Here is a 60,948-nt window from a genome sequence, read left to right as displayed (position 1 = left end):
GTGGTGGTCAACAATCAAATGCTTTAAATATATTGTCATACCTAGAGTGAGAAAAAGTGACACAACCATGTTCATTATTTTAAGTAACAACAGTAACACATTCCAGTTTTTGTTTCCTGCAGGAATGATGTCACCAAACAGTGTGATGTTTTTCACAAGACACAATGTCTGAATAGAATTCAAACCAATGCCATTGCCAGCACTGTCCAAAATTATCTTTGTGGGACATTTCTTTCGTTCTAAAAATCCGTAGTCAACATCATAAATCCTGGAAAGCAAGTTCTGTTGTGATATTAAGTCTTTTGTGAGATATTCAAAAAGCAATTTGATCTCACACTGAGTCACACCCTCACTACCGCTTATCCGGGGTCGGGTCGTGGGGGCAGCAGCTCCAGTAAGGAACCCCAATCTTCCCTTTCCGGGCCACATCCTCCAGCTCCGACTGGGGGATCCCGAGGCGTTCCCAGGCCAGTGAGGAGATATAATCTCTCCATCAAGTCCTGGGTCTTCCCCGGGGTCTCCTCCCAGCTGGACGTGCCTGGAACACCTCCCTAGGGAGGCGCCCAGGTGGCATCCTTACTAGATGCCCGAACCACCTCAACTGGCTCCTTTCAACGTAAACTTTTGAACTAGCCCTTCATATCTACATAGTGAGTGGGTCCTCTTCATTGAGCCCAAGACAGACAACCCAAACTCTGACTTTAAAGAGGATCTTTCACGTGTTTATGTTACCTGAAGGCCATCGTAGATCCTATGACTCGTGAGAGAGGGGTGAGCTGAGGGGTATTCAGTTGGTTGCAATCTGCAACCTCACCGCTAGATGCCACTTAATCCTACAAACTGGACATAAGCAGAATTTTAAAATTGTAGTCAGTCCATGTGGAGCCAATCTTAAATATTTTATATACATTTTAAGCTCTTTATATGTTTTGCATGCAAACTCTTAATCTGAAAAGCTAACAAAAAATGTCATTAAATGCAGTGGACTAAAAAGCACAATATTTGCCTCTGAAGTAGTACTCAAGTTGAATTAAAGCAAAGTACTTGAGTAAATGTACTTAGTTACATTTCAAAAGAGTATTCTTTAAACAGAATGAGCACGAAACCTGGCTGTAAATTGAGCTTTTGATTTCTGCTTTATCATGTTTTCAGATTTCCCCCTCCTTATTCACACATATGCTTTGTCATGTTTAAGCCTCAGCAGTCTGCTGACCCGCATAACATCACAGTCACACTTCCTATTTCACTCAGCCGATACGGCACATCCTGGCTGTATATAAAGAGGCAAGACGGAGCTGAGAAGACACAGTGGACCGTTAACTCAGAGACGTGACAACTCCCAGAGGACCAACCAGCCTTCAGTTTATTACAGGTGTGATATATATATATAAATATATAACTTGTTACATACATACATTGTTATTTGCATGAAATGTATTTAATTGACCAAATCAACCATTCATTTCAGTTCGCATAGATGGAGACCATGAAAAGTGCGAGGACAAATGATGCAGGGGACGTCGGCAGGTATGAAGATTCATTTTTTAAACACTTTAATTAATATCTTTATTTTTTATGTTTTTTGCTTTCTTTTGTGTTTTTAAATGACAGTTTTCTTGTCCTCATTTCTCAGTGTCATTTAAAGAAAACGCTTTTTTACAATATTATTTTGTTTCCTTTTTTTAATGCAACATTTTTGTCACTGTTTAACCTCCATAGTTTAAAATGAATAATGCTTTTTAAGATATGATTTGATGCTTTCAAAATCCCTCCTTAATAATAGTTTCCTTTTTGTGTTACCAATCTTCCATCAGGGATTTATCGGAGCAGATTAAAGCCGCCACTAAGGACATTCATGTCAGAGCTGAAAACACACAGCTGATGCTGAGTTACCAGAAGGGGCAGATCAGCCTGCCACAGTACAAGGTAAACTCTACACACAAACTAAACACCTTTTATGGGCTAAAAGAAAGACTTTCTGTTCTACTATGTTGACATTGTACTGAAATCTTTATCTGTTTGCTTCTGTCAGCTCCTGCTGTGCTCCCTCTACGAGATCTACAAAGTGCTGGAAGAGGAGCTGGACAGAAACTCTTCCCATCCAGCTGTGGCACCGATATACTTCCCTCAGGAACTCGCCCGTCTGGAAACACTGGAAAGAGATCTGGAGCATTTCTTTGGCTCAGACTGGAGGAAGTGTGTGATTGTTCCCGCAGCCACGCACAGATATGAACAGAGACTACGGAAGGTGAGCGGAGAGGAAGATGATCAGTTAACCTTTGTGCCTCTCTTTAAAGGACAGCAGTATTTATTCACTTTCACTGAGTTAAATCTTTTAACCAAATATTCAATCATTTTCAGAATGTTAACACTTTAACTGCCAGTTTGTTTACATTTAATTATTTTCTGTATACTACATGCTAGGGGGAATTTCCTTTCACAGTCGATGATTAGCAGCAACGTAATAATTGTGACGAGTGTTTCTCACTATTTGATGACATTTTAAAAACCAAACAATCGATCGCTTAATGGAGAAAATAATCAGCAGATTAATCCATAATGAAAATAATCAGTAGTTGCAAAAGTACAAAAGTAAAATCCTGCTTTTACATTAATGCATGAGTAATATAATCTAATATATAGAAGAGTAGTATATAAATGTATAACAGTCACAGGGGACATTTTTCTGTATTGTGTACTTTTACTTTAAATACTTAACTTATCCTGATTAAAATTTTATTATTTTAATTCAGTAACAGTTTTCAATGCAGGACTTATACTTGTAGCAGAGTATTTTCACATTGTGGTGTTATTACTTGTACTTAAAGGATCTGAGTAGTTCCTGCAGTTCCACTGGAACTAACAGCTGAACATGTGCTTATTTTTCAGATTGGCGCAGAGAGCCCAGAGCTGCTGGTGGCCCACGCCTACACTCGTTATCTCGGTGACCTATCGGGAGGTCAAGTGCTGGGAAAAATCACCCAGAAGTCTCTCGGGCTGAGCAGCAAAGAGGGGCTTTCGTTCTTCTCCTTCCCCGGCGTGAACAGCCCCCACCGCTTCAAGCAGCTGTACAGGAGCCGGATGAACAGCATCGAGCTGACGGAGGAGGAGAGGGCGGCGCTGCTGGAGGAGGCCGTCGCCGCATTCGAGTTCAACATTGAGGTGAGAAAAGAGGGATCGAAGAGCAGATTTACTCAGTGCTGGAAGAAGTACTCAGATCCTTTATTCAAGTAACAGTAGAAATACCAGAGTCTAAAAATACTCCATTACAAGTAAAAGTCCTGAACCGAGGTAAAAGTACAGAAATGTAATCAGCACAATGAACTTAAAATATCAAAAGCAAAGTACTCATCATGCAAAATGGCTCCTTTCAGTTTTATATTAGTATTGAATATTATATTATTCTGTTTCTATCACTAATGTACAGAAGCCCTGAACAGCCATTGTTCAAATGTTTTATTTCTTCCGTTTTATCATAATAACAAGTTCATTATATTTGTTTTTTCGAGATCACAAGTTATTTTTGCCATTTTCTCGAAATACAAAAGTTCTCGAGATACCGGGATATAGGCCTATTATGTTTCATTTATAAAACGTTGTTTTCTCTTGATCTCAAATTAAATATGTCGTTATAAAAGATGAAACTTTCTTGAGATCTTGAGATAATTTATTTTGGGAAAACTACATTTGTTATTTCGGGATGCTGACATGAATAACTTGTGATTCTGAGAAAACAATGTGGGCTCAATAACAGAATCCAGAGTTGCTGCAAAAGTGACAGTGAAACTCTCAGAAACAGGAAGTGAATCTGTCAACATGCTGATGAGTTTGATGCTTTTTCTGCAGGTTTTCGATGACTTGCAGAAAATGTTGAGTGTCGCAACAGAAACAGCGGACCAATCCGAGGGCAATGTTGTCAAAACTTCCATGTTCCCATCTTTACCCAGCATGCAGTTCACCGTGGGATTATGCATTGCACTAACCACTATTGGAATGGGAATCTATGCCTTGTAGACTCTACCGGCACAATTTATACGCACATTCAGCACTTTACAGAACATGGCCAGTACTCCCTCAGAAGTTGTGCTGTACATATATGGATCACCAAAGTACATCAAGAGCTTGTTATCACATTTAATTCATGTCTAATCAGTCAACGTATTTTCTTTTTCCTTGTACTATTGTTTGTTTTTCTGCTAATCTTTCTGTGCATTTTGTTTTTTATTTGCCTTTTTCTAAATTAGGTTAGCGGTTTTCTTTTGGGACATTATGCTAATTTTCAGGTTCAAACTTGCATTTTGAGTTTCTACTACAACATATTTTAATGCTTTAATGTTCAAAGTGCCATCTCTTTGTTCTCAAGCTGTTGGAGACTCAGATGGGGGGGGGGGTCCTGCATGCGAGAAATCGGAAATTTGTTGAATCACGTTTTCTGATCAAAGCAGCCCACAAAAAACAGATTATTTTTGGGCTGGTTGGCACCCCAGGACCCACATGTATGTGCAGAAACACTGAAAGTGAGTTTTTCATAATATGTCCCCTTTAAGTTGAGTCTGTTGCATAAAACCTCTCCTGTAACATTTAGTTTTTTAATATTGATTTTATGCAGTCAAATCTTTTTATCTAAACTTTAAATCACAACTGAAACAATGATTCTGAACGGTCCTACACTGTAAACACTGTTTTAAGGATTTTTTTGTTGAATAAAAAGATCAGAATATGAAAAGTTCTCATATGATTTCAAATACTTTAATTCTTTACACATCATGCAGAAACTTGATAACATCTTTTGTGTGACGGTGACATTCTTCAGTGCTTTAGTATACACTCTGATACATGTAACCAGACAGCTGCTGCCATACAATCCAGATCCAACTGAATAAACGTGACGGCTCTCACCATGACAGACTCCTTATTCTAAAGATGTCCATTTGCAAATGCAAAGTTGCACATTTAAACTATTTACATCAACAATAACACGGATATGGATTAGAGCAGTTTGCTCTACTTGACTCTGTAGAGCACTTTCCTCTGCATGCGGTGCTGCAGCTCGCCCCTCCTCAGCATCAGGTGGAGGACTTTGTAGATGGCGTGCTCCGGATATTTCTGTAAAGTGGAACAGAGAAGGACGGGAGAATACAGAGATTATTCACAGAAACTAATTAACAGGAACAAATATTATTTGTGGTAAACCTATCATCCAAAAATAAATAAATACAGGACATCATCATTATATAAAAAGGAACATTTCATTGACTTTATGCACGATTCTTCCCACATTATGTCAGACTGACCTGTTTGCTGAAGTCTTGGACGATGCTGTGCTCGGACACCTGCGAGCCGATAGCAAAGCGTCTCTTCAGCTGCTTCTCAACACGCGAGATCATTTCCTGGTCCTCCAGAGAAGTGAAGCCCTCCACTCCTAGGGACAACATGTGGTGGAAGTGTTGAGAACATAAAATTATTGCATTGTGTGCAGTTAGAAGACATGCGTTACTGAGTCTCAACATTAAAGGGTAGAGAAGTGGCTCCCGGTCATTGTTGTCTGGTGTCCCCACAGAGGAGCAGCTCACCACCACCAGACATGTTCCAAATGTGCTCAATTCAATTGATTTAACTGGATGTTATTCACCACAATCATAAGAATGTGGATATGTTTACAGTACAGCCATGTTAGCATGAAGCGGGAAGTTTCAACTGTTTATCCAAAAGCTCATGGACGGCTCCATTCACAAGTAGGATCAGCGTCATGACATTGTTAAAAAGACGCGTAAACAAAAATGATACCGCAAGTAAAGCAAGGCGAAAATTTGTTTTGCCTTTGGTGTGAACACAGCGCAACTACACACACACACACACACACACACACACACACACACACACGCACACACACACCTGAAAGGCTGCCAGACATCGCAGCGTCCAGTGTGGAGACTTGGAAGAGTCGGAGGGCCTCGTCGACCTCATCCTCTCCGGCCACAGCCTGCAGCTTCATCTTAGCCAGGGACTCTGCGATACGCACCACAGCTTCCAGCTGCCTGAAGAAGCACAGACAGAAAGTATTACTTCAGAGCACTCGGGTATCAAAAGGTGGCGTAAGGGTACACGTTCATCAGCCATGTGTACATGTGAAACATATGAAACTCACCTGACAGTGATGGGGATGGAGGGCCTTTTGTCAGTCTCTCTCTCGTGCTCTCTGGCGCCGCTCCTCATCACCACGTATCTGTTCTTCAGCTTCTCCGCAGCCGCAGCAGAGAGCCGGGGGCCGCATTTACTGCAAGCAAACATTCAGACCAGATATTAACATCAGAGCAATATAAGTGCACAGAACTTATATCGTGAAAGAAAACGTAGCTTCGTCAGGAATAAAGATTTAGCGGAGACTCACGTTCTGGAATAGGCGATGTATTTCTTGAAGGTGGACAGTGGAATCTCGCCCTCGACGCCCTCGGTCTGTGTTCTCGCACTGAGGTGAACATTCATCACGTGACGAGCCAGAGTCTACAAACAGACAAGGATTAAAGAACATTAATGTTTCCTCATCCTGTGAGCATTTAAAGCAGCAAACTTCCCGTCACACATGCGCCTCCTTACCATGTCCCTCTGGTGGTCGTGATGGTCTTTGATGATGAAGATCATGTCAAAACGGGACAGGATGGTGGGCATGAAGTCGATGTTGTCCTCCCCCTTTGTGTCGTCCCAGCGGCCGAACACAGAGTTAGCGGCGGCCAGCACTGAGCAGCGAGAGTTCAGGGTGGTGGTGATGCCGGCCTGAAGGGAAGCACGGTGTTAGTTTGACCTGGTAACCGTTCAATGTATGAAGGGGCAGCGTGTTTTAAACCCTGTGCTTCACTTTATATATCTATATCTATTTTTTTTATTAAGTTGCTCTGATGTCATTAGAGGACAAAAATGTCTAAAACAAACTGCTATAAAATTATATTTATATTATTTTCCACATTCACTTCAGTCCTGATCATAACAACCAAATATTCATTCATTTTAACCCTTTAAATGCTTACGTGGTTTTTTTACATAATGCCATGGTGATAAAAACTCCCCCACAAAAATGTTAAGATTTTTCTGTAAACTAAATGTAAGGGGGAATTTAATTAGAATTTACAGTCTGGGATACGTCAATTATTACTGATCGTTATTGAGGGTTTCTTTGCGTTTCTTTTTTCACGCCCACTTATTACATTAGAGGGGGGAAATGCCCCCTTCCTAAAACTGCAATAGATTATATATTAATATTATTTTCCACTTCACTTGATTGCATTTTCTTTTCAGTCCTGGTCGTGAATACCAAATATTAACAACATTTAAGAATACATAATAATAATAATAACAATAATAATAATAATAACAATAATAATAATAATAATAACAGCCCTAGTAAAAACCAGGAAAACAGCTTGTATTTGCCCCCCATAGGGCACGCATGAGAAAATGGCTCAATCTGGTGGAGAACAGTAAAAAGTACAATTTTGAAGACAGGAACTTGAACTATATTGAACTTCCAAAATTTGATAGGAAAAACTCAGCAAACTGTAGGCCATATGCATTAACACAGCAAAGACCATTAAAAAGAGCTTAAATGTCCCTAAAGACGGGTTCAAAATACACAAATGGGTAAATAAGTAAGTTAGTGATAAACACCTTGGCGATGGAGATGGTCTGTTGCTCCATGGCTTCATGAATGGCCACTCTGTCATCCTCTCTCATCTGAACAACAAAAAGTAGTTTTGACTTGAATCCTGGGACACAAATGAAGTTAAACATCCACTTCCTGTTACACAAGATCCTTTTTTACCTTATCAAACTCATCGATGCATACGACTCCGCCGTCGGCCAGCACCATGGCCCCCCCCTCCATGATGAACCCACGAGTGTGGGGGTCCCTCAACACAGAGGCAGTCAGACCGGCTGCACTGCTGCCCTTACCCGAGGTATAAACCTGCAGCACATAAAGCACAAGGCTCAGCATCAGAGGGGGAAGTCAGATGCTAGATGTAGGACAAAGGGCAGAGGAGAATGGATAACTACCCCAATAGGTGAGCATCTCTCCACAAACTTGAGCAGCTGAGACTTGGCTGTACCCGGATCTCCCAGCATCAGCAGGTTGATGTCCCCCCTACGAGTGAGACCATCAGGCAGCCTGAAAAAAAGATTAGGAAACAAAAGCATTACTCAACACGTAGGGAGAAGGTTTACACTAAACGGTGTTGATTTGGAGTGCATGTGGTCGCCTCACCTCTTCCTTGAGCCCCCGAACAGCAGACAGGTGATGGCCTTTTTCAGATCTTCGCTGCCGTAGATGGAGGGAGCGACGGAGCGCGCCAGAGAGTCGTAGACATTCGGAGTGGCAGACAGCGCTCTCAGCTCCTCCTCTTCTTGTGGAGTCACTGATCCAGTAGCACCGCGTCCTGGAACAACAACAAAACCACATCAACATCTAACCTGCCAGAATCACATGAACCACAATGTTTTGAGTGTTTTAAATGCAGCATGGCATCTTTACCTGCTCCTTCTGTGTCCACCTGGATGCCAACCACCCGCAGGTAGGACGCACGAATGCCCACACCGGCACTCTTCTCGTTGCCTCTGGCCTTCACAGCAGCCATCTTCTTGATGGAGTAGATACCCACGATGGTCACTCTGTTGCCTGGGACCACAAGGTCACACAGATACCTGGAGGAGGAGGAGGAGGAGGAGGAGGAGGAGGAGGAGGAGGAGAGGGAAACAGTTTGAACTATCCTTCACATTTTTAATGATGCGAGAGCACAGCAGTAGAATATAGATGGCTTTAATGCAGAGGTTTTCAAAGTGGGAGGCGGGCCTCCCCAGGGTGCTCCAAACTCCAAACTGTTTCAGCAGAGGCTTAATGATGGAAGTGAAAAAATATTACATCGGCTATCAAAAGAAGATCACACAGAACAGCCTAAACGTGTGCAATTTGGTTAAAGAGATAGTAGTTTGGGGTAATTTCTCCATTTTCCCACTTTGTCAGAGTCAGAGATCCTGTGTAATGTGGTGGCGTCTGAAGTCATGTCAAACAGGGATTTTAGGCCATCTTGACTGAATTGTTGAGCATCTATGGGACCAAATAACACAATCATGATCCCATAGACCTCCAGGAATTGAGCGAAACTGAGCAATTAAACTAAGTTTTGTCTGAGGGACAGCAGACTGAGGGACAAATCCTTGTTTTCTTTAGCGTGTGCTTCTTACCGATCGCAGTAGAGCTGCATGTGACGGGGCATCTCTCCGTGAGGAACAGCATCTGGAGATTCTTGCAGGCGGAGAGTCTGGAAGTCGACGCAAACACAGCGGTCTGGGATGATGAAGTAGGGGTCCACAGGACACTTCACCCTGCCAGCAGTCTCACTGAGGAAAGGGAAAAGGTTTTTGGATATATTGGGGAAAACGTAACATGTGACACAAATATCTGAATCCTAAAAGGCCTTTTAAATGTGAAAAAGCAATGTGCGCTTTCAGACTGCGACTATAAAAAAAAAAGGTATCAAACAATCACGTCGAGCGAAATGGACATATTCAAAACGTACACTACATCAATGAGTGTAGATGAGGATTATAAAACTCGTCGTCTGAACAAACGGCAACATTTTCAATTAAAGGCAGCGCATACCAGATCCACTCCTTTCATTCTTACCTTTCACAATAAAATCCCTGGACATATACACTGCCTAACCGTTTACTAGAGGGAAACAATACTATAGCTCACAGAAGCTACACAACTACTTTGCTCAGACATGAGGATCCTGGTAGTTTCTGCTTGTGTGGATCCATTCTAACCTTTTATTGAACATGCGTTGCAACTGTCGCACATTTGCATTGTTGCTGAATAGAAGAGAGTATTTCGCATTTTCCTGTTTTTTCGTGCGTAGAGAATTATAGAGTTGAAATGATCACATGTCATGCATTACTATAGAGTCCTTGATCCAGATTGTCACTCACGTATTGCACTTGCGTGGCAGAGCGTAACCCTGCAGGCCCGGAGGCAGCGGAATGTTGCTGATGACGGAGCGACAGCCGCGACACTGCAGACACACCTTGGTGGCCTTCGCCCTCACTGCTGTGGCCGAGATGATGATGCCATTTACCTTCACCAGGCGGGACACCTGCTCGGACTACAAGGAAAAAAGAAAAAAGTGAACAGACGGTTGATGAGGTCTTTGAGAATATGAGACACAAAAGATATGTAGGTACCTTGAGGGCACGAATGGAAGCGTGATTTGCGTCGCTCTTCAGCATGACCTGGATGTCCTGGACAGTCTCCTCCCCCGCCGGCCGGGGACGGGTCACCTCATCGGCCACCTCCTTCGCAGCTTCCTCCAGCTGAAAATGATACCAAATCGTTAAGAGAGCAACTAAGGCCGTGTGAAATTGACTCACAAATGCAAGAGATTCATAATAATTGACATGCATGACATTGCACATTTTTATACTTCATACTGTGATTATTACTTTGACATTTATGCACAAACCACCACTTCTGAAAACAGAGCCCTTTCATTTAAATTTGAATATATTACACATGTTTTTATAGTTATTCATATTTTTATTGTGATTTTCTTGTATTTGTTTCTTGATTTTTGTACTTTCTTTTATTTTTCTTATCTTTCTACGTTAAGGTTATGCACCGACACACCAAAGCAAAACTCATTAACAAAATTAATCAAATTAAAACCGGAATCTGATTCTGACTTCTAGTAAAGGAGTCTTCGAGTAAAATCATATTATCTTAGTTTTAAACTCACCAGTGGCAGGTTCTCAGAGGGCACCTTGTAGAGACAGTCCGACAGATCCTCGTCAAAGCTGGAGAGGTCTTCCATCTCCACCTCCATCCAGTACTCCCCCAGGGTGTAGTGTCTCTTAAGATCATCTCTGATTTAAAAGAGAGAAAATGAATACTGTGGTGTTGAAGAACTAAAGCTCACATGTATGTAGAATAAAAGAACAACAGGCGTGAGTCATATCAAATATAAATAGTGTAGCTTTAACAACGAATGCTGACATGGATATAATTAGTTATTTACTACTTGGATCTCTTCAAAGCTGGTTGGCCAGCTATGGTTAGTTAAATAGGTACACTTCAGTGATTTGCACTAAACAGATGGATTTTAATATTTTACTCTCCAATATTGGTCAAGCTCCAGATATGCTTGATCCTGCAATTCCCACAATGCAACTCAATAGTTTCTTTACCTCAGACCCCTGCTTTCATACTCCACACTCCAACTTTGCAATGCATGTTTTCTCTTTGTACATTTTTTAAAGTCACAGGCCCAATTTAAGATGACCTTGATGACATCTGGGTAGTTTTTTGTACACTTTCAAAAACTCCTCCATATCCACTAAAGACTTTATAAACATGTTTTCACAGGCTGAGTTGTAGCCTCATGATGAATAATCTTCACATCTAAAATCGGTTGAATGTCCCTTTAATATTAGTGTCTGCTTCAGGAGGTTCATACACCAGCACTCAGTTTATATACTATTTTTGTTTGTTGTTATTAGGATAGCTGATACGACTCTTCCCCCCTCACCACCTCAATCATTTCCATAAAGCCCTATTACCATTAACTTACCTGTATTTAAATGTGAAGCCGGTGCGGTCGGTCCCCACTCGGAACTGCCGGAGGAACTCACGGAACCTTTTCTTGAGCTGGCTCTTCTTCTGTCCCCCCTCATCCACGCCGTGTCCCTCTCCACCTCCGAAGCTGTCACTGTAGTACACTCCCGGGTCGTCAAAGCCAGACATACTGAAGCAGGTCGATGAACAACACGACACGAACTAAAAGTTGGACTAGTTGTTTTAAGTTCAAATAAAAACACGATGGAAGTAAATTGCCAGAGACAAAGCTGCTCAGAGTGTCTGCTCCGCGGCAAAAACTCAACTCTTTCCTGTCTGTTTCCCGCGACTCGCTTCACGTGACGCCCCTCTCCAGCCCTCTGATTGGCTGGAAGCTGTTATCACGTGTTGCTATTGGTCAAAGCGGCTTGCGAAGGCGTGTCTTGTATGTAAGGGCGGAGTTTGTGAGGACTGGTGGCGCGAAACACAGGCAGAGGAGGAAGAGGAAACATGTGGAGTATCAGCAATGTGCAACAAAGAAGCATGAATACAACATTAAAGTGCATTCACAGTAGAACAAAAACACACATTTTACAACCATGATAACGCTGTTTCGGAAGGGAGTTCTCCTTCTTGACATGTTTCTAATTGTATTTACAATGGGGACAGTTTCAGTAAAATATTAGATCAGTTTTCGAGGCTTGTTTTTTTTCTTATGTACGACAACAGATGATTATTACAGCTACGGATGATCAGTGTGACTAATTTACAAAGCTTTCCTGCAAGACCAATGTTTTAAGATTTAACAAAATAAACTGTATCACCTCCAGAAATGTTTTAAGACAGAAAGAAACTTTGAATACTTTTTATAGAAAATTACTCAAACAAAAAAAGGGATCTGTAAATATGGATTTTTTTTCATATAAAAACGTTTAACACAAGATGTCACTAAAAAAGTCCATTTGTTTATGCACACATGGACACATAGATCTGGTGTCACAAATCTCATAGCTACATATCAAACTTATTGTGAACAAATAAACTTTCCTCCTTCAGTAGGTGAATGTGAAAACAGCCTTCTAGTGTCCAACTCTGCACATGCATCATTGGCTCAATGGTCATCAAGAAGTAACAATAAGAAACACACATTTTTGAGTGAAGGGAGACTTTAATATTTTCATTGTTTTCATATCCAGCAATTCTCCTGAGACAAAAAGGCAAAGCAGCTCTAAAGTGTTGAGAGACAACATATGACCGCTGTGTGCTGAAACATTATTAAATCTTCCTTAACTCCTAAACATATTTCTCACACTAAAGTAAGCATAAACAAAGAGCACAAGATATTTCATTGGTTTTGAAAGATGAGTTGAATGTTTGATAAGGCAAGGTTTTGTGACTGGTTGCATTCCCAAATGTTTTATTATCCTCACAATCTGTTGAACGGATGAATGAGTAGCCTAAATAATATGTGGGAAATATGTAATTAACAGCCCTTTTTCTTAAAATACAAACAACTATACACAGCAAAAAGTGCTTTATTCAGTTAAGCAAACACAAAAATAACATTAATCTCCGCTGAGCTGCAAATGTAACCAATATTTCCATCAACGTCATTCATAACTCTTGAGTAACAGGCAGCATGATCTGTAAGAGCGCTTCCATGTTGTTCAGTAACTCATACTGGTCTCTGGATCTTTCGGATTCCTGCTCGTCTGTCCTTTTCAGGAGACGACTCCGTGCTTTCTGCCCGTCTGGATGAAAGCGTCCACACAGTGGTCGATGTCTTCGTCTGTGTGGGCGGCTGAAATCTGAACACGGATTCTGGCTTTGCCCTTTGGTACGACTGGGAAGGAGAATCCAATCACATACACTCCTGAGGAGGGAAGAGACGTGTTAACAGAGAAGGAAACCTTTTCCTGCGCGAGTCAGGACGCTTCATTCACATCAACACTGCACAGAGTACTTACTGTACCTGTGACTTCTCCTTCATTTAATCTCTAGTCAACAATCATATCAGTACAGAAGAGTATTAGGGTCAGGCATAAGGGGAACAATGAGGGGAGGAAGATCTTTTATTTATTTTACATTTAGAGAATAAAGTTGAAAGAATAAAGTCGATATGTCGAGAATAAAGTCGAACTTTCAGTATATATGTGCACTAGTACACTATTCAAAGATGTATTTTCAACATTAAATGGTTATTCTTCTTATGCCCGGCACTAATACTGAAAGTTGCACTTTATTCTCATAATGCAAAATTGAAAAAATAAATCCTCCTCTCATATTTCCCCTTATGCCAAATTCTCTTATGTAGATCCGGACACAATGTAGACTACAGCTGAATGAAGGGCTAGGTGTAAATAATGCCACATTTTATAATGTATTTCAATATGAAACAGGTTCAGATGTTCCCAACTAAGTGGATCAGGTTTCCCCCGATGCCTCACCGAGCTTCAGCATATCTTCGGCCATCAGAGAGGCCAGCCGTGCGTCGCCCAGCATCACAGGACAGATCGGGTGAGCTGAGCCTCCGATGGTGAAGCCAGCCTGCGTCATCTTGTTCCTAAACCTGAATGGACAGCAGAGAAAAACATATTACAGTCACGATTACAAAAAGGGACAGCACCTATAAGTGTGAATGCACCAATCTTATCATAGTTTCTTTTGTGGGACAAGAAAATTAAATAGTGAACGTCTGACAGCTGAACAGTAATATCTCCGATGTGTTTGTTACTTTGCACAATTGATAGCAGTGACATCGCTGAGATATCTCCAAAACTCATGTGTTTTTATCTAACAAAACACTTCAATTTATATTTGTTGGCATTTGCCCTTTAAAAAAAACTACATTTTCACTGCGGTCAAAAAACCGTTTGCACTCCCGCTTGCACAAACCTCGACAGAAGCTTCAAGTGTCCCTATATTATTCATTGCTGCGTCCAGGCAGATCACAAAAACCTTCAAGATGAGGCATAAAGTCTATTAACAATGACAATTCTGAAAACAATTATTTAGTATGCATGCTATGTGTAGATTGTAGCTCACAGTTGCATAATATGTCCTGAAGGCAGCATATGGGTTTTACTGAACAAGGATAAGAAACAAGATGGGAGACGCATTCATCTCCCCTACATATTAGAAACAACTCGGCTGCCAGTACAAATATTAGCTCATGTTCTTACTGCTGCAGTGATGATACACTGGTTTTCAGTATGTGTGAACAAATACAAGCAAGTCAACTTTAAACGGGATAGTTTGCATGTTTCCAGGTACAGTAGATGGCGGTCGACACGCTCCCAGTTTGGAGAAACAGACAGGAATACCAGCACAGAAGCAAAGCAGTGTACTGCTGTGCACGGGGACAGCAGCAAAACATATAGATTTAGAAACCTAAAAGAGAGGGCCACCTCAGTTTATAATCAGTTAAATCAGTTTAAGTGTAAGTGTGAGGTATTGTTTTTCTCAATGGAGTCTGAGAAAAGATAAGAGCATAGATAACGGCTTTTTTTCCCCGTTGGAAAGAGCTGTTTGACACCAAAAGTGGTAAAGATATTTTACATATAGCGTACACTTCAACTAATATATAGATTCTTTTAGGTGGCCCTTTCTTCTAGGTGTCTAAACTATGTTTCGCCCCGTCCACAGAAACACAATGCTTTGCTTGCATGCTGTTACTCCTGTCTGTATATCCAAACTGGGGGCATGCTGACCGCCATCAACTGTAGGTAACACACTGACTATGGATGAGCACCTCAAACAGCCCCACTCCAAAAAACATCTAAACTATCCCTTTAAGTAAAACCCCCTGACATGTCTTTTTTCTGTCAAGCCAGTGAATGGACTAACTTCACCCAAAACCACAAACGCAGATAAGCCCACCCAACGCAAACAAACGCACCTCATAGTTTTGGCCGTCATGCTTTGTGAAATCTCATTGGATGCGAGCAGCAGCTCCACAGCCCGCATGGCACAGCCCACCACAGGAGGGGGGAGGGAGTTGGAAAACAGGTACGGCCGCGAGCGCTGCCTCAGCAGGTCAATGAGAGGCTTAGGGCCGACTGTGTAGCCACCTGAAAGAAAGAAGACATGTTCACCATTTAGAGGAAATTGGTTTGTTTGTTTTCTGCCGTTGAGTTATACGAGAAGATTGATATCATGCTCATTATCAATCTTCTCATCCAACTTTCCCGCAGAATTTGCATGTTATAAAGAGTCACAGGTCAGATGGAGACATACCAGCTGCTCCTCCCAGTGCTTTCCCCAGGGTGGAGTTTATGATGTGAACTCGGTCCATCACTCCCAGGAGCTCGTCTGTTCCTCTGCAAGGGAGCAGTACCATTAGTTTATCCTCTCATAGTGAGCGTAAGATATATTGTTGAGCCTCACTTTACTGACACCCGCTGGTGAAATCAACAAAAGACAGCAAACTGTTTCCACCGACTTATTTTATACAGATATGATGGGACACACTGGAACTTCATGTTCCTCTAATTGTGAGCTCTAAATGAAACACAAACTAAAAAGCACAAAGATTGAAAAAGTAATCTTTTGCGTGAATTGGAATTTTACCCACCTGCCTCGGGGCCCTAGGAATCCCGTGGCATGGCATTCATCTATAAACACCATGGCTCCATACTGGTCAGCCAGGTCACAGATTCCTGATAAGGGAGCCACGTCTCCGTCCATAGAGAAGACTCCATCCGTCACGATCAGGCGCATACGAGACGACTGAGGAGGACGAAACAGAGTCCTGATGATCAGTGGAGCACACACAGTCTGATCAACTGTAACCCCAACCTGACCCGGTCACCTCAGTAAGATTAATGCACCGTGACTTTAAATGGACACGCTATGAGATTGACCTGCGTGAACTCTTCTGTCCATCAAACACTGCGAGTGCGTCAGATGTGGTCAACATTTTTCATTATCGTTGACATGTCTTATCAATATCTGTGTTTTCTTCAAAGTGCACACACAGCAAATGATGTGATGAAGTGCTGATGAAGAATTTAGAAATATATAAAATAAAAAGTTACTGTTGCTACGCATATCGAGTGTTGCGTCCTTGCACAGCAGATTATGCCGTTTACAATGATGACTGTTGCAGATTTACTAAATATGGAAGTAGACAAAACCAGGCTTCCCATTTCTAGCTGATGAACATTTATTTACTGAATTAAACTGTTGCTAGCAGATATTATCAGCTGTAGCTAGCAAGCTTATTAAAGCTGACAGGTCTTGAATAAGTCTTACATATGCACCTGATGTAATGCTAGAAGATCGATGATAACACGTCCCAGGCAAAACCTCACTTTAGATAACCTAAGAAAACCCACTTCACCAGTTTTCTGGAAGAAATGGTCCCTGATAACTGCTAATGTTTGAATATTTGATTATCACTATGGACATGATGCAGAATATGAGTAGGCTGCATCTAACACTTATCTTCATCTGCCGATTATTTATCTAGATTAATGTCCCAGTTTCTCAAAGTCCAAGGTGATGTCTTTATATGTCTTGTTTTGTCAGTCCAAACCAAAGATATTCCGTTTAATATCATATAAGTAAGAGAAAAGGAAGAAATATACATATTTAAAGAGGCTGTAAATGGCATTTTCTGCCATTTCTTGTATGGAAAATTACTTAAAAGATTAATCAATTATCAAAAATTGTCAATCTACTAATCGATTAGTCGACTAATCGCTGCAACTCTCAGCACGACTCTTATCATATGTTAAAATATTAAGACATAATAACAGTGGTATAAACTTGAATTCAATACAAAGCAATAATATTTGTTTGCATGTAAAAGCCACTCTCCTGGTCCGACAGCAGATAGAGATCCACACACACCTGAGACTCTTTGAGTTTGTTCTCCAGATCACTGAGGTCCATGTGTTTGTAGCGCAGCCTATTCGCTCGACACAGTCGGATCCCATCAATAATGGAGGCATGGTTTAGCTCATCAGACAGCACTGCGTCCTCTGGGCCCAACATAACCTGTGTGTAAGAGTCATAGGATACTTTACTGACTACTGACTACTGACAGGTACCGATAGCATAGCTAGAGATAGTAGAGTGTAAATACCTCAAACAGTCCAGCGTTGGCATCAAAGCAGCTAGCATAGAGGATGCAGTCCTCCCTCTCATGGAACTCTGCTAGCTTCTGCTCCAGATCTTTGTGTAGATCCTACAAACACAGAGTGAGCTCATTAACCTTCATGACATTTAGCTGCAATACAGCTACATATATATTGTTATCCATGTAGCATAGCAGCTGTCATACCTGTGTGCCACAGATGAATCTGACAGAGCTCAATCCAGCACCATGTGTCTTCAGAGCATCAATCCCTGCCTGCACCACCTCTGGGTGACTGGACAGCCCAAGGTAGTTGTTGGCACAGAAATTCAATATGTCTAAGAGAGACAGAGAGAGTTTAGATGGAGAACAGGAAACCTAAGGTGAAAAGGTCACTGAACTCAAATCCATAAGACAATAACCACGGTGAACAACTGTAATAGAAATCCTCTCAAAAAGGAAAGCGGCAACAAAGCCAACATTTCAGAAAAAAGAGTGACAGTAAAAACAATGCAAGTTGCCATCCATCCAGATGCATTGTACCCAGTCAGTTTCACACATGAGGGGCCTTGACCTAAAGTCCTTAATCAGCAGAGTCAATTTTTGGCAACGGTTAATCCTGAAGTGTAAACACTGGCAGAACAAGAAGCAGAATGGAGATTAGCTGCAGCAGTGGTTACTTTTCAGTTCCAACCATGCTTACCTTTGCTATGAAAGTCAAGTTTATAACGGCTTACTGGTGTATTATAAGCCATTTCAACACATGTCATGCTTGTGTGTACTCCAGTAACCTTACATGACTTCTGTTAACTAGTTTGAGTCAACACGAGTCAAGTCCAACATATGGACAACATAGTGGCAGAGACAAGTGCTAACTGAAGAACAACGACTAGCAACTATGTTTCTTATCTAGAATGTGTACCGCATGGTGCGTTCAAGGACAATTAGGTCCCATTGCTACCGCGTATTTATACGTTTGTCCTACTGTTTGAACTACTGCCACTCACTGCTACGACTGCCGTCCACGTTGATTTTACGTCCCTGCTTTGACGTGATGATCCTCTCCACTTTCCACGTCCCAGCGGCTCGGATACCGTCAAGCTCCTTCTCCAGCACCGCTCTGGCTTCAGCGACAGCGGCGTAGCTTCGGTTCAAAGCCGAGGGCCGCAGGACGCCGCGGGCTGGTCTCACCAAACTCCGGGCAACTTTTCCGAGAGACATTGCGGTGAAGCCGTTTGTATTTGAGGTGTCAAACGAGCAGGCAGGCAGAACGTAAAGACCGGAGGCGAGGCGTGGCTGCGTCACGTAACAGAGGTAGGCGTATGTGTGCCGGGCCAATCAGAGACCAGGGCACTTGCGAGGTGGCGTCTTTTGTCCAATCAGACTTCAGAGAGTATTCACTTACTATATACATCCATGGTTCAGATCCAGTATGGTAGCAATGTGTTGCCTAATGTAAACTGCTACAATGTTTGGTCTTTTTCTTTCATCAAAACAACTTCACCTCTAACTAATAATAATAATAATAATAAAAAAGGTACATAGTGTTACAATTAAAAACTACACTATCTCTCTCTCACACTCACACACCTTCTTTTAATGTTTCCAGGGTGTTTACTGTATTCCAGCGCCTTAATGTATGGGAAAGCATGTATGCACAAAATATTACTGTATGTTTCTCTGGTATGTCAATTAATTAAAACCTACAACGTGTTTTCTTTTTTTCCGTGTAAGCTGTCAGTGGGTGTGTGACAGGTTCAGGAACAAAGCCACAAGTCAAACCTAATTAACAACAGACAGGAATTACAAAAGATTTGCAGTGGTCCCATACCTGCAAAGCCATGAATTGGATTATACACTTATGTACTGCACTTTGAGGTTAGAATGAGAACAGCCAGACTTCCAGTTAATAGTTTTAGTTTAATATATCGCAGCAGTCGGTCATGACTTCAAGTAAAACATATTCACAAGGGAATGTTGGATGTAAAAAAAACATCATTCAGTTTTCTTTGACATCCTACATCAACAATGATGTGAAGCATCACACTATTTCATAATGCAATAGCCAAGCTTCTCTTACATACAAGCTAACAGTGTTTGCTACTTTGACAGGGGAGTTTTCTGTAACCCATCATCACCATGACAATATATATATATATATAACAGCAATATAATACATCTATGTTGCAAAAGTTTTTTTCTTTAACAATATCGTCTATCTTTCTTTCAACAGAAGGAATGTAACCATATAAAATGTGCAAATGTTTGCATTCCACACATGGACAAACCCTCATAACAACATCAAGTAGAAACCTCTGCCCTTCATTAAATAACATTATTTTGTAGCAGTTAAAAAACATGTTTGCTCCACAGTAAAGATCATCATACACAGCTAGGACGTCCTTCCTCAGATATGGGTTGTAATTCCCATGATGTGCCATTAAACCATTCATCTAAAAGAAATCTCCATTTCACAGCCGATGGCGCAGGAGCTTCATGAGTACTGTTAGTTTGGCAGGTCTGTAGCTTAAGACTCTGACTGGTTGGCATCCTGCGAGGAAGCTCTCACCGACGGCAGACGTTCAGCTGCCTTTGCTCTTCCTGCCAAAAACCTGTCAAACTCTGCAGAGGGAGAGAAGCGGGATAAGATGAGATAACACTTCATGAATTATCAAATTTACTCAATGGAATAACGAAGTATGAAAGTAAAGATGGATGTTAAAATTGGGATTTTTATAAAAAGGAAGCACCAGAAAAACACCAGATGAGACTTGTTTTTAACTGCATTAGTGCAGTAAGTTGGGAAACACTGATTGAGAGTAGTTAGAAGTTCTTGCAGTAGTCGTACTAAAAAACTATTTTCTCAAACCAACCTTTAAATGTTTAAGTACCAAGTAACTTAATTCTGTTCTATGACATAACATGTTTAATATGGCAGCAGTCATTTTAAAGTAGATGCTTAAAAACTGCACAGCTCTGCAGAGTTTCTGTGCTGAGTAGGGCTGAGGGGTTTAGTATGTGGCGCCACGTGTCCAGTTAGGCCTCTAGTGCCACCTAGGGGTCAAATGCACACATATCTAGCTGCAGACATGAGACTGATGGGTAGAATTGACAGTTTAATATAATATATCAACATTACATCTATCTCTTTTCAATAAACGTTGATTTTTGGACTTTGGACGCTCTAGAGTTTTTGGAAATGTTTGAATCACACAATTCGGAAATCACTCCTACGCAGCACCACTGGAATCTCATTCTACAAATAGCAAAACAATAATCCTTCTAGAGTAGCCTCATCTCTATCTGCAACTGTGCAGCATTCAAATGTTGACTTAGACTTTGATGTCTGAATGTTATGAATGAAGCTTGAGAAATATTTGGCACAGCCCGACCTCAGACTCTGCAAGTGTACGTGCCAAATAAAATATAGGAAGATATAAGTGGCTCATTCAAAAAAAGGAAGTCAAATTTGAAGAAGACCATTACCTTCACTAGTCACACCGTCTGAATCCTCAAAGTCATCATACTGTGTCACAAACAGAAGAGACGCATTTAACATATAATGCACAAAGAACAGAGGCACTGTAGAAGCTTTCTTTGGTGTGAGTGTATACTGAAGAGCCGTCACTCAACAGTGAATTAAGTGTTGGAATTGACCAAAAATAATACAGTTTTTAATTTTGAGTAAACGTAGGAATTTACCTCATCATCCAACTCTAGCCACTTCTCAATATCATCCATTACAGTGGACTGGTTGATAGGAATCTAAGAAAGAAGGCAGAGCACCAAGAATGTCAGAGCAGAACAATGTGAACCACTGGTTAGACTTTATGAGAACTACTTTGCAAAACTACCAAACTAGCAAACTAAAATAAATACAAAGGAACAACCACACGTTGGGAAGCAAAGCATGACAGGTATGACAATGATGTCGCATATCAGGCATCTAAACATTGTCATGCTGCCTGTTGGGCGGAGGCACACACTCTTACACATGCACAACACTGTGTTTCATCTCAATACCTGAACCACCAAACGCAAAAAGTCAAACAAAACAAAAGCAATCCAGACCACAGCAAAAGTAAATTGCAACCTCATGACAAAACCAAGAGACAGGATGGGAAGGTGAATCAATGTAATGACACATTTTGGACACAGACCCACCATTCCCCTTTTAATCATCCAATCTAACTTTGGTGAGGAGCTGCAGGTGGAGGCTGGGCTGTCATCCTTTACGTATAGACAGAGAGTTCATTTAGGAGGAAAGCAGTTACTGAGACAAAGCAACATACACATTTAGTTTATAGATCAAGATTATGGATTTAATCAATTCATTCATTTGATGGCCAACTTGCACAGGACTTGGAGCATCTACAACTCCTTTCTTGCTGCTATTGTTAGGTAATACTTAGTCTTTTAACAATACATTTTTCTGTTATTTCTTTGCCACATTCGTTTGTTTCAGCCCTGCTTCGTATGTTCATCAAGTAGTATGATCTTTTCTTCCTCAGTCGAATTTGTGCTTATTTTCCGTTTCGATTTCCAGGTTAGGGTTTATGAATCTACGTTTTTAATGCTACAAAAAAACAATTTCCTTAACTAAGAAAAAATAATACCTGATATGAAATCCTTCTCAGAGAAACTGAAGAGTCTTTCTTTACTGTTTCTTGACTGCAGTACTTCCCCCCACACCTCTCCTCCTCCATCGTGGGAGTTATACAGTTCAAACATTGTGTACAATACCATGAATATCTAGACAGAGAGTTTGCACATAAAACCTCAGAATTTGACTTGACGTTGGTGTCAAATGTAAAAAACAACAGTTTAATACGTAGTATTGCGTTTTTATTGCCAAAGCTACAAAAAACGTTTGTTAAGCCAAATTGGCAACTTCCACACTGAATGTTTCTAGTGCTCCCAAACCACAGACAAGAACGATTCAACCATGTCTGATGATAATTCTTGCGACTAAATGTGTTACACTGTGTAAAACCTGAATCACATGGCATCTTCTCTTACCGCTACAGCGATGTGGAGTCTGCTGTCCTGAGCCTGAGCCAGGCCGTCCACTGCACCTTCACTCTGCTCACTGAAACACAAGATTTGTACTTTGGTTGACTGCCATGTAAGCTAATACGTTCAGTTAACACACAGCGAAATACTGGCACCTATCTTTAAAAAGGACTGAGTCGGAATTAAACCCCAAAACAAAAATATCTTTGCAAATGCCATTCCTGGGAATTTGCTTGAGAACGAGCTGCATGAACGCTTTGAAAGATTGTAAGATTGTAAACATTGTGATTTAACAAAAACAGCAGAATTTGCCTTCCCTTTATCTGTTGTCTCCCCACAGACGCACCTTCATCAACACCACCACGAACAAAAGGGGTTCCTGTGATTCAACACTATTGATCATGTAGAAGTTGATATTTTATAATAATTTATTCATATAATTGAACCGACAGCGTTTAGTTTGGTCAACTTCACATCCATACAGAGAACATGCTACTTGTGGCAGACGCCCAACGTTTAAACTATTTATCCATTACTTTGATCTACTATTCAAACTTGTATTCATTACGTTTAGCTGTCTATTTAAACTGATAACTAATTACTTTTAGCTAATTACTTCAACTGTTTATCCATTACTTTAGAAAACTATTTCCACGGTTAATTCATTACTTCTAGTTAGCTAGTTTATATGTTTATCCATTACTTTTAACTATTTCAATAGCTATTAATTACTTTTAGCTTACTACCTCAACTTTATTTATTATTTTAACTGTTCAGACTTCTCTGCCTGCTTGCTAACTAGTTTTTTTTCATGTACTCTTTTTTATGTAACCGACTCTCAGTGGGAATCATTGTTTTAATTCATACCAAAAATACAATCTTTGCAACGTGTGTTCACTACGTCTTCAAGGTCATACAAGCTTTAGATTATAGTCTTTCTGTACCTTGGTCTTTGTTGAGTTGAGACATTTATTTTCGGTGATAATGCGTCATCTGATTCACTTGTACCTGCAAGAAAGAACAGCAAGAAGTGATCAGTGCATAGAATAAACCGAGGCATACATAAACTGAACAGGTGTACACGTATGCAGTGTGTCGGTGCGTGTGAAGACCGGAGCACTCACTAAGTCTTGCCATCTGACTGGACACACTGTCAGCTTTTGAAAGGCAGAGCGAGCTGTCATTTGTAACCGATGCGACCCCAGACTCAGGCGTCAAGTCGAAGTCTGTGAGGTTGACGTATGTGTGACTCTGAGGGACAAAAAGTGAAAGTCCATGATGCAACCATTTCATAAAATAAATGAGGGTTGAGCTGTTGGATAAGAATAACAAGCAATTCAAATATTACCGCCGTGTTCTTTACCTTCTCTGCTGTGTTTTGACCATTTGGTATTCGTCTTTCAAACCTGTAACACCAGAACAAGATTATATTTTCAAATGTGAAAATACAACCTGTTGAAATATTACTAACCTCTTATTTTCTAAATCACTAAGATAGCATAATAACAATAAATGTAGTTAACCTCTGGTAGCGAGTAAAGGCGGTGTTCATCTCATCGTTAGCTGCCAGCAACTCTTCAATCAGCTTCTCCTCGCTGAGCCTGGGGACCACCTTTACAATCCTCTCTTGCATTTCCTTACACCCTGTGTATAACTGCTAATGACACAATCAGACAAAGAATGTGTGGGCGGGGTTTGAGGGGGCCGATGCAACACAAAATGCATAAAGTACTAGATCAGTTAAGGGTTAGGCACTGGCTGTCATTCAACATGACTGGAAGAAAATCAGTTTCTTGCACAGAATACTTCACATTAAAAAACCTAAAGTCTTCTTTTTGTTTTTTACCTCCAGCAGCTCCATGTCTGCTTGTTTTACCGTGACAGGATCCAGCTGACTCATCATGTCTGACATTATAGTCAGGTTACTTCGCACCACTCCCAGCTCGGTCTTCAGCTTTTTTATCTGGAAAATCAATAACATTTTCTGAATAAACACAGTCATAGTAACTCCTCGCAAAGGCAAATATTGATTTCTTAAGTGCAGGAAAGGAGTTGTGAAAAAGGATTTATAGGAAAACAGCGCAATTTAAATCCTAAAATATTCGTCTCTAGTGCAGCAAGGCCATCACCTGACTGGGAGTGAAGGCATTGTTCCCCTTTAGGGCCAGTTTTAGCTCAGAAGTCTGGGGTGAGATGAGCAGAGGTTTGGAAGAGAGGAGCCCGGCAGGCAGAGTAGTGACAGCAGGCCCGTTTCCAGGCAAAGTCTGCTAAGCAAAGGCAAAGACACGACCCGAAAGAAAAATGACCAAAGATGACAGGTAGCAAGCCAAATATCAGCAGTGAGAGCAGCAGACATGCTTGTACCTTTTTTGGGGCTTGTACAGGTGAGTAACCGTCCAGCTCCGTCATGGGGAACTCAAGTCCCTTCCTTCGCAGGTCTTCGTACACGGACACCACACCAGTCAGGTCGGGTGAGCTACGGAATGCATCTGCCCACGCCTTGACATGAGAAAACCACCAATAACTATTAGACAGCAAGGTGACCACGCCAAGACTCATTACAACAACTTGATCACAGTGTTGCCAAACATGTTATGTGGCATTTTCTTTTACCTGCACAATGCTGAGCACTCTGTCATGCAGGACTAATGGAGGGTTGTTTCTTGGGATGATCGAGCGGACCAGAACCCCCTCGACAAAATCCCGCGTCGCCACCAGGATGTGAAACCTGTAGCCGCAGTTCTTTACACACGTCTCCAGGACCTAACATGAGAAGGAGATGCAGAGACTCAGCAAAAAAAAAAGATGCTATTTTTTATAACTCAAACCAAGTGAGGAGAACATAAACAGTCATCAGGGTGGTGGCGGAGCATGAGGGGGAACAACACTTACAGTGAGCGCCAGCAAAATCTCCTTGAAGTTCTTGTTCCCCACAATCCTTTTCTTTAAGGCTCTGACTGCCTCTTTGGGCCTGTAAATCAGAGGATTATCAACGAGACATGTACATGCCAGAGAACTAATTTGTTCCTGATGCTGACAGATAACACACACACACACACACACAACACACAACACACAACACACAACCACACACCCTTCCTCTGCGCTGTTGATCATGTCGCAGATCTCCATGTTTAGGGCCCAGTCTTCTGATGGCAGAATGGAGCTGGTCGCACTCTCTGTGAAAAAAATAGGTGAATATAAACTGCTATATATATACACAACAATATGAAACTGCAGACTAAAATGAATGGTGTAGTAATTACAGTTTACTCAGGAATGTATCTTATAGCTTGCCTTTATGATTATTAACCCATTTGTGCCCAAAGACTATATTTAGCATGATAAGGACAAATACCACAACATTTGTTCTGATTGTCTTGAAATGTGGTATGGACATAATTTGGTCAAGTATCAGTACAACAAAAACATCACACTTTTATCAATAGTCAAAGTTAGGATTTTTGAAAAATGAGCCAACCGTGTGTTTATTAAATGTTTTCCATATGAATTTTTTTACACTGCATATGTGTGCATATATTTGATACCCAACATGTATCCGATATTGTGCCCCTTTCAGCACATGACTACTGTTTTTTCCTAAAATATAAAGAAATATATGAAAAAATATATTAAAATATAAAATATTTTAGGAAATACAACATTTAAATTCCGGGCACAAATGTAAGATGATTTTAATAATTCTTAGTACATGTTTCTCACAATATAATAATAATTTCTCCTTAGCATAACAAACTAACACTTGTAGTTGCTACATTAAATTGTGTTTTCTGATCTATAGGCTACATACAGTAGATATGGAGTAAGGACAGATGTGTGTTTAATATTTTAGTTTTAAAAAAATACAGATTGTATCATGAGTAATACTACATCCACCATGATTGAATCTGCTCATCTATTTCTTTTAATGGCTCAATTTCCATCGCTCACTTAACACACATATGCAGTGATTAAGCTACAGTTGATCGTGCATCTAATTTGGGTCAGGAGGATATGGCCCACTTTCCGTCCCGCCCAGCTATTGGCAGGTTAAACACACAGAATAACAACCAATCACTTTGAGCTTCACAGCACCTAAGCCCGCCTCTCCCAAATCATTGTTTAGCGGACGTGTCAATCAAGCTGTAACCCGTTGCTGCTCTGTCAGTCTTAATAAATGTACCTTGGAGTCGTTATTTTAATGTATTGACGTTATATACGTTTTAGCTCGTGCATTAAAACATTTATAATAAAAAATAAGAGAAGATAAGCAGCTCGACAGAGATGCGAGTGTCGGCGGCGTAATGACTCCAGTAAAGGTGACTCTGCCTGACTGAAGCATTTGGTTATTACAATGTAACGATTTACAGCTATAATAAAACAGCTCACCGATCCTCTGTCCCACCGGCGTGCTGAACGGATTCCCCATTAAAAACTCCATGTTGAGAGCAGTGAGGGCGTAGCGATGCACCGACGTCCCCGGGCCGAGCTGTATACAGCGACAAGCCCCGCTGCTGCTGCTGCTGCTGCTGCTCACACAACAAAGTGGGGCACTAGTTGAACTGCGTCATGCTTTAAAGTGACAGCAGCACACAATCTCCAGACGGTTGGTAATGTTGGCACATTATTTTAGCTGCACCCCTGTCTTTATTATTCTGAGATGATACTAAAATTACTGCTACACTGAAATCGCAATAGAACTGCGAAGATTAGTCGACTAGTTGATTAACAGAAAAACAGTCGGCAACTATTTTCGATTAATCGTTAAAGTCATTTTTCAATAAAGAAATTTTTTTAGCCTCTCAAATATGGAGATGTCCTGCTTTTCTCTATGTTATATCATATTAAACTATATATCTTTGGGTTTTGAAGGACAGCACAAGACATTTAGACATCACCTTGGACTTTGTTACTGTTCAAAATCTGTAAAAGAGATGTACCAGGAATCTTTGGGTTATAATATCAAGTTATTTATTAAAATCAAAAGTTCAGCAAAACATCAAATTATACTCATGAGGGCCGATCGGCTTCACCGTTCTACAGACCACCAGACCACCAGACCACCAGGGAAAAGCAGTTAGCTGTCTCGCAGTTTCACAAAAAGGCCCCGAAGAGCATTTCACATACAGTATATACACACTAGCAAAATATGAGTATCCCTTCTTCTTATTGGTTGTTGTAGGCCACCATCCAATGGTAGCCTTTGTTGGTGCGGTAGGCGTGATCATGCCTCTTGGCACAGTTTCATCTTTGGTGTCCTGATTTGGTACCTGTTTACATTTATTGGGAACTTACACTACATTAAGTATACATGCTTGAACGTACACTTACACTACATTAAGTATACATGCTTGAACGTACACTACATTAAGTATGCATATTGAACAGTACATCTCTGGTCTGTGTCTCAGCCTGACACAGGGTGCTAAAGTTTTACCATGACATCTTCAAGGTCTCCTCATGCCTTGGGATACTGCTGTCCAAAACAACACCTGCTATGATAGCGGAATGGGCATCTTTTCTCAAGCACACCTTATCTGGTTATAGTCTAGATAAAGCTAGCTCCCTGCACCCTGTGTGCCACAGCTCAACTCACTCTGTGTGAGGAAATCAAATCAAATCAAATGTATTTATTTATATAGCCCAATATCACAAATTATATATTTGTCTCAGTGTGCTTTACAGACTGTACAGGATAAGACACCCTCTGTCCTTAGACCCTCGCATTGCACAAGGAAAAACTTCCTAAAAGAAACCCCATAATTAAAGGGGGAAAATGGAAGAAACCTCAGGGAGAGCAACTGAGAAGGGATCCCTCTCCCAGGACGGACAGACGTGCAATAGATGTGTGTACAGGATAAACAACATACTCTTTTTAATCATGGACATGCATATAATTCTGATCAAAAGTATAAGAATATAACATCATACATAGTAATGTGTATGGTACTTTAATCAAGGTATAAAAGTACAACAATATATATAGTAATGTGTATGTCACATGGATCAAGATATAAAAGTACACCAATATACATGGTGATGTGTTCAGTACATAAATCAAAGTATAAAAGTGCAGTGTACATCTAAGATTGAGCAAGTGACACTAAGCTTGGTGATAAATTCATGATTTCCACAACTTTGAGAAACCGGGATGGATTTTTTACAATTTTATGTCATTTAATAAAAAAAACAATTAATTAATTAATCTGCAGATTATTTTCTAGAATAATCAATAATGAAAATAATTGTTAGTTGCAGCCCTAAACAGCACACTTGAAGAATGCCAGCTGTTATTATGAAGACTGTTGTTACACAAGTCAAATGTATGCTGAAACACAGACAGTGTCCTCCAGAATGATTGGCACCCCTTTAGTAAAAATGAGCAAAACAGGCTGTAAAATGTCTTTTATTGTTTATCGTCTTGGCCTTTCACTCAAAATATTCACACAAATCTGACCTTTTCATTGAAGTAAAATTATTGAAAGAAAAAAAAATGTTGACTTTAAATAAATATTTTTCTCCAAAACATGTGTGCCACAATTATTGGCACCCCTTCATTTAATATTTTGTGCAGCCTCCTTTTGCCAGGATTACAGCTCAGAGTGTTCTCCTGTGATGCCTGATGAGGTTGGTGAACACATGGCACAGAATCTGAGACTTCTTCCACACACAATCTCTCCAGATCCTTCAGATTCCGAGGTTGACGCTTCTCTCCTCTTCAGCTCTTCCCACACATTCTCTATAGGATTTAGGTCCGGGGACTGTGATATGGCCGTGGCAAAACCTTTATTCTGTGGTCAGTAAACCATTGTTGTGTAGCTTGAGGTGTGCTTTGGATCATTGTCCTGCTGGAAGGTCCAACCACGGCCCATTTTAAGCTTCCGGGCAGAGGCTGTTAGGGTTTCATTTAATATCTGTTGGTATTTGATAGAATCCATGATACCATGTATCCTAACAGGATGTCCAGGGCCTTTGGAAGAAAAACAGCCCCACAACATCAAAGATCCACCACCATACTTCGCAGTGGGTATGAGGTGGTTCTCTGTATGGCTATCTTTCTGTCTACGGCAAACCCACCTTTGACATTTGTTGCCAAAAAGCTCTATTTTGGTCTCATCTGACCATATAACCCTGTCCCAATCAAAGTCCCAGTAACGTTTGGCAAACTGTAGGCGCTTTAGTTTGTTGTTAATTGACAGAAATGGCTTTTTTCTGGCAACCCTCCCAAACAAATTGTGGTGATGTCGGCGGCGTCTGATGGTCGTTTTGGAGACTTTCTGACCCCAAGACTCAACTAACCTCAGCAATTCTCCAGCTGTGAACATTGGAGATTCCTTTGCCAGTCGAACCATCTTCCTCACGGTGTGTGGCGTCATTGTACACACACGTCCTCTTCCAGGCTGATTCTTAACGTCTCCTGTTGCCTTAAACTTCTTAATTATTGCCCTGATAGTGGAAATGGGCATTTTCAACTGTTTCAAGATTTTCTTATATCCATTTCCTAATTTGTGCAGCTCAACAGCTTTTCGTCGCAGATCATCACTGTGTTCTCGGGTCTTTCCCATAGTGAAGAATGACAAAGATAATTTTGGCCTGTGTCACCTCATACTAATACCCCAGTGAAACAGGAAGTCATGGTTGACCACTTAAGAGTTCCTAATCAAACAGGTGAACCTAAAGACGTAAGATATGACTGGAAATATACTTCAGTTAGATTTTTATCATAGGATTTTCTAGGGGTGCCAATAATTGTGGCACAGATGTTTTGGATAAAAATATTTATTTAAAGTCAACATTTATATTTTCTTTCAATCATTTTACTTCAGATCAGGTCAGATTTGTGTGAATATTTTGAGTGAAAGGCCAAGACGATAAACAATAAAAGACATTTTACAGCCTGTTTTGCTAATTTTTACTAAAGGGGTGGCAATAATTCTGGAGGGCACTGTATACTATATTTCAAATAAATAAGTATGTTTGCAGACTACAGATCATATGTTGCGTTTTATATGTCATATGGGATGTGCATGAACATATACAGTATATACAATACACTGTCATGGCTTCTCCTACCACAGCTACGCAGATGACACTCAACTGATTCTGTCTTTTCCCAGATCTGAAACCCAGGTGGAGGCACGGATCTCGGCTTGTCTCAGTGGATGGCTGCACATCACTTGAAACTCAACCTTGACAAGACCAAGCTCCTTTTCCTTCTGGGGAAGGACTCTCCCATCCAAGACCTTACCATCAACATCGGCACCTCTGTTGTTTCCCCGACTCGGACTGCAAGGAATCTGGGTGTGACGCTAGACGACCAACTGTCCTTCAGTGCCAACGTCGCTGCAACAACCCGCTCCTGCAGACACACTCTGTACAACATCAAGAGGATATGTCCTCTACTCACTCTCTTCTTGTCCAGGCTCTTGTCATCTCACGCCTTGACTACTGCATCTCCCCCCTGGCCGGACTCTCTACATGTGCCATCCGACCTCTACATCTCATCCAGAATGCAGCAGCCCAACTGGTCTTCAATCTACCCAAGTTCTCCTACACTACACCGCTTCTCCGCTGCCTTCACTGGCTACCAGTAGCTGCCCGAATCTGCTTCAAGACTCTGGTGCTGGCCTACCGTGCTGTGAATGGATCAGCCCCTTCCTACATCCAGGCCATGGTTGAACCATACACCCTAGTGGGTTCACTTCGCTCTGCATCGGCCAATCGGCTCGCCACTCCCTCACTGACCCAGATTCCCCTCAAACAAAACCGTTTGCTATCCTGGCTCCAAAATGGTGGAAAGACCTCCCCATTGATGTCAGGTCAGCAGACAGTCTTCACACCTTCCGTCGCAGACTGAAAACTCACCTGTTTTGACTGCACCTCGGCAAATGATTAAAAAAATAAAAACATAATAATAATAATGTTCTTTGTATGTTGCACTTATATTTTGACTTATTTGTAGCTAATAGTTGAATTCGTATTCTATTGTTTCTGTACGTTTTCTTTTATTTGTCTTATTTGAAGCTATTGTTCTGCACTTAAAGGATTTCACCTACTTGAAGTTAATGTACTTTCAAGATTCTTGCTGTTCGGAGTTGTATCCTCATGATTGTTTTCACTTATTGTAAGTCGCTTTGGACAAAAGCGTCAGATAAATTAACTGTAATGTAATGTAATATTCCTTTTGTTTGTCAAATAGTCATTCACAAACAAGGAGTGTGCAGTGTGTTATCATACATAGTGATGGTACTTATGTTTTTATGTTAGTATGTTTTTATAAAACTCCAACGACAGATCTTGAAATAGCCTCATTTGGGATTACTGTTAACGTCTTGTTCCGGAGCTCTCAACCATATCACATGGTCATCATTAAACATTCTCATTCATGTTGGCTTTAAAGTTGAGTTTGATAGTTCTTGACCTTGCTGTTTACATAAACTCACCTTTTCCAACCCCAACAAGTGCTCAGAATAATGGAAAGTTTGAACTATAGTTGCAGTTGAGCTGAGCACCATGTGCTGATGAAGACCATGTGATTCAGTTGAAAACTGCTGCTTCCGTGAAAGAACTGTCAAGCTTGACAGAAAAAAAGAATCTGGCAAATGTTCATACCTTCATTATGCATCACCAGACCTTAACATCTCCTTGCTTGTGTTGTGAGGCTCTCTGCCACATGGGTGCACTGTTTGATTTTACATTTCACAATGTCAGGTAATACCGCCTGTCTCATGCTGTCTGCTAACGTCCCGCCGGCTGTCCTGAGTCCACAGGACTCCAAGTCCCTGACAGCTCTCGGCTTACTTTGTGTCAACCGGTTTAATTGGAAATGTGCAATAATACAAACTGACATGAGAAGTACCTTAAGGTGGTTCAGTTTTAAAACCTTTATTGTATTTTTGTATGGTGCCTTTATATGTTGTTTATTCCTAACTGAGGGTCAGGGAATATTCCAGCATTGAGAACTGTAAACATTGTAAAGACAGTGGGGACAACAGGGGGTTGATAGGGCCACAAGGCAGGTTATTAAAAGTCAGCAAACCTGTCTGAACTTAAAGACCTCTGCACATTTAAGTCCATGTCACACAGTAATGTAACCTTCCAGACCATTTATGACAAAAAACACATTAGTTTTGTCTGATTATAAAGTCATGCTCACCCTCATTTGTGTTGTTTGATCATGGCCGTGAATGTGTGACTCAGATGCAGTGTTCTCACAGCCTTGTGAGCAACAGAGAGGAAGGTTTTTACTCTCACTGCTGAACCCACTCGTCTGTTTACACCAGCAGAGTTCTGCCCATTAAAAACAGAGCCGTATGTAACTTATGTGGGCGATCACATACCAGATAAAAGTTCAGGCGGTTTCTAATCACAGATGGCATCCTTTCAAGGGTGACCCCTGTGGTCTTTGCACGGCAAGAAAAAATAAATAAAAAATACAGTCTGTGAACAATTAAATCTCTTCTGAGTGATTGTTTCATACGTGTGTGGGTACATGCACCTGTAGTCTGTGCAGTAACGCTGCTGCAGGGTGACCCAACGGTTGCTATGCTACAGTATGAAGACAAATGCATGTAATAAAAAATGACTAACAATTTAGTTGGAACACACGCACGCACACACACACACACACACACACACAGTTTTCAATAGCTCCTCGATGACAATGACACAGTTTAAGCACAAAATAATAAAAAGATCATTTACACAATGTCACGGTTCAGTGAAGGTGAGGACCCAAATGCAGTACAATGGACGATGACTTTAACAAAAACACGAGCTTTATAGAAAACAAAGCTGAAGCAAACAAAATACAAAGTAACAAAACAACACAAACCAATCAGGGGATAAGCAGAACACGAACAGGCAGATAACAGACACGTAACATCAGACCTGGGTATTGTACGGCCCGGGGGCCACATCCGGCCCTCTGGCCAGCCCTGTCCGGCCCGCATGAGGACAATCGTAAATTATATATGAACATATATGAAAAAGTATATATATTTTTTTAAACAGCACCCTTTTCAAAATAAAAGCAACACCATTGTATTGCGTGCATGGTGTAAATAACTTTCTAACTGTGTTGCTATTATTTTGAAAAGGGTGCCGTTTTTCTTTATTTACATATGCGCGCAGCGCACATGAACAGTTACAAGTGATGCTGGCCCTCAAAATGTCCGCTCACGGCAAAATAAGAAAGATTGATACAGAATGCCGCGTTTTCAAGAAGACATGGACTGCTAAGTATGTATTTACAGAAGTCAAAGGTAAAGCCGTGTGCTTAGTTTGTGGTGCGCAGGTCGCTGTGTTCAAGGATTACAATTTGAGTCGACGTTCAAGAACTTGTCTGATGAAGAGCGGGAAAAGGAGTCGCGTGCTTTGCTAGCTAAACTGTAAAACCAACAAGGACATTTTACAAAACATTGCACATCCAGAGATGCAGCTGTCAACACAACTTATGTCTTATCCCACAAAATCGCTAGAAAAAGTAAACCGTTTTCTGACGGAGAGTTTATCAAGGAGTGTTTGGTGGATTCTGCAGAACTCAATGTCCGGAGAAAAAGGAGGCATTTGAGAAGCCATGCAGTCAATGAACGGGACAACAACAGGGAGGGATGTGTTCACGGAGGTAAATGCACATGTGGACAAGTTGGGACTGAAATAGGACAAGCTGGCAGGCGTGACAACGGATGGTTGTCCAAATCTAACGGGGAAACATGTCGGACTTTTGACGAGAATGCAGTATAAAGTGACAGAAATGAACCCTGAACAGAAATTGGTATTGTTGCATTGTATTATACATCAGGAAGTGTTGTGTAAGTCAGTTCTAAATATTAACCATGTTGTTGATGTTGTAACTAAAATAGTTAACTTCATCAGGGCAAGAGCTTGTTTGATGTCAAGCACTGTGACAGACAGTTTGTTGCACTTTGAGGAAAATGAGACTGAACATCGTGACATAGGCTACCACGCCGCTGTCAGGTGGCTCAGCCTGGGCAAAGAGTGGGACCTGAGAGAAGAGTCAAGACTTCTGTGTGAAGAAAGGAAAAGACGTCCCACAGCTTTCAGGTGCAGACTGGATGTAGGCCTTGGTTTTGCTGTAGATGTGACTGCACTAATGAATTAACTAAATGTCAAACTGCAATGCAAGGGCCTTTTTGTGCATGAAATGTACAGCGCAGTGAAGGCTTTCATGAGAAAGTTGCAGCTTCTCAAGCCAAATGGAGGACAACATTCTCACCCACTTGCCAACACTGAAGGAAGCCACACCATCAGCTGATCACCTCCACAGGTACTCATCCATGTTAGAAGCACTGCATGGTGAGTTTTGGAGGCGATTTCAAGACTTTAAAACAGTTGAGAATGAAATGCACATGGTTTTTCCCCATTTACATGCAATGTGGATGATGCACCCAGTGATGTTCAGCTTGAACTCATTGACCTGCAGTCTGACACACTTCTGTCAGAGCACTTTAGGTCAGTCTCACTGCCTGAGTTTTACTCTTCCCTGAAAGAGGAGAACTTTCCACACATGAGGAGACATGCTCAGAAGATTCTGGTCCTCTTTGGATCTACCTACATATGTGAACAGACATTCCCAGTGATGAAGTTCAACAAACAGATACAGATCCTCTATCACTGATGATCACCTGTCAGCTGTCCTGCGCATATCCACCTCCAGACATTCAACCAGATTTCAGTGCACTTGTTCAAGCCCAAGACAGACTGGATCTTTCTCACTGAACAAGTAAAGTGAACTGAAAAACATCAAAAGCACTTATTGCTTTTTGTATAAAGTTTCTTACTTGCTTATCTTTACATACTGTAAAACACCTTTTCAGTATTGGTTTGTGAAGAATACTGAAGTAATGATTGTTTGTACTGATTATTACTTCTCTAGGAGTATTTTCCTATTTGACCCACTCCACAATTTCATATATTTATTGGAAGAGAATATCCTTATTCTTTTGATTACCAGTAGCAGCTAATCAAAATATAATGTACTGCTTTTACAATGGGAGAAAATGAATATTGAGCAGAATTAAGTTCAATTTATTGTTGATTCGGCCCTCCAACACAGCTCGGGTTTCTCATGTGGCCCCTTGTAAAAACTAATTGCCCACCCCTGCATAACATGAACAACAATCCGACAAAGAATACTGAGACAGGGATATATACACACAGACACTAAATGAGGGAACGAGACACACCTGGGGAGAAAGGCAGAAAACACAAGTGGAGGAAGTAATATCAGACATGACACAAGGGGAAGGGAACATTTCACAATAAAACAGGAAACAGTAACCAAGATTATAACAAACCCCCCCTCAAGGGACGGATCCCAGACGTCACAAAGTCACAGGGTGGAGGAGCGCCGTCGGAGGGTCTAAGGCCTGCAGGAGGCGGGGTAGGAGACCGCTCTGGAGGACGGCGAGGCGGACGGGACCGCCCTGGAGGCCGTGCTGGAGGCGGAGAGCCTGGGCTGGATGTGGCTGGAGCCGCTCAGGAGGCCGGCGGGGAGGCCGGGCAGGATGCGGGCGGAGCCGCTCGGGAGGCCGGCGGGGAGGCCGGGCTCGAGGAAGCACTTGGGTCTCGGGAAGAGAGGGGAGCGAAGGGGTCTCGGGAAGAGAGGGGATCACAGGGACTGGGGTCCCGAGGGACAGAGGGAGCACAGGGGCTGGGGTCTCGAGGGGTAGCTGGGGAACAGCTGGGGCAGATGTCAGCCGAGATCCGGCAGCGGGAACTGGAGTCTGCGGATGTCCGGCAGCGGGAACTGAAGTCTGCGGAGGTCTGGCAGCGGGAACTGAAGTCTGCGGAGGTCTGGCAGCGGGAACTGAAGTCTGCGGAGGTCCGGCAGGGGGCTGTCGCGGTCCGGCAGCAGAAACAGGGTGCTGTCGCAGTCGGGCAGCAGAAACAGGGACTAGGGCCTCGAGGGGCAGCTGGGGAACAGCTGGGTCTTCGAGGGGCAGCTGGGGAACAGCTGGGATCTGCAGAGACGGCTGGGGTATGCAGAGGAGGCAGGGAGACGGCCGGGGTCTGCAGAGGAGGCAGGGAGACGGCCGGGGTCTGCAGAGGAGGCAGGGAGACGGCCGGGGTCTGCAGAGGAGGCAGGGAGACGGCCGGGGTCTGCAGAGGAGGCAGGGAGACGGCCGGGGTCTGCAGAGGAGGCAGGTAGACGGCCGGGGTCTGCAGAGGAGGCAGGGAGATGGCCGGGGTCTGCAGAGGAGGCAGGTAGCCGACCGGGGTCTGCAGAGGTCTCAGGGGGACGACCAGGGTCTGCAGAGGCGGCAAGTAGACGGTAGGGGTCTGCCGAGCTGATGGAAAGGCAGACCAATCGACAAGGTTGAGGAAGTCCCTGAGTACCTCAGGCAGAAGACTTCTTTGCTGCCTCCCTGCGGACCTCTTGAAGAAGGGCCTGCTGGTCCCTTCCACATGCGGCCTCTTTCCATTCCCGCAAAATACATATTATCTCGACATAAAGACGAAGATAATCCTCGTCGTCAAGTACTGCTGGGTCCATGTTTTTGGTCGGATTGTACTGTCACGGTTCGGTGAAGGTTAGGATCCAAATGCAGTACAATGGACGGTGACTAACAAAAACACGAGCGTTATAGAAAACAAAGCCGAAGCAAACAAAATACAAAGTAACAAAACACAAACCAATCAGGGGACGAGCAGGACACGAACAGGCTGAGCAGAACACGAGCGGGCAGATTACAGACACGTAACATCAACAACAAAGAACACTGAGACAGACAGGGATATATACACAGACACTAAATGAGGGAACAAGACACACCTGGCGAGAAAGGCAGAAAACACAAGGGCAGGAAGTAATACAAGACATGACACAAGGGGAAGGGAACATTTCACAATAAAACAGGAAACAGAAACCAAGATCATAACACACAATACAAATGTGACAAAACAAACATGACAATGTATCTTTTGATACTACCGCATCCGCATTAATAATGATATGTAAGTCATTATTAGTCATTTAACAGCAGGAACATTCGTATGAGTAAAGGGAGAGAGACCGGTATAAAGACTTTTCCAGGGAATACTTTCACAATAAAGCGACCAAACAGATGCAATCCCAAACAAACTGACAGAAGATATCATATTTATTGTTCTCTAGTGGTCACATTGGGATACTATGACTTCACATTCTCAGTGGGAATAATACAGATGTTTATACTGATTATTATTCTTGAGAAGCAGCCTATAAATGAGATAATGCATCGTTGTTTTAGTGCAAACGTCAGTACTATCTGACACGCCACACATAAGAAACTGGAAATGTCGCTGTGGCGTTCATCCAATTGGTTTAAAATGTCACAGACATCGCATCATCACTGTCAATTTGATAAACATCAACAGGAACCATAAACTGATTCTGTGCAAATCAGAAGCTGCTCACTGTCTGTCAAATCCTATTTCTTCCGCAGAAACCCAGTTGAACCACAGTACTGTGAGACACATGCTGCATATCTATCTGGATATATCTTGGCTATAACTTTAATAGCACTCATATGTTTTCAGTGTGTAAATAAAGTGTGTGTTTGAGATATTTACAGGAAGTTTCAACCTCAATGTCCAATCCTTTAATGTCTCACTGTTACACCGCAGCAACTTTCTAACTCTCCAGAATATCCATGCTGGTCATGTGACAGGCAGAAGTACGTTTGACTTGACTTGAATTAAACCGTCCATGCGATGCAATCATAGCAAGACATTTAGCATATTTCACACTGCTGGCAGAAAAGTAGCTTCATATATCCTCAGTGTGAAACGCATCAGATATGTTAGAAATAGTATATCTTTCTGTGCATTCCTTCCTGCCACCTTTCACTTTCTTTGCTGTTTCTCCCTCCTTTCCGCCTCCATTTCAACCCTTTATTACTCTCTGCTTTTGTTGCCTGTCATAGCTCTCAGTGGCTAACATGTTCTCAAACAAAGATCTCTCATTTACTTTCCCTGGAGACGACTACAGGGGGACAAAACACTGAGGGCTGTGCAGCTCCTATACATGTGCAGCACTATAAAGTGTATGCTCCAAGACTGGGGTTATTAAATGCTTTCAGAAAAGTCAAAGCTGTGAAAAAGAAAAAAGGAAGCACAAAGTCTTTAATTGGCAAAGCTCGATATCACCTTTCCAGGGACTGTTAAACGTCTCAGCCAACGCTGCATACAAGAACAAGCAGCTTCTTCACAAGCATCCAATTAGAGCGGGTTGGCAGTAACGTGTCTATATTCACAGTATGTCTGTAGCCCCCTGATTAGTCTGCTCAGCCTGCAAATTAAATACAGTGGAGAGCGTTTCAAGTCTGTTTATCTGCAACCAGCTGTGACGGCCTTTATCAACTGCCATGAGGATTGAACCACCAAACATTACTGCAGGAAAAGAATCTCAGAAAAAGCTATATGGACAATAGTAATAGATTAAGCACATTATTTAACGGGAATTTATCTCTTAAACACACACACACACACACACACACACACACACACCATTGTCATGTCTTCAGAGTAGGTCAGGTTTTTAAGTCCTGGCTGTGGAGATATTGTCAAACATTAAAGGGGAGATATTATTACAAACTCACATTGTCAGTGCTTGTGCACATACATTTGGATATCTGGAGCGCCCACCAACACATAAACTGTGAAATAAGACACGCATCCCGTTTATTTTTGGGCTGCCTAGATCAGAAAACATGGGATTCAACAAGCCGTTCAGATTTGGCTCCCCTTCCTTTGTGACACGCAGGCTTATTAGAATAATAAGTATCTCCACTGATGGCTTAGTGCCTCCTTTACAATTTTTCTGGCATAGCCAATCAGAGCAGACTGGGTTTTTTCGGGAGGGGGGCTTAAAGAGACAGGTGTTAAAATGGAGCGTTTGAGACAGATATACTCAGACAGACTGTATGAAAGGAATAACGTGTTAATATTAACGCATGTAAACATGTTCTAGTAGAAACCCAAAATACAAGTATGAATCTGAAAACGAGCAGAATATGTCCCCTTTAAATCTGAAGTCAAACACCGCCTGAGATCTTACACGGAAATAAGAAGATAAGTCTTTGGAAAATATGGCCAAATTCACATAACAAGAATCTTCAATAATTAATTGTGAAAACTTATGAATATAGCATATACTTATTATTAACAGCAATTTATTTAATTCACTATAATGTGGCCCACTAATGGTTAAGACAAAAATGCTAAGTACTAATTTTAAAGTTTGTATTATAACAGCAGTGCAAAGATGACAAATCACACAAAATAATAATAGATTATAGATGCACTTTTCTTTCTTTTTTTTGCCATATCTGTGATTTATTTTTTATTTTTTACAAAACACAGACTAAAAGGCATATAACATAATGACTACATCTGGTTCAGACAAAGACTTTGGTTGGCGTGCATCACGTAATTAAACATCTGATGACAAACAGGTTTCCTGCATTTTTCTTTTATTCATAAAATTGTCATCTTACATCAATATACTGCATCTCTCCTCTGATGTGCTGCTACTGCGAACAGAACCATTTAATGCACCAAATGATTAACTGAAAAATAAAACAAAAATATTTTAAACATATCAACTACGAAAGAAATCACTAAATGCAGTCCCAAAAGTATTATTATAGTACTGTGCTACAGTACTTCAGTGCGTGTAGTTTTTTCCCTCAGTGTCTACTCTTACCACACACATTACCTCACAAATAGATATTCAGAGCAGCCATAATAATATCTAATTACTTTAATTGGACAAAAAGCATCAGTTTATCTACAAGCCAGCCAGCCTCCCCTCTGCAAGACTAGACACTATTTTACAGAAGCAAATCACATATTATATCCTAATAAACAACTCTTAACTGATATGCATACGAGCATATGAAGATTAATGCAGATAATCTTCCTTCGTAGGGAAGATATGCAACATATACATGACATTGCTGGGACACACACACACACACACACACACACACACACACACACACACACACACACACACACACACACACACACACACACACACACACACACACGTTTTCGTCCGACAGCGTTACATGATGGAGCAGGTGAAGCCGCAGCAGTCCTTCAGTAGTGTATGTCTAGTTTTAGTGAAAAATGAAGTCTGCTGGGATTTGGACGCCACCTTTTGATCTGGCAGAGCACCTGCTTGTAAAGGATACACAACAGTAAACTCTTACACTCACCACAGCACGTAATCATCCATCATTACATCTTCATTTTACATATTACTTAATTGAAAAGTTTGACATTTTGAGGAGTGTCCTTCTTTACTATGCTAGATTTTAAGGTCACAGCTGGTTAGCTTAGTTTAGCACAAAGACTGGAAACAAGGAAAAACAGCTAGCCTGACTGTCCAACAAAATGTCCCTCGAAAGCTCATTAATTATCATATTATATCTATTTTACACAGTTTCTTATTTTTTGGGAAGGCTTTGCCTTTATTTTGGACAATCCATGGAGAAGAGACGGACAGGTATGACATCACAGGTGCATTTGGAAATCAAACTGTGGGCATTGATAAGTGGCAGGATCTGTAACCATTCGGCTACAAAGGCGCTCTAATAAAGTGTTACATCTCTTTTGTTTCATCTGTACAAAAACCTGTATGTTGCCTGGCAACTAGTACAGATAAAGAAATAGTCCGGCACATAACCCACTGTAAAATGTAACACTTAAACAAACGAGATAAAACGTGTGACTCAGTGAGCTTTACAGGTGCGGTTAGATGGATCTTGTGACATTAGGACAGAGCCAGGTTAGTTATTTTCCACTTTCCAGTCTTTTTGTTGAGCTAAGACAACCAGCAGCTGACTGTACAGCTTCATCACACAGAATAATTTAATCGACCAACTTGCAAACTTGGAAACTTGCAGGACAGCCTCATAGCTCGACTCACCTTTTGTAGCCAATGTCTTGGGAAATTTGGATTGTAAGAAGGCTGCCATTTCTCTGTCTTCCTCTCTTTCCCTGTGGAGGAAAATATTTCCTTGTTTTATGTGGTTTTAAGATTTTCCTAATCTTGTTAAATGTCACTGGGCTGCATTTTGGGGGAAACCGAGGCGATGGGCAGGAGTGACAAATCCTCAGGAGAGGATTGTAATCTACAGTGCATGGTGTGAATTCACCGCACACAATCTTTCTGAGACCAATCAAAATGTCTGTCAAAGATATTCTTTGACATAAACAACTGACTGATCATCAGTGGTGACGGCTGATTTAGCAGCACAAAAAAACATTTGAGCGATTGTGGATTTCTAAAGTTTCTAAGTCTAAAGTCTTATTATTCAGTTTAAATATACAGAGAGGATGCACAGAACACAACGAGACAATACTTTATAAGAACAGAGTTATGAAGATCAGACAATATCTTTTAAAAACCTACTGGATCAATAGTCTGAGATGAAAGAAAATGGTAAAGTTAAATTTTTACAAAGTTAAAACACGATAATCTGAAGATCCAGAGCTTTAGAAGTGCACACCTTAATGAAAACTCTGTTGCTCCCTGAAACCCACTGTGCTGTAAACAGACTGCACTGTGATGTCTGCTGTGCCTGTGAAGAACTTACTTAGTCAAAGTCCCTTTTTTTATTTTTTTTTTATTTTTTATTTTTTTAAATCGATTGATTTAATAACCTCACCTCAGCCTTTCAAACTCCACATCATCCACGAGGAAGTCTCTGGTCTCCACCAGCTTGTTGATTTGCTGCAGCAGCTCCTCTTCCCACTTTCGGTCGTCCTTGGACTTGTCATTGTCTGTTCAACAGTCACATGATAAGCTTTACATGTATAACAAGATCATAAAGTGTTCAAACTATTACTATAAATGATAAACCATTATATTTTAGGACTGTAAAACATTGCTGTAGTTATACTCGGAGGGAACACCATCCCTTATGCTGCTATTATATTTCAAAGAAATTATTTTTATTTCAATTAGTTTATTGTTGAGTATAAAGCCAGAAAGTCTGTGTAACACGGATTAGTTGCACACATAATCGACGACTAGTCTCCCACCGTGCAAGCAGCTCTGTGAGGATGTGTTTAAGGCCCTGTCCCACACATCCGTATGACAGAAACGTATGCCGGCGCATACGAAAAGTCCAAATACGTCCAACTTTTCATCGGATCGGAAAAGTGAACATATATAGATACGCATGTCTAACCTATTGATGGCGCATCACTTACTAATACAAAATGTATCAGATGAATGCCCAACAAATGCATAAGATATACAAAAATATGGCGTATACAAAATATCAGCAATACACTGGTGTACGTTGATATAAGGTAAGGTATAAGTAGTATTCATTAAGAGCTCACTGTGTTACGCTGGTGTACGTTGATATAAGGTAAGGTATAAGTAGCATTCATTAAGAGCTCACTGTGTTACGCTGGTGTACGTTGATATAAGGTAAGCTATAAGTAGTATTCATTAAGAGCTCACTGTGTTACGCTGGTGTACGTTGATATAAGGTAAGGTATAAGTAGTAATCATTAAGAGCTCACTGTGTTACGCTGGTGTACGTTGATATAAGGTAAGGTATAAGTAGTATTCATTAAGAGCTCACTGTGTTACGCTGGTGTACGTTGATATAAGGTAAGGTATAAGTAGCATTCATTAAGAGCTCACTGTGTTACGCTGGTGTACGTTGATATAAGGTAAGCTATAAGTAGTATTCATTAAGAGCTCACTGTGTTACGCTGGTGTACGTTGATATAAGGTAAGGTATAAGTAGTAATCATTAAGAGCTCACTGTGTTACGCTGGTGTACGTTGATATAAGGTAAGGTATAAGTAGTATTCATTAAGAGCTCACTGTGTTACGATGGTGTACGTTGATATAAGGTAAGGTATAAGTAGTATTCATTAAGAGCTCACTGTGTTACGATGGTGTACGTTGATATAAGGTAAGGTATAAGTAGTAATCATTAAGAGCTCACTGTGTTACGCTGGTGTGCGTTGATATAAGGTAAGGTATAAGTAGTATTCATTAAGAGCTCACTGTGTTACGCTGGTGTACGTTGATATAAGGTAAGGTACAAGTAGTATTCATTAAGAGCTCACTGTGTTACGCTGGTGTACGTTGATATAAGGTAAGGTATAAGTAGTAATCATTAAGAGCTCACTGTGTTACGCTGGTGTACGTTGATATAAGGTAAGGTACAAGTAGTATTCATTAAGAGCTCACTGTGTTACGCTGGTGTACGTTGATATAAGGTAAGGTATAAGTAGCATTCATTAAGAGCTCACTGTGTTACGCTGGTGTACGTTGATATAAGGTAAGGTATAAGTAGTATTCATTAAGAGCTCACTGTGTTACGCTGGGGTGCGTTGTTGAACGTTGATGTTTTGAGCATGTTTGAGATATGCAGACGTTATGTGACGTTAGACATACGTGAATACGGAATACGTACGTGAATACTTACCGACGTAAATACCTGCGTGAATACAGTACGTGAATACCTACGTGACTACGTTAGAGGAACGTTAGATATAGGCTACGTCGGCTGACGGTGAACCCTACAGCCAATGTATTGATAACGAGCGGATAACCTATTCCTACCCTATGTTAACATTATGCCTGACGACGGAGTAACTTATTAAACGTGTTTCTACAGTACAGCTAGCGTTCAGCATGTTAGCCGTTCTCCAGCATCAGCATGACGTGAACCAAATGGCACTTTTCCAGCTCCGTGGGCCAGACGCTCTGATACGTTTTAAATAAGTAAGTGATAAGCTATCAATGCTTGACATATGTATAATAATTTGTTATGTATTCGTTATGTATACGTCAGCTACAACACCGCTGTGGAAAAGTTGGACGTATTTGGACTCTGACACATTTTGAGCTAATTTTCATATACGCCGGCATGTTTCTGCCATACGCAACTGTGTGACAGGGCCTTCAGGCACAGCTAAATGCTAACCTCAGCATGCTAACATGCTCACAGTGACAATGGTAGCATGCTGATGTTTAGTAGGAAGTTACCTTGTTAACTGTTAGTATTGTTAACATGCAGCCTAGACATTAATAATGAGCACAAAACACAAAGTAAGCTACAGTTGAGGCTGCTAGCATGGCTAAAAAAAATGACAATGAAAGACAAGTATTTTATAGGTTAACCTACTAAACACTTCTGTCGTGTAGTTTAGCTACTTATCTCTTTAGTTTCCATCACAACCTCCTCCTATAGTAGAGTGCAGTAGAGCTGTCATCTAAAACTTAATGAACAGAGGGATGTGAATATCTCTCTGAACATTTTCAGACAGAAGACATATTATGTAACCAAAGTGCAAGTGGAAAATAGGAAAGCCTTGAGAGGACCATTGTTATTCGAAGTCTGTATGTGTTTGGAGTTGAGGTAATTTGATGTGAAAATGTTCTTTCAAAAAGTCATGTTTTTTATTCATCTTATTCTAAAGATGTGTTGAAAAATCTGCAGGATAAATAAGATGTGACAGTAAGACAGTGACTGTCTTTTCTTATTTCACCTGGAATTGAGACAAGTATCTGCAGATCCGTCTTCAGCCTTGTGATTTCTTTGCAGAGCTGGATGTCATCCATCCTGAGTGGAAAACAAACAAACTATGCATAAATATGTTTGCAGGAAAGCAGATGAGCCAGTTTTTTTTGTTTCCTCTTCAAGAGGCATACCAAACATAAAATGAATGGTATATTATGGCAGCAAAGCAATTTCCTTTGCATACACACATCTTTGTGAAAGTGTAGGAGCTTATCAAACAGAGAAACACTGGACACAGATGACAGCGAGGTCCGTGAGTTTATTAGCTGGAATAACACCGCCACGCTGCCCTCTGAATGACTCACACCTGACAGCATCAGATCTCATTTCACCGTCAAACGTCAGGAGCCGGTCACACAAGTATCTGTGTGTCTGTGTGTGTGGGCTGTTATTACAGTGATGACAAAAAGAGGGAAATGACAGTAATATAAATATGTACTCGGAGCTGTTGGTTTAATAAAAATAGGTTTCACTTCAAATGTATTTGCATGAGAGTTATCTTTTCTATGTCGCCTTCAGCCAAAATGTTGGTGCTGCATCATCTGCCTAAAGCAGGATTTCAGTAGTAAAACACAAGTCAACAGCCATGCTAGCAGCTCTGTGACAATGCAAACATGCCGATGTTTGGCAGGTATAATGTAGCTTAATGTGTAAGCAGGCTAGCAATCTGCTAATGAGTCATTATTAAAAAGAAAGACAGTACCAAATTACATGGCAATCTAACCCTCAGTCTGGACCAACGTGGTGGACTGACCATAGACTAATGGAAGTGCCTTAAACACAAATCAGATTGTATAGAAGTCTATGAGACAATAACATTACTTCTCACTTGGTATTACCTCAGTAAACATGTTCCCAATGAGTTTATGGTCTCAATTGCTAGTTTCAAGTCTTCTTCAGAAGTGTAACATTTTGTTTGCCTAAAAACTTCTTGTTCAGCGTTCGGTTGTACTAAAAGACACTGATGGCTGAACAGATGGCTGTTCTAGTACTGAACTAGTAACATTAAAGTCATTATTTTCTGTTTCTCTGATTCATCATATGGACACATTATGCAGCGTTGGTGGCTGTTCTCAGTCCCAGCTCCACCCCCTCCATCCTCATGTGTCAAAATAATGAGAACGGTCACGATAGAAAAATTGTGAAATATTTAAAAGGAAGAATGAGAGAGAAAGGAGAAAAGGGCATCTTATGAGATCTGAAAAAAGCGTGTGTGTGTGTGTGTGTGTGTGTGTGTGTGTGTGTGTGTGTGTGTGTGTGTGTGTGTGTGTGTGTGTGTGTGGTGTGTGTGTGTGTGTGTGTGTGTGTGTGTGTGTGTGTGCTGGTATTCTGCCAAGACTAAATGGCACTGCTGTTTTCTTCACACACTTTTTGCCATCATGCACATGGCTGCTCCCAGTGTTGGTGTCTGACAGTCAGGGTGCATCATCTCTTATTCCTGTGGGGCTGCTAACAATATCTGTGTGTATTCAGATCTCGGTACAGCAGGGCTTTACAGTACGTGTCGGTGCAAACAGTGGAACATAACATGATAGATGAGAAGCATATCATCTTGCATCTAATGTCATCATATCTCAGTATCCTTTGTTTGCGTGTTTTTTTTTTAATATACTGAACTATATGAGAACTTCTGAAGAAGCAGAACTTACATGTATCTCAGCTCCGATTCCCTCCGTACGAGGATGTCTCTTATCCGCTCAATTTTGCAAAGCTCTCCTTCAATGTCCTCGATTGTAATTGTGGAGTCGGCCATCGAAATGACATCCTCTGCTGGAAGACACACAAGACCAAAACACGTTTATTTGGGTCTGATAATGTGATTAGAACTTTTACAGATACACCTTTATTTATTTATAAGACTTTATGTTCGACTGCCATCAAATGACAAAAGCACGAATATGAAGCACCTTCGGTAAACAACTAGTACCCATAAAAAAATGTCAAGGTTTATTGTGACAAGTTTGAAGAAATACATGATGTATTACTGTGGCGGTTTTACAAGAACCATCACTTTAACAAGAAGCAGTCTTTGAGCAGCTTTTTTCCCTTCCTGTAACAACTCAAAGTAAATCTATCGTAATGTTGTAATTTCAGTGGATTTAACATTCATGTTTGAATTACAGTTATCCTCACAAAGGAGATTGTTCATGTCTACAATAAGCTGTGTTACAGCAGACATTTTAACGGTTAACTGCAGAAAAAGCACAGGTGTAACTAATAACCTAATTAACGACAGGCAGCGGTCTGTTTAAGGGATCCAGTTCCAGGCTCTGGTATTGTGCATGCTGGCTCACTCGCATTACGTACTGGAATACTTAAATTAACTGAGCCATCGTTAACAACATTAGTTACATCTGTGTTTTTGCTTCAATGGCAATTTAATGTCGCCTGTGAAAAAGGTCCACAGTTTCTCAGTTCCTCCTGCAGTGTTCAGAGGTGTGATGCACTCACTGTTGACTCTAAATGATCATACAGAGAAGATCTCAATACAAACATTTTTAAAAACACTGAATTATTGTAAGTAGCATCATGATTTAAAGCAATAGTTCAACATTTTGCTTTTTTGCTGGAGAGTTAGATTTTGAAGATTGATACAGCCAGCAGCCGGTTAGCTTAGTTTAGCATAAATGCTGGAAAATAGAAGAAACCGCTAGCAATGCTCTGTCTAAAGGTAGAAAACAATGTCTACCAGCAACTCTGATAACGCAATGTTCACACTACGAGCGACAAAGCTACAAAACTGCTATGCGTGGCCAGATACATTGCCGGTGAGTCGCCGTTGAAGAGCATCTCAAGTGCTTGTTGATGTAGTTATGTCGTTAAATAGCACTGGGAACTGGCTGAAGACAAGAACACGTTTTCTTCCATTTGTCGGAACAGAACAGGAATTGTTGGGACAGAGAAGGGGACGCTTCACCGCCAGTGGAGCGCAGCTCAGCTTTGGTTTGTAGCACGTCTCGCAGCGACGAGTGTCGGGCAGAAATGTGTAGCTTCACAGGATTCCATTGAAAATTATTTGTAGCCTGTTACTTTATTGTGAAAATGACATTAAGTTTATTAATTAACAGATTGTATTTTGTTTGACAAAGCAAGGCTATCCATTTCCTGTTTTCAAATCTTCATGCTAAACTAAGCTAAGCTAAGCTAAGCTAAGCTAGTCAGGTGCTGGCTGTTGCTTCCTATTTAGCGTATGGTGTTATCGACCTTCTTTTTTTTATCTCTGCAAGAAAGCAAATAATCCTATTACCCCAAATGTTGAACTATCAATCTAAATAGTTTTTACTAGATAGTCTAGTTTTTGTCACATTATTCTAACTTTTGTTAGCACAGTAATTTGACAGTTAATTCTGAGCAAAGTGAAAATATTTCAATCCCGCAGTGTTAAACTGTCTTTATAATTTAATTTTAAATGATTTTTTCCATTGCCTAATTGAATATTGATATATCCTATTAGACTTGGATATTGCCTAATTGATTGCACTCATTATGTCCAATAAACCACTCTGTCTCGGTTCTTAAGGTTCTCAAGAGAATCTTGAGACCATGAACATTTAAACCTCCCTGGATCAAATTCACCATCCTGCTATGATCTGATCAGACCTCTGTGGACTTCCTTCCAGTAATCCTTCAAGCATCACTGAACAGCTGCACTGCCTGCCCGCCTGCAGCCTCCTACTCCTCACCAGGAGCAATGAGTCATCCAGCAGAGCTCAGATCGGCTTTTAATTACGTGACCTTGTGTGAAAAGACATTGCAATCGTACACACTGGATCACTGGGGATATCAGCTGCACAAACACTCAACTTTTCCTAACCCACGCATGGATCTGAGGATTCCACAACTATATTCATGTGTATTACCACATGCATGCACACACTTATAGGCTGCGTGAATGATCAGATGGTGATCAGTTTTAGTGTTGAAACAGCCTGCATGTGTTTGTTTTAATTATTTTACCCTGAGCCCTCCGACAGACTCCAAGCATTTAGTCAAAAATAATTTGAATCACACTTTAATAGACTAATAAATCACTTTAACTGTAATTGTTATAAAGCAACTTTGTGAATGCATTTCTTTTTGCTGTCTTTTCTTACTTGCAAATCATTTCCGTATAATACAGTTGTAGTAATACTGTCACACCCTTAGAGCACATTTAAAGTCAACAATGTGGAACATGTGCTATTATAGAAAGCAATACAATAAAATGAATGTGTTCCTGTGTATTCTTATAGTAAAATGTTGCACACATGTTATTACAGGGGAAGACGGTTGAACAATGCAATGGGAATAACAGAAAACCAAAAGTGAGTCTTGAGGAACGCCATAAATACAATCTCTGAAGTTAAAGATATAACTTAATTTCCTAGGAATCTTCCATGAAACAATATGTAATTTTAGGGAAAATAAGTATATCCTTAAAAAAAACAAAACAAGTAAAAACATGTTTCATTCATTACTGGAATCTATATTCTCTAGGTCTATATTTAGAGAATACAATGTTATTATTCTTGTGTGCACTGACTGTCGGAGGTTTTTGCGACGGGGGGTTGCTGGTGCGTAGTTCACTCCACTCGTCTCCTTTCCTCCGCTCTGTCTCTTTAGGTGTGTGTGCGGGAGCGAAACGGTGGTGAATGCGCAAGGCAAGAAAAAAACAAAAACAAGCGATCTACCCGCACTACACTCGGCACTCGCGATCGACCTTTTGGGCACCCCTGCTCTAGGACAAGCGTATGGCCTTTAAATTAATAATACAATTACTGGGAAACGTAATTTAACTGTTGATTAAACATCTTAACCTCCACAACATACATTGGCCCCTCAAGGATGTAATTTCCGCCAATGTGAAAAGATTATAATGATAAACTTTCTCGAAATTACTTAATATTGCAAATGAATTACTCAAAATAATGCTTTCATACATCATTATTTTGAGTAAATTGAGAAGTCATTATCTTTATTTCTAGAAAGTGTGTCACTTTATTGACTGACAGGATCTTTTTTTCATCACGAGGCTAAATTTTAATCTCGTTCTTTTCTTTTACTGGCGGAAATGGGTTTCCATAGAGACCTGAAGCTTTAATAATTGTCTCTGCTGAAAGTTGGTGCAATGGACAGATCCCCTTCTCCCGCTGATCACTTCCTGCAGTAACACTATTCAATCCTGCATCCAGTTCAATTCAAACACAACGCTACTCAAAACTCACTTGATTTCTCCGTCGCTTCCTCCACCTGCGTCTTCTCCAAAGAGCCGTAATGCTTAGAGGCTCTTCTCTCTTTTTCCATATTATTCCCTTATAGGACACTGCGCAGCAAAATAATCCAAAAAATATTTGTGCAGCCTGACAATGTGTGAATTGAAAGGTATCGACTAAATCCATGCAGCGTTGTGGAAGGTGTGCGGGAATATAACGGGCGGAGAGCTGCAAACAGATGCTGAGCAGACTCCTGACAGCACAGCGGTGGATGTCAGGCTGCGCTGCGCCACCTGCTGGCAGAAAGACACACAGCAACAGCCCGTGAGAAGAACTGCCCGAGAGAATTACATTTGAACATTAATGGAAGTATTCGGATCCTTTTTCTTAACCCTTGTGCCTCACATAAAAAAAAGGTTGCTCTGATGTCCTTAGATCAGGGGTGTCAAACTCATTTTAGTTCAGGGGCCACATGCAGCCCAATTTGATCTCAAGTGGGCCGGACCAGTAAAATCATATCATAATAATCTGTAAATAACGACAAATGTTCCCCTTTGTTTTAGTACAAAAAAGTACAAGTACATTCTGAAAATGTTCACATTTAATTAACTATATTTTTACAAAACATTATGAACAACCTGAAGATTCTTAAGAAAAATAAGTGCAAATTCAACAACATTATGCCTCAGTTTATCATTTACACATGTGTACAACATATACATCACAGTGTGTCTACAAAGGCACAACATTTAGTCACAGGTATCTGGAACTGAACAATATAGTATTTTACTTTAAGATCAAAACAACCCGTCAAGCTAAATAAATTATTTTTAAATGCACATTCATTTCCACATCTGTGTAGTAATCCTGATCACCTGAACTGACACCACACCACACAAACTAAAGTGGGAACTATTAAGGAAGAAGGTTAAGTTATCCCCCTGCCTTGTAAATGTATACATAACAAATACATACAAGTTGTGGCTCTTTGTACTGAAGCTGACGCTGATTCAGACCTCTGGCTCGGATGAAATTAACAGTTTGGACAACCACTGCCATGACGTGATCCATTTTTAACCACTTGCAACACAACGCTTCTTGGTGCAAAATACAGTGAAATGTCCAAAAACCATGTCCTCCATTTGCAGCCTGTACATTCTCTCTGAATTTTGTCACAACACCTGCTTTTCCCCCGATCATTGATGGCGCGCCATCTGTAGCCACGTTAACAGCACGGGCCCAGTCCACTCCGACCCGGTCCAGCGCTCCAACGAGAGCGTTGAAAATGTCATTTGCTGTCGTGGTGTCCGTCATAGCACCAACTCAAGGAACTCCTCGGTGACGGTCAAAGTCTCATCAACACCACGAATGAAAATGGCCAGTTGAGCAACATCCGAAATGTCCGTGCTCTCATCAATTGCAACCGAAAATGCAACAAATGACTTGACTTTGTGCTTCATCTGGCTGTTTATCTGCCACAGTGTTTCTCGTCAGGCTAATGTTGGCAAAAGCCTGTCGCTTCTCAGGGCACACGAGTCCTGCAGCCTTCAGCATGTATGTTTTCACGAACTCACCCTCCCATCTGGCTTGGATGCTAATGCTATTTCGCTAGCAATAAGGTAGCTAGCGATATCTAACAGACTGCTGCTTCTTCAGACCCGCTAACAATTCATTTGTCTTCTCTCTTCTCAGTTGTCCTTGCAAGCTGTTGTATGTTTCGCCATGATGAGTCTCATAGTGGCGCCGAATATTATATTCTTTGAGCCCTGAAACCTGCCGCGAACACACCGAGCACACAGCTTTCCCACTCACCTCTGTGAATAAATAGGAAACGGTCCATTTGTCTTAGAAAACTCTTCACTCCGTGTCCACTTTTCTCCTTTTTTGACAAAGACATGTTGTGTAATGACGGTGCCACAGAGTGTAATGTTGACAGAACCCGCCAGCTCCAGGAGTTCTTCACCGGCAGCTCAGCATCAACAGTTTGCTTGCTTGACAGTGTTGTGTGCGACCCCCAGTGGACACATTTGAAATAACAGTTACTTTCATTGAAAAATTGCAGTTAATGTCTTCTCTGTAATCTTTACACTTTGCAAAATCATCCCGCGGGCCGGATTGGACCCTCTTTCGGGCCGGTTCCGGCCCACGGGCCGTATGTTTGACACCCCTGCCTTAGATGATCAAATATTAATGATAATATGTTAATATTATTTTTCACTTTCACTGAGTTACGTTTCAATACTCATTTTTAGAATTGTAACCCTTTAAATACCAGTTTGTTTACATAACTTATAACTTGTTTTATGAAAAAACAACAAACAACGGAACACTGGAATACGTAAATGATGAGCAACAACATGCATTTTTATTTTTTTGTGCAGGAAACCAGGAAAATAGCATGTACTTTGTGACAGTGCGTGTTCCAGCTGATCCAAGAGGGTTTTAAATAGTTTATTTAGCTAAGGAACAAGTATTTTCTCAACACCTCATCCTTTAGCTTATCACAAACATCCAGTTACCAAAATTGGAGATACATAGTTTCCCACTGGGCAGGAAGAGTATAAGAAATCTTGAAAGAAACAAAAACTGTCAGAAAGTTACATAAAATGGAAATCTTCAAGAAAAGTACAAATACGTGGAATTCTACTGAAATACAGTATTTGAGAAATGTACTTTGTTGCATCCCACTACTGTATTTAAATCATTGAGAGAAGCAAAGACGGCAATTGTATTGACTCACATTATGGCCTAAAAGGATTAAAACAGACATCTACTATTTTAACGGTCTGCTGCGCTGTGACCACGACATCCCTCTCCTCAGGAGAATCGAGACGTCTTATAACATTATATTTTTAACGACATATTGGTGTTGACTTGACTTGAAGCAGCCAGGCCCTTGAGGGCCCCCGCCAGATGTGTGGGCAGTGCAACGTGCATCTGCAGGAGACACCACTGTAACATATGCATCAGTCCCACACCCGGGGAGGTTTATTCATTCAATCACTCCTCAGCTGTGTGTACACAGATACAAGCAGGGTTTGTCATTCAGTGTACAGGACAGAAGAACATCAAATAATACAGTAACAATTATCCCACACTGCTGGGCAATGAGTCTGAAGGCAGTTCTCTGGAATTACATCATTTGGACCCAAAGCAAACAATTATTTTGGCTGCTGATTGCACTTCATGTGAAGTGTAAGAATATTACTCAAGAGGAGCTCATGCTGGACTCACACACCCGATGCTTCTGCTATACAAAGTGGCTCATTGTTTTAGCATGAGTGGTTGACTCTTCACAGTAATCAGGTCTGTAACAGGTTTTCAAATGCAACACAGAAACTTTCTGGACAAAAGAAAATACATTAAAGGAGCGTTTTAGATCGTCATCAATTTTACCTCACTGCATTAAATTGCCGTAATAAGTAATCAAAATGTAGTATTACTAACTTAAAGTTCACCCCAAAAAAACAAAACACATATTTTTCCTCTAACCGGGTCATGATTTCCAGAAAGAGACAGTTGAACTTTTTTTAATGTATTTTTGTTACTTTGAGCTCCACAAGCCGAGAGCATCTAGTTCCATTATATTGAGAGAAGACAGACATCTGTACAGCTGATATCTCCAACACTCTGCAACTCACACCAAAACAATCTACATTGATAAACAGCACTACAGGTAAGAGGACACATACGTATATTTGATTTTCTTCATTTAAACAAATGTCTGCAGTGTTTCCTAACAGGTACAAATGGACCATTAGACAAGAGGAAACTCACTCCTAAAAACAGGTTGGACAAACATTTTTTGACTCAGATCAAGAAGAAACTGTTCACACCTATAACACGGGAATCTTACAACTCAACTTGAATTTGCTGAACTGCAGTTAAACACACATAACTTAGAAGCGATCACCTTTCAGCTTGTTTAATCATGTTGTGAGTTCACACAGATAAATAAGGCACAAACACAATGAGTGACAGCGGTGACTTTAGCTGTAGATAAACAGGCTGGGTGTGGTGAGGACGCCAGTGCCTCACCTTGTGCACACGTCTGTGTTTGCACTGCGAGAAAGAGGCTTCAGTGTCTCTACTGACATGGTGTCATCCTGCTACTTTGTTTGTTTATAAAAATGATTGCTGATGCTAAGGTGCATTTGTAGAGGCTCGGGTGACACAGAGATGAATCCCCATCAGCACAGATGATCACTTATAAAATGGCATGAGATACCACAACATTTCATTCTGATGGAAAAAAGTCAACAGTTAGATTTGATTTATTTAAACCAGTCAGAGTCGGTCCATGAGCTGCTTTGGGCTGTGCTACCTTTGTTGATAAAGAGCGACATGTCTAGGGCTGCCCTCTATTAGTCGTTTTGTCTTCGTCTACTGAGATTTCTTGAGTCGATTAGTAGAAATGAAAGATAAATCGTCAGATGCTTAAATCGCGATGCAAATATGTGAAGATTGAAATGAGTGTGATGAAAATGTAATCGCGATACTCTTTTTAAAAAGGACGCCATCTACTTTTGATGTCACTCTCAAAGACAGTTGTCGCAGTATTTTAGCTTCAATAATTCCGAAAATGAAACCAGTGAGAAGATTGATTGTTTAGGGAAATTTAATTAAGTCTTTTTGTTATTTAAGACAATTTGTCTTGACTCATTTTGTTAAATAAAATCAAATGGTATACCCAGAACATATTGTATTGAGTTGAGTGTATTCCTATAGATTATACATCTTTTTATGCTTCTTTCATGCTGAAGGACTTATTTCCAAGAACATTATGAGCACATCTCTGGTAAACACACAACTCAAAGGTTTGCTTTTGCACAATTCTTCTTGGAGAAACTCAGTTTTACAGATCTGTCGATTAAATCAACATCGAATAATTGACCAAATCGAGTGTTAGTCGACTAAGAATGACTTTAGTCGAGGACAGCCCGAGACACGTCTGTGACAGGAGATTCATAATTCTTATTTCTATACGATGCAATGATTTGATTTTGTAAAGGTAAATGCCCTCCATCCCTGTGGAGTTCAGTGGTTTATCCTCCTCCCATACTTGTTATTGCTTCTGTCGTCTTCCATTGCTTTTTCAAGCCAGTCTCTCTCCTGCTCAGAGTCAGAGTCGCTGGCTTCACTTGCATCAGCCGCCAAAAGGCGAGAATAGTTAATCCTGCACTTGCGGGGGGCTCTCCACTGGAGCAGAGGCAGACACAGACACCACAGCATCACACCCACTGCCACTCCTCTGAACAGCCACGGCAGGCCGAACCTCTGGACCACAAACCCTCCTGCGAAGCTCCCCAGCCCGCTCCCCAGGTATAGAGAAAATGTGCTGTAGACCCTCCTCACACTCCTCTCCGCCCCTGGCGTGGCCACTTCCTCACACTGGACCTTCACAGCCCACCAGAGGGCTCCGCTGCTGAAACAGCTCAACACCTGAGCGGGCATGGCGGCCCACGGCCCCCATAGGAAGGAGTAATAGAAGCACTGCAACCCGAGACTCGCAACCCCCACGACTAGCACCCTTCCCGGGCTGAGGAGCTTGGACACCCGGCCGGCCAGCAGAGGGAAGGTGGCCTGTGAGAGCAGAGCGAGGGCGAGAGACAGCCCCATGTGCAGCTCGCTGCTCCCATGATCCTGCATCTGCCACAGGAGGAAGTTATCCACGGCCGAGCCCGCTGCCCCGACCAGCAGGGTGGTGGCGGCGCAGAGCAGAGCGTGGGGGGAGCCATGCACCAGCTGCACGGCTTTGAGGAGCGCGTTGGCCCTGTCTCGCTTCTTATTCAGGTAGAGAGGCAGGTATGCGGCCGCAGGCAGAGCCAGAGCTGCCATACAAGCGTAGCAGTAGAAATGCGCCACGCTTCTGGGGAACTGACCAGCTACGAGACAGTTTAACTGGCTCACCAGCAAACCCGCTCCTCCAACTCCGCACGCCGCTCCAAGCAAACCCCACACAGCGGTGCTGCTGTAGCGGTCCGAAGCATCCGCGAAGTCGAGATACTCGTATAGGCCGTCGTCTGCCGTCCACTCCAGAGGGGCAGCCGCTGACTCCCACACAGACACAATGATGAGGATCAGGAAGAAGAGCTGGTGTTGAGGGTCCATCATCTTAAGGCTGCCCAGAAATTCAAAGTGGCTCTCTTTTTTCTCTTCCTCAGTCATCTTTCCCCCTTGCTGTTCTTCTGACCTCTTATTCCTCGCTGCTGAGGAGCTGATGTTGTGGTGCACGATGGAGCTGCTGATGTTTGGTTCTGCAGCACTGACATTTTCTTGTGACGACTGACGATGGGGTTCATTATGTTGATAAAGTGAAGTTTGGTTCATCAAAACAGAAGCAGATTTATTATCAGCGAGTGTCTTTGCAGGGAAAGTGACAGCAGTATGAGAAACAGGAGCTGTGTTGAGTTTAGGCTGAGTTCTAGCTGATGTGGAAGGTGCAGCGCTGCTCATGAGACCCAGACTTTGACTGCTGCTCAGATCAGACATTTTACAGTTGCCGGTCTGTGCGTGCACATCTGCAGGCGGGATGAACAGCAGAAGCAGAGCCGCTGCTGCCGAACACACGAGAGAGCCGTTTATCACCACTCTCCTCTTGTTGTAGTGTTTGGAGAGCATGCTCGCCACGGGACTCCAGGCCAGCCCTACGAGGTGCTTGGTGCCCATGATGATGCCCGTCATCGCAGGAGTCAGACCCCGCTGTCTGAAGTACAGGGTGAGGAAGGGGAGTAGGCAGGCTCGGGCACAGGAGCACAGGAAGTTGAAGGTGCCGGCCAGAGCGAGAGCTCGCTGGATGTCGATCTGCTTGTTCCTCTTCATGATTGGCAGCTTGCGGTCTCTCCTGATCTTTTTTGACATGGAGCGCCTTGCGGGTTTAAACTGGGAGACACAAAGAGAGAGATGGGAAATAAAACATTAAAAAGGAAGACTTCACCCCCAAAATGATCATTTATATATCAATTACTCACCCCGTGTTAACTTGATTTCCTAAAGAAAACTCTTTTTTCCTCGCATGACTCACGAATGAACGAATAATCCAAAAACGCAGAAAAGTCTTGAATAATTTAAGAAAATGGGAGCTGCGTTTAACAACAGTAGAACTATAACGACATTATCCGTTTACAAACTTTCACACATCTGGTGCAGTATAATCCACGTCTCATTTATCCAGCCGTTTGCTCACTACCTCACAAACACATGCATTTTCACTAAAACTTTACTCTTTAATACACTTATTATTGTCCAGTCAAGTCCTGTTTATGCGGAAGTGTTTCTCTGTTTTTTTATTCTTTGTTCTCCGTTTAGGCATGAGAGAAAAAACTAAGTTTTCTTCAAGATTTCAAGGTAACACGAGGTGAGTAATTGATACACAAATGATCAGTTCTGGGACAGAACAACAGAGCACAACATGGATCAGAGTAATCAATACTTCTATCCTCAAATACATCTTATTTGGCAACCTATTAATAAAGGTATGATTGATTTCTGTTTGCAGGTGCAGGGTTAATCGATCAGTCTATGACTTCTTCAAATGTTTTGAGTTCAAAAATATTCAATTGACAATGCTGTATGACAAGTAAAACAAGCACATCCTCATGTCAGACACTAGAACCAGAGAATGTTTGGCACTTTTTCACTATTTTTGCTTAAAAATTAATCAATTATCAAAGTAAATAAAATGAACTTTGAAGCTTTCTGCATAGAATAGTAAAAGCATGCTTGTTATACAGCAATTCCCGAAGCCCTTACCACAGTCCTCTTTTTTAAAACATATTATAAAAATGTATAAATCTTTAATACATTTCATGAATTAATTTTATTTTGGTTAGTGTGTATACTGTATATGCAGTACAATCAACAATACAGTTGTAAGGGTGGTTAAAGAAAATGTAAAAGATAAATACACAAATGTTTACTATTGTATTGTTTGCTTAATTCTTTCTCTTATGTTGTGGTGTATCCAATAGTAGAGTTTAACGTTAAAATGCGCGTCCTAAGGAATAAGCCCATCGTATGATTATTTGCATTAACAATGATAAAACAAGTACAGCTCAGTAACACCTGTGAGGCTGGATGCACCTGTTCCCAGCAGGATATGAAGATGTGGAGCACTAGTCCACGTCACGTCAACTTTGTAAAAGATAAGAAAAAAGAAAAGAAAAACGTTAAACATTTACCTTTTAGACCTCTGCCTCGCACACTCTTCTCTACACTTTTCTACCGGTCATCTTTCACCTCGAACTCCTGCATTACATCCATGATTTGGTATCTTTTGTGTTTTGACGGAGGGCACCTGTTACCGTCTGGACGCTGAACGCACTTTTGTGTCGGCGTTTACACCTGAGAGCGTTTTCCGCGACGGCAGCGCCCCCTAACGGCGTGGATGACTCTGCACCACAGACGACAGCGTCGCACTGAGAAGATAATAACTAATACATTGGTATAATAAATAATACATAATAAATAATAATGTATAATTAATTAATAATAATTAATAAACCATAGATAATAATCATTAATAAATACATTTTAAAAAGAACACATCCAAGTCAACTTCACCTGTACAAATTAAAGACACTAATTATTTCACAGGAAAAACATTCAGTTGAAGGTTGAAAAGTTTATTTACCACATTTTCAAACTCAGCACACATCACAAATTCCTACATGCTTATATTCGTAACCTCATTGCAAGCAAACAACTATGGCATCATGATGAACATTTAAAATGTAAAATAAGGCTTTAACACACAGGCCTAAACAATGCAACACATGCATGACTGGATGAAGGAAGTACACAAGTATTAGTAGCAAAATGTCATGAAAGTATCAATGAGCCTCAGAGTATTCTCTCTCTCTATATATAAATGTATTATTCAAAAATGATGATTATACTGATGCATTTTAGTGTTGTCAAGGTGGAGATAATTTTAACTACTGCATATACAGTCGAGTAGTTTCATTCATAACGTTGCATTGTATTTTATAAACTGTCTATATTATAAAAATCTTGAATTTGAAAAGTAACTAGTACCTACCTACTAGTACAGTAACTGTTAAATAAATATAGTAGAGTAAAAAGTATTTGCCTCTGACATGTAGTGAAGTAAGTATAAACATTGGTGGAGGAACTGTTCAGATCCTTTACTTAGAGAAAGCACTAATTCCACACTGTGTAAAAATACTGTTGAAAATGTTACTTATGTAAAAGTATGTAAATACAATCAGGTATTAAAACTAAAAGTACTCAATGCAGAACATTTTAAATCAATTTAATGAAGCAGCAAATCCTCATATTTGGGAGTCACTATGAGTATATTAGATTATTTTACACTTAATGGATCGTTAATTAATGTAACGTAACCAAAAGAAGCTGGACGATAGAAAACGAGCACCTCAACCTGGCAGTCAAACTGCATCAAATGCAACAGTTATGCATTACTTAAGCATGCTTCTAGTATAAAAAAAGTATCTTAAAATACTTTACAATAACAAAGGCATTTTGTCAAATAGAAAATAAATGTTGGTAATACTTTATCATACATTATTTAAGTCCCCCTTCTTAGCATTTGTAATTAGTATACATTTGATAAACCTACACTTTTTATCACAGAATTTACTGTTGATAAAACATTATGTACAGCATTATCTGCACACATGAAGTGGAGAGCTCATGTCCCTCAGAGGGTCACACCAGTGAACGTTTTGATTTGCAGCGACAGGACTTTGTCCAGATACTTGCTAAACAGCAGCTCTTGGTCATGTAAGACACTGAAACTGGACCGGCGGCTGCATCCTGCGTCCAAACACGGAGAAATTTCTACCCTGTAAAGTAATAACATTACATTGTATCACTTTCAATTTGCTTAAGGTGAAAATGTGAAATATAAATGTTGTAGTGTCGCAAACGACCTTTGGACGCCGGTGTACGTCCTGCGTGAGTCCTTGTCCAGACACACAGAGAGTGTTCGGTGCTCCAATGCCTTGATGCTGATGTTCTGGGTTTTGATCGTCTAAAATGAAAACATTAAAAGGTTAAGTTACAATACCACTGTAAATATTACTTAAAATGAAAGTAGTAATAATGATAAAATAAAGTCTTACTGTGTTGTATATTGGGTTCACACTTTTAAACCTGACAGTAAGGTGATCTTCACCTACACAAAGTGACAAGGATTATTCATATATATATACATTATTTTTGCATTAACAAAAATCTGCCAATTAAAAAAAAATACAAAAGGTTAACCTGATGTTATCACCACGCCATATGTCATGGGTGCATCTTCCTTTGCCAATTCTCGTCTGCTTAAAGATATCTGTTGAGGATATAACAGTTAGCCCATATCCTGCTGTTGATTCTAATACTAAACAGAAAGTATGACTATTAATAACAAGGACTGTACCTTTGTGAAACTGACTGAGATGACTGCCCCAAAGACGACGGCTGTCGGCTTCTTTGGGCGGTGAAAGGACCTGTCTGTCAAAGACAACA

At 41.0% G+C, this 60,948-nt stretch overlaps 7 protein-coding genes and 1 long non-coding RNA gene across 22 annotated transcripts in view; 2 read left to right on the top strand and 6 right to left on the bottom strand.

Moving 5' to 3' along the window:
• The first annotated feature begins 1,273 nt into the window (after positions 1-1,273).
• Positions 1,274-4,726, top strand: hmox1a (heme oxygenase 1a). The gene is made up of 6 exons (XM_029438200.1): positions 1,274-1,372; positions 1,469-1,527; positions 1,815-1,926; positions 2,033-2,248; positions 2,890-3,162; positions 3,847-4,726. The coding sequence occupies exons 2-6, from the start codon at positions 1,478-1,480 to the stop codon at positions 4,012-4,014; spliced, it is 819 nt and encodes a 272-aa protein (XP_029294060.1). The 5' UTR covers positions 1,274-1,372; positions 1,469-1,477; the 3' UTR covers positions 4,015-4,726.
• A 7-nt stretch (positions 4,727-4,733) lies between these two features.
• mcm5 (minichromosome maintenance complex component 5) lies at positions 4,734-11,966 on the bottom strand. The gene is made up of 16 exons (XM_029438176.1): positions 11,616-11,966; positions 10,785-10,911; positions 10,234-10,362; positions 9,982-10,154; positions 9,235-9,390; positions 8,525-8,694; positions 8,258-8,429; positions 8,050-8,161; positions 7,817-7,960; positions 7,663-7,728; positions 6,598-6,774; positions 6,392-6,504; positions 6,149-6,277; positions 5,896-6,038; positions 5,295-5,422; positions 4,734-5,106 (listed from the first exon to the last, which is right to left on the bottom strand). The coding sequence occupies exons 1-16, from the start codon at positions 11,786-11,788 to the stop codon at positions 5,005-5,007; spliced, it is 2,214 nt and encodes a 737-aa protein (XP_029294036.1). The 5' UTR covers positions 11,789-11,966; the 3' UTR covers positions 4,734-5,004.
• A 781-nt stretch (positions 11,967-12,747) lies between these two features.
• Positions 12,748-18,969, bottom strand: gcat (glycine C-acetyltransferase). The gene is made up of 9 exons (XM_029438195.1): positions 18,686-18,969; positions 17,886-18,016; positions 17,688-17,789; positions 17,453-17,599; positions 16,173-16,327; positions 15,836-15,918; positions 15,498-15,669; positions 14,047-14,168; positions 12,748-13,472 (listed from the first exon to the last, which is right to left on the bottom strand). The coding sequence occupies exons 1-9, from the start codon at positions 18,897-18,899 to the stop codon at positions 13,321-13,323; spliced, it is 1,278 nt and encodes a 425-aa protein (XP_029294055.1). The 5' UTR covers positions 18,900-18,969; the 3' UTR covers positions 12,748-13,320.
• A 609-nt stretch (positions 18,970-19,578) lies between these two features.
• On the bottom strand, positions 19,579-27,223 carry tom1 (target of myb1 membrane trafficking protein). Of its 8 annotated transcripts, none has more exons than XM_029438185.1 (16): positions 27,081-27,223; positions 25,786-25,870; positions 25,584-25,662; positions 25,305-25,454; positions 25,056-25,190; positions 24,821-24,958; positions 24,538-24,654; positions 24,215-24,348; positions 24,055-24,097; positions 23,816-23,942; positions 23,636-23,699; positions 22,698-22,767; positions 21,843-21,908; positions 21,381-21,443; positions 21,165-21,204; positions 19,579-20,300 (listed from the first exon to the last, which is right to left on the bottom strand). In XM_029438185.1, the coding sequence occupies exons 1-16, from the start codon at positions 27,130-27,132 to the stop codon at positions 20,206-20,208; spliced, it is 1,458 nt and encodes a 485-aa protein (XP_029294045.1). In that variant the 5' UTR covers positions 27,133-27,223; the 3' UTR covers positions 19,579-20,205. The 8 variants fall into 8 exon arrangements, with proteins under 8 accessions (XP_029294045.1, XP_029294047.1, XP_029294046.1 ...); XM_029438187.1 differs by having other exon boundaries at positions 24,215-24,345; XM_029438186.1 differs by having other exon boundaries at positions 24,821-24,955.
• A 12,928-nt stretch (positions 27,224-40,151) lies between these two features.
• LOC115012539 (uncharacterized protein C16orf45) lies at positions 40,152-52,509 on the bottom strand. 6 transcript variants are annotated; one of them, XR_003832694.1, is made up of 7 exons: positions 52,264-52,509; positions 46,909-47,029; positions 45,228-45,301; positions 42,374-42,488; positions 41,632-41,702; positions 40,711-40,880; positions 40,152-40,675 (listed from the first exon to the last, which is right to left on the bottom strand). XR_003832694.1 is itself a non-coding variant. In XM_029438204.1 (6 exons), the coding sequence occupies exons 1-6, from the start codon at positions 52,346-52,348 to the stop codon at positions 40,765-40,767; spliced, it is 582 nt and encodes a 193-aa protein (XP_029294064.1). In that variant the 5' UTR covers positions 52,349-52,508; the 3' UTR covers positions 40,152-40,764. The 6 variants fall into 6 exon arrangements, 5 of the variants coding, with proteins under 5 accessions (XP_029294064.1, XP_029294065.1, XP_029294066.1 ...); XM_029438204.1 differs by having other exon boundaries at positions 40,152-40,880; positions 52,264-52,508; XM_029438205.1 differs by having other exon boundaries at positions 40,152-40,877; positions 52,264-52,505.
• LOC115012540 (uncharacterized) lies at positions 47,688-49,508 on the top strand. The gene is made up of 2 exons (XR_003832695.1): positions 47,688-47,776; positions 48,780-49,508. It is a non-coding gene; the product is annotated as an uncharacterized LOC115012540 (long non-coding RNA).
• A 906-nt stretch (positions 52,510-53,415) lies between the features above and the next one.
• mfsd6l (major facilitator superfamily domain containing 6-like) lies at positions 53,416-58,835 on the bottom strand. Its single transcript, XM_029438181.1, has 2 exons — positions 58,632-58,835; positions 53,416-57,333 (listed from the first exon to the last, which is right to left on the bottom strand). The coding sequence occupies exon 2, from the start codon at positions 57,310-57,312 to the stop codon at positions 55,489-55,491; it is 1,824 nt and encodes a 607-aa protein (XP_029294041.1). The 5' UTR covers positions 57,313-57,333; positions 58,632-58,835; the 3' UTR covers positions 53,416-55,488.
• Positions 58,836-59,112: 277 nt separating this feature from the next.
• Positions 59,113-60,948, bottom strand: part of pik3r6b (phosphoinositide-3-kinase, regulatory subunit 6b) — an 8,422-nt gene continuing 6,586 nt past the window's right edge. For 2 of the 3 annotated variants that reach the window (XM_029438177.1, XM_029438178.1), the window contains 5 exons: positions 60,860-60,933; positions 60,703-60,772; positions 60,558-60,610; positions 60,366-60,466; positions 59,113-60,278 (listed from right to left, as the gene is read on the bottom strand). In XM_029438177.1, coding sequence (XP_029294037.1) covers positions 60,134-60,278; positions 60,366-60,466; positions 60,558-60,610; positions 60,703-60,772; positions 60,860-60,933 — 443 coding nt within the window. In that variant the 3' untranslated portion in view covers positions 59,113-60,133. Of the gene's footprint in view, positions 60,279-60,365; positions 60,467-60,557; positions 60,611-60,702; positions 60,773-60,859; positions 60,934-60,948 lie in introns of those variants that run through there. The other variant, XR_003832693.1, reaches the window with a different exon arrangement.

Source organism: Cottoperca gobio, chromosome 8 (genome assembly GCF_900634415.1).
Source record: "Cottoperca gobio chromosome 8, fCotGob3.1, whole genome shotgun sequence".
Taxonomy (NCBI): domain Eukaryota; kingdom Metazoa; phylum Chordata; class Actinopteri; order Perciformes; family Bovichtidae; genus Cottoperca; species Cottoperca gobio.
This window is presented reverse-complemented; position numbering and strand designations above follow the sequence as displayed.

Excerpts from the sequence above, each read along its gene's own strand:
- hmox1a (XM_029438200.1), top strand. The coding sequence starts at position 1,478 with ATGGAGACCATGAAAAGTGCGAGGACAAATGATGCAGGGGACGTCGGC. Across the intron at positions 1,528-1,814 it reads GATGCAGGGGACGTCGGCAG|GGATTTATCGGAGCAGATTA; the intron begins GTATGAAGATTC and ends ATCTTCCATCAG. Across the intron at positions 2,249-2,889 it reads ATGAACAGAGACTACGGAAG|ATTGGCGCAGAGAGCCCAGA; the intron begins GTGAGCGGAGAG and ends CTTATTTTTCAG.
- gcat (XM_029438195.1), bottom strand. The coding sequence starts at position 18,899 with ATGTCTCTCGGAAAAGTTGCCCGGAGTTTGGTGAGACCAGCCCGCGGC. Across the intron at positions 18,017-18,685 it reads CGTGGACGGCAGTCGTAGCA|ACATATTGAATTTCTGTGCC; the intron begins GTGAGTGGCAGT and ends TGTCTCTCTTAG. Across the intron at positions 13,473-14,046 it reads CGAAGATATGCTGAAGCTCG|GAGTGTATGTGATTGGATTC; the intron begins GTGAGGCATCGG and ends TTCCCTCCTCAG.
- mfsd6l (XM_029438181.1), bottom strand. The coding sequence starts at position 57,312 with ATGTCAAAAAAGATCAGGAGAGACCGCAAGCTGCCAATCATGAAGAGG.
- mcm5 (XM_029438176.1), bottom strand. The coding sequence starts at position 11,788 with ATGTCTGGCTTTGACGACCCGGGAGTGTACTACAGTGACAGCTTCGGA. Across the intron at positions 9,391-9,981 it reads CTGCCACGCAAGTGCAATAC|TGAGACTGCTGGCAGGGTGA; the intron begins GTGAGTGACAAT and ends CCCTTTCCTCAG. Across the intron at positions 6,505-6,597 it reads ACGACCACCAGAGGGACATG|ACTCTGGCTCGTCACGTGAT; the intron begins GTAAGGAGGCGC and ends GTCTGTTTGTAG.
- LOC115012539 (XM_029438204.1), bottom strand. The coding sequence starts at position 52,348 with ATGTCTTTGTCAAAAAAGGAGAAAAGTGGACACGGAGTGAAGAGTTTT. Across the intron at positions 47,030-52,263 it reads TTTCCTATTTATTCACAGAG|CAGAGGATGTCATTTCGATG; the intron begins GTGAGTGGGAAA and ends TGTGTCTTCCAG. Across the intron at positions 42,489-45,227 it reads GATACTTGTCTCAATTCCAG|ACAATGACAAGTCCAAGGAC; the intron begins GTGAAATAAGAA and ends ACTGTTGAACAG.
- tom1 (XM_029438185.1), bottom strand. The coding sequence starts at position 27,132 with ATGGAGTTTTTAATGGGGAATCCGTTCAGCACGCCGGTGGGACAGAGG. Across the intron at positions 21,444-21,842 it reads GGATGATTAAAAGGGGAATG|ATTCCTATCAACCAGTCCAC; the intron begins GTGGGTCTGTGT and ends CTTCTTTCTTAG. Across the intron at positions 20,301-21,164 it reads AGACGGTGTGACTAGTGAAG|AGTTTGACAGGTTTTTGGCA; the intron begins GTAATGGTCTTC and ends CTCCCTCTGCAG.